The 60948-nt window shown below is 44.9% G+C and overlaps 2 protein-coding genes across 2 annotated transcripts; both read left to right on the top strand.

Annotated features, from left to right (window-relative positions):
- The first annotated feature begins 44641 nt into the window (after positions 1-44641).
- Positions 44642-60449, top strand: COX6B1 (cytochrome c oxidase subunit 6B1). The gene is made up of 4 exons (XM_077260130.1): positions 44642-44830; positions 46484-46600; positions 59443-59543; positions 60208-60449. Exons 2-4 carry the CDS (start codon positions 46492-46494, stop codon positions 60259-60261), a joined length of 264 nt encoding a protein of 87 aa, XP_077116245.1. The 5' UTR covers positions 44642-44830; positions 46484-46491; the 3' UTR covers positions 60262-60449.
- LOC143770482 (uncharacterized) lies at positions 49741-53411 on the top strand. Its single transcript, XM_077260129.1, has 2 exons — positions 49741-50517; positions 50604-53411. Exons 1-2 carry the CDS (start codon positions 50395-50397, stop codon positions 51831-51833), a joined length of 1353 nt encoding a protein of 450 aa, XP_077116244.1. The 5' UTR covers positions 49741-50394; the 3' UTR covers positions 51834-53411.
- Positions 60450-60948: the final 499 nt, after the last annotated feature.

The raw sequence follows: 60948 nt of genomic DNA on the forward strand, positions 1-60948 counted from the left end.
CGTCCTCTTTTTGTAGTTTTAAGAATGGAGGACCCCCATTAAAGGGGATGGAGAGCTCTAAATATTAGCACTGGAGTGCTCCCACTAATATAGCTGTAGAGCCATGTTCATTAGTGCTGAAATACCCCCATTAGTAGAGCTGGAGGGCCCAGATTATTAGCCCTGGAGTTCCCCCATTAGTAGAACTGGAGAGCCCTGATTATTAGTGTCAGGGTACCACTAATATTAGAGCTGGAAAGCCATCATTAGAATGATGGAGTACCCCCATTAATGGTGCTTGAAAGCCCTAATAATGGTATAGTAACCCCAGTAACAGTGCTGAGAAGTTGTGATTATTAAGACTGCAGTGCTACCATTAATAGTGCTGGAGAGTGCTAACTAAATGCTTTTGAAGTGCCTTCACTAGTAATGCTGGGCTTCCCTATTAGCTTCTATTAACAGCATAGGAGTTTCCTCCTTAGGATCTGTTCACACTGGTCAGATACATATTGTAAATTGAGCCATGGTGCAGATATGACATCAGTGTCAATTAATGCTGCTCCTTTTCATAACAGGTTTCAACCTTTGCAATGTAGAAGGTGAAGTTCTACCACTGCAGAGTTTGCGCTGTGACTTATTTTCAAATTCTGCTCAGTGTGAATTCACCTTTATGATTGAGAAATGTGGCGATCTTTGTGGGGGAGAGTGATGAGTTTATATTGTATTCTGTAATGGATGGTTAACCAGTGCAATGACTGGCACAAGGTGGAGGCATCAGTGTAGCGGCTGGACAGAAATACGACCCTGGCTGCAACATTCAGGACTGATTGGAGAGGAGAGAGTTTGATTATAGGGAGAACGATCAGTAGAGATTGAGTTGCAGTAATCCAGACGAGAATGAATAAGGGCGACAAGGAAAAGATGTTAAAGGGAACTTTCATCCAGGAAAACACTATTTACCTGCAGATTTAGGGTTAATCTGGGAGTAAATTGTGCTATAATGCGGCCTGGCTGCCTTACTGACAGTGCGGCTTTTGGGGAAAAATAAAGGTATTTCTCCTTGGGAGCCGCTGGCTTTCAGTAAAATGTGAGCGAAAAAAGTCACCACTTACTATACTGTGTACTGTACTGAGCTGCAGATGTAAGCACGTCCCGATACTTTGATTGACAGCCGGTTCTGCAGTGTATCTGTGCCGAGCGAGCTGTCAATCAAACTTCTGCGGCATGCTTATAGCCACCGCCCTTATGACAGAAAGCCGGCGGCTCCCGGGGGGAAATTAATTAATTTTTTACCCAGTAGCCGCACTTTAAGTAAGGCTGTCGGCAAGCATTATAACACTATTTACTTGCAGATTAACACTATATATACACAGGTAAGTAGCGTTTTCCAAGGTGACAGGTTCTCTTTAAAGTTCAACTCTTTCTTCATTAGACTTGACCCAATCTGGGGGGAACACCCCATACACACAGGGTTGCCACTAGAAATTTCGGGGCCCCATACTGGCAAAATTTTCAGGGGCCCCTTTGAGACTCCACCCAGGCTCCACCCCAGCCCGCCTCCACCCCTCGAACTGTCCACAGTCCCACCGCTCTCGCTTGGAAAAACTTCACTTCTCACCTATCACACATTAACAGTTTCCATGACCAAATCACACATATAGCCGGCAGCTTTTGATTTGGCCAAAAGATTTTTTTAAGCTGCCACCATAACACGGTAGACACTTTTGGCCGGACCCTACTCTATTGTAACCTACTAAATATTTGTGAAAATATGCAATACAATTTAGGTATATTTTTATTTATTTTTCAATTTTTAAAATGACCAATACTATCACATACAACGAACTAATACCGCTACACCATGTCCAGACCACATATTACCACCACAGTGATCGAATAATATCAAATACAGGGAACAAATACCACAACACCATGACCAGACCCCATAATACCACCAATGACCGAATAATATCACATACAAGGAACAAATACCACCGCACCATGACCAGACACCATATTACCACCACATAGTGACCAAATAGCACATACAAGGAACAAATACCACCGCACCATGACTAGACCACATATTACCGCCAGTGATCGAATAATATCACATACAAGGAACAAATACCACCGCACCATGACCAGACCACATATTACCACCACAAAGTGACCAAATAGCACATACAAGGGACAAATACTGCAACACCATGTCCAGACCACATATTACCACAACATAGTGACTGAATACTACATTACTGATCAGTAATAAAAAAAAAATACAATACTATCACCATAAGTGCCATTATACACAGGAGATCTGTACTTAGTATGCAGTGTCCGTGTACAGGTAATTGTTGTGAATTCTGCTTTTGGGCTCCCTCCGGTGGTTGTAGGTGGTAATGCAGTTGCCCCTGAGTTGCAGTCCTGGTCAGGTGTATCTGCTGATTGCAGTTCTGACTGGGGTATTTAGGCGTGCAGGATTCATTAGTCCTTGCCAGTTGTCCATGGTTGTTGGGAGGTTTTGGTCCTGGTTGGGTTCCTTCTGCCTTCTGCCAAATCAGCAAAGATAAGTGTCTGGTTTTGTTTCTGTGGCACACATGCTGTGTGCTTAATAATTCTGTGCTATTCAGTGTTTTTTGTCCAGCTTAGATTGTGTCAGTATTTTCTCAGTCTTGTTGGATTCTCTGGAGTGGCAGATATACATTCCATGTCTTTAGTTAGATTGTGGAACTTTTTGTATTATCTGCTGTGGATATTTTTGGAAGGGTTTTAATACTGACCGCTTAGTATTCTGTCCTATCTTTCCCTATTTAGCTAGAGTGGCCTCTTTTGCTGTATCCTGTTTTCTGCCTGCGTGTGTCTTTCCTCTCCTACTCACAGTCAATATTCGTGGGGGGCTGCCTATCCTTTGGGGTTCTGCTCTGAGGCAAGGTAGTATTCCTATTTCTATCTATAGGGGTATTTAGTCCTCCGGCTGTGTCGAGGTGTCTAGTGTCATGATTCTCAATGGCGAGAGAACATAGCCCAGCATATATGAGAACTAGCTCTTGGAAGATGGAAACTATACTGACCATGAACTAAACCTGCCGCACAACTAGAAGTGGCCGGGTAGCATGCCTACGTTTTTTATCCCTAGATGCCCAGCGCCAGCCGGAGAACTACCTAATCCTAGCAGAGGAAAAGACAGTCCTGGCTCACCTCTAGAGAAATTTTCCCAAAAGGCAGACAGAGGCCCCCACATATATTGGCGGTGATTTTAGATGAAATGACAAACGTAGTATGAAAATAGGTTTAGCAAAATCGAGGTCCGCTTACTAGATAGCATGAAGACAGAAAGGGCACTTTCATGGTCAGCAGAAAACCCTATCAAAACACCATCCAGAAATTACTTTAAGACTCTAGCATTAACTCATAACACCAGAGTGGCAATTTCCGCTCACAAGAGCTTTCCAGACACAGTAACGAAACAGCAGCTGTGAACAGGAACAAAATGCAAAAACACACAAGGACAAAAGTCCAACTTAGCTAGGAGTTGTCTAGTAGCAGGAACATGCACAGAAGGCTTCTGATAACATTGTTGACCGGCATGAAACTGACAGAGGAGCAAGGTTATATAGCGACTCCCACATCCTGATAGGAGCAGGTGAACAGAGGGGATGATGCACACAAGTACAATTCCACAAGTGGCCACCGGGGGAGCCCAGAATCCAATTTCACAACAGTACCCCCCCTCAAGGAGGGGGCACCGAACCCTCACCAGAACCACCAGGGCGATCAGGACGAGCCCTATGAAAGGCACGGACAAGATCGGAGGCATGAACATCAGAGGCAGTGACCCAAGAATTATCCTCCTGACCGTATCCCTTCCATTTGACCAGATACTGGAGTTTCCGTCTGGAAACACGAGAGTCTAAGATCTTTTCCACAACGTACTCCAACTCACCCTCAACCAACACCGGAGCAGGAGGCTCAACGGAAGGCACAGCCGGTACCTCATACCTGCGCAACAATGACCGATGAAAAACATTATGAATCGAAAAGGATGCAGGGAGGTCCAAACGGAAGGACACAGGGTTAAGAATCTCCAATATCTTGTACGGGCCGATGAACCGAGGCTTAAACTTAGGAGAAGAAACCCTCATAGGGACAAAACGAGAAGACAACCACACCAAGTCCCCAACACAAAGCCGAGGACCAACACGACGACGGCGGTTGGCAAAAAGCTGAGTCTTCTCCTGGGACAACTTCAAATTGTCCACCACCTGCCCCCAAATCTGATGCAACCTCTCCACCACAGCATCCACTCCAGGACAATCCGAAGATTCCACTTGACCGGAGGAAAATCGAGGATGAAACCCCGAATTACAGAAAAACGGGGACACCAAGGTGGCAGAGCTGGCCCGATTATTGAGGGCGAACTCCGCCAAAGGCAAAAAAGCAACCCAATCATCCTGATCCGCAGACACAAAACACCTCAAATATGTCTCCAAGGTCTGATTAGTCCGCTCGGTCTGGCCATTAGTCTGAGGATGGAAAGCAGACGAAAAAGACAAATCTATGCCCATCCTAGCACAGAATGCCCGCCAAAATCTAGACACGAATTGGGTCCCTCTGTCAGAAACGATATTCTCCGGAATACCATGCAAACGAACAACATTTTGAAAAAACAGAGGAACCAACTCAGAAGAAGAAGGCAACTTAGGCAAGGGAACCAGATGGACCATCTTAGAGAAACGGTCACACACCACCCAGATGACAGACATCTTCTGAGAAACAGGCAGATCCGAAATAAAATCCATCGAGATGTGCGTCCAAGGCCTCTTCGGGATAGGCAAGGGTAACAACAATCCACTAGCCCGAGAACAACAAGGCTTGGCCCGAGCACAAACGTCACAAGACTGCACAAAGCCTCGCACATCTCGTGACAGGGAAGGCCACCAGAAGGACCTTGCCACCAAATCCCTGGTACCAAAGATTCCAGGATGACCTGCCAACGCAGAAGAATGAACCTCAGAGATGACTCTACTGGTCCAATCATCAGGAACAAACAGTCTACCAGGTGGGCAACGATCAGGTCTATCCGCCTGAAACTCCTGCAAGGCCCGCCGCAGGTCTGGAGAAACGGCAGACAATATCACTCCATCTTTAAGGATACCTGTGGGCTCAGAATTACCAGGGGAGTCAGGCTCAAAACTCCTAGAAAGGGCATCCGCCTTAACATTCTTAGAACCCGGTAGGTAAGACACCACAAAATTAAACCGAGAGAAAAACAACGACCAGCGCGCCTGTCTAGGATTCAGGCGCCTGGCAGACTCAAGGTAAATTAAATTTTTGTGGTCAGTCAATACCACCACCTGATGTCTGGCCCCCTCAAGCCAGTGACGCCACTCCTCAAAAGCCCACTTCATGGCCAAAAGCTCCCGATTCCCAATATCATAATTCCGCTCGGCGGGCGAAAATTTACGGGAAAAAAAGGCACAAGGTCTCATCACGGAGCAGTCGGAACTTCTCTGCGACAACACCGCCCCAGCTCCGATTTCAGAAGCGTCGACCTCAACCTGAAAAGGAAGAGCAACATCAGGCTGACGCAACACTGGGGCGGAAGAAAAGCGGCGCTTGAGCTCCCGAAAGGCCTCCACAGCATCAGGGGACCAATCAGCAACATCAGCACCCTTCTTAGTCAAATCAGTCAATGGTTTTACAACATCAGAAAAACCAGCAATAAATCGACGATAAAAGTTAGCAAAGCCCAAAAATTTCTGAAGACTCTTAAGAGAAGAGGGTTGCGTCCAATCACCAATAGCCTGAACCTTGACAGGATCCATCTCGATGGAAGAGGGGGAAAAAATGTATCCCAAGAAGGAAATCTTTTGAACCCCAAAAACACACTTAGAACCCTTCACACACAAGGAATTAGACCGCAAAACCTGAAAAACCCTCCTGACCTGCTGGACATGAGAGTCCCAGTCATCCGAAAAAATCAGAATATCATCCAGATACACAATCATAAATTTATCCAAATAATCGCGGAAAATGTCATGCATAAAGGACTGGAAGACTGAAGGGGCATTTGAAAGACCAAAAGGCATCACCAAATACTCAAAATGGCCCTCGGGCGTATTAAATGCGGTTTTCCACTCATCCCCCTGCTTGATTCGCACCAAATTATACGCCCCACGGAGATCAATCTTAGAGAACCACTTGGCCCCCTTTATACGAGCAAACAAATCAGTAAGCAGTGGTAACGGATATTGATATTTAACCGTGATTTTATTCAAAAGTCGATAATCAATACACGGCCTCAAAGAGCCGTCTTTCTTAGACACAAAGAAAAAACCGGCTCCTAAGGGAGATGACGAAGGACGAATATGTCCCTTTTCCAAGGACTCCTTTATATATTCTCGCATAGCCGCGTGTTCAGGCACAGACAGATTAAATAAACGACCCTTAGTGTATTTACTACCCGGGATCAAGTCTATGGCACAATCGCACTCCCGGTGCGGAGGTAGTGAACCAACCTTGGGTTCTTCAAAAACGTCACGAAAGTCAGACAAGAATTCAGGAATCTCAGAGGGAATAGATGATGAAATGGAAACCAAAGGTACGTCCCCATGAGTTCCTTTACATCCCCAGCTTAACACAGACATAGCTCTCCAGTCGAGGACTGGGTTATGAGATTGCAGCCATGGCAATCCCAGCACCAAAACATCATGTAGATTATACAGCACCAGAAAGCGAATAACCTCCTGGTGATCCGGATTAACACGCATAGTCACTTGTGTCCAGTATTGTGGTTTATTACTAGCCAATGGGGTGGAGTCAATCCCTTTCAGAGGTATCGGAGCCTCCAATGGCTCCAAATCATACCCACAGCGTTTGGCAAAGGACCAATCCATAAGACTCAAAGCAGCGCCAGAGTCGACATAGGCGTCCGCGGTAATAGATGACAAAGAACAAATCAGGGTCACAGATAGAATAAACTTAGACTGTAAAGTGCTAATTGAAACAGACTTGTCAGGCTTCTTAGTACGCTTAAAGCATGCTGATATAACATGAGTTGAATCACCACAATAGAAGCACAACCCATTTTTTCGTCTAAAATTCTGCCGCTCGCTTCTGGACAGAATTCTATCACATTGCATATTTTCTGGCGTTTTCTCAGTAGACACCGCCAAATGGTGCACAGGTTTGCGCTCCCGCAGACGCCTATCGATCTGAATAGCCATCGTCATGGACTCATTCAGACTCGCAGGCACAGGGAACCCCACCATAACATCCTTAATGGCATCAGAGAGACCTTCTCTGAAAATCGCCGCCAGGGCGCACTCATTCCACTGAGTAAGCACAGACCATTTGCGGAATTTTTGGCAGTATATTTCAGCTTCATCTTGCCCCTGAGACAAGGACATCAAGGCCTTTTCCGCCTGAAGCTCTAAATGAGGTTCCTCATAAAGCAACCCCAAGGCCAGAAAAAACGCATCCACATTGAGCAACGCAGGATCCCCTGGTGCCAATGCAAAAGCCCAGTCCTGAGGGTCGCCCCGGAGCAAGGAAATTACAATCCTGACCTGCTGTGCAGGGTCTCCGGCAGAGCGAGACTTCAGGGACAAAAACAATTTGCAATTATTTTTAAAATTTTGAAAGTGAGATCTATTCCCCGAGAAGAATTCAGGCAAAGGAATTCTAGGCTCAGACATAGGTGCATGAACAACAAAATCTTGCAAATTTTGTACCTTTGTGGCGAGATTATTCAAACCTGTAGCTACACTCTGAAGATCCATTTGAAACAGGTGAACACAGAGCCATTCAAGGATTAGAAGGAGAGAAAGAGAGGAAGGCTGCAGCATAGGCAAACTAGCAACTGATTCAATTAAGAGCACACTCAGAACTAGAGGAAAAAAAAAAAAAAAAATTGTAGCAGACTTCTTTTTTCTCTCCTTTCTCAGCCAGTAATTTAACCCTTTTTTGGGCCGGTCAAACTGTCCTGATTCTCAATGGCGAGAGAACATAGCCCAGCATATATGAGAACTAGCTCTTGGAAGATGGAAACTATACTGACCATGAACTAAACCTGCCGCACAACTAGAAGTGGCCGGGTAGCATGCCTACGTTTTTTATCCCTAGATGCCCAGCGCCAGCCGGAGAACTACCTAATCCTAGCAGAGGAAAAGACAGTCCTGGCTCACCTCTAGAGAAATTTTCCCAAAAGGCAGACAGAGGCCCCCACATATATTGGCGGTGATTTTAGATGAAATGACAAACGTAGTATGAAAATAGGTTTAGCAAAATCGAGGTCCGCTTACTAGATAGCATGAAGACAGAAAGGGCACTTTCATGGTCAGCAGAAAACCCTATCAAAACACCATCCAGAAATTACTTTAAGACTCTAGCATTAACTCATAACACCAGAGTGGCAATTTCCGCTCACAAGAGCTTTCCAGACACAGTAACGAAACAGCAGCTGTGAACAGGAACAAAATGCAAAAACACACAAGGACAAAAGTCCAACTTAGCTAGGAGTTGTCTAGTAGCAGGAACATGCACAGAAGGCTTCTGATAACATTGTTGACCGGCATGAAACTGACAGAGGAGCAAGGTTATATAGCGACTCCCACATCCTGATAGGAGCAGGTGAACAGAGGGGATGATGCACACAAGTACAATTCCACAAGTGGCCACCGGGGGAGCCCAGAATCCAATTTCACAACAGTCTAGGGTTTGTTAGGCACACCCCACGGCTACTTCTAGTTGCGGTGTTAGTTCAGGTTTTGCGGTCAGTACACTTTCCACCTACTCCAGAGAAAGTTCATGCGGCTCCAAAGTCACCGGATCATAACAGTACAACTGGTCCACTATGAGTTAAATGCATCTCAGAAGAAGGGAAGAAAGGTGTTGAGTCATTTTTTTTTCTGCAGTTTGCTTTGCCTTTTATTCCCTCTTTTTCTCTGGGTGGCTAAGGAGTCTTGTGTTAGCATGGATGTTCAGGAATTAGCTTCTCGTGTAGACCAGCTTGCTGCTAGGGTACAGGGAATTTCTGATTATATTGTTCAGACTCCTGTTTTAGAGCCGAAGATTCCTACTCCTGATTTGTTTTTCGGTGACAGGTCCAAATTTTTGAGTTTTAAAAACAACTGTAAACTGTTTTTTGCTTTGAGACCTCGATCCTCTGGGGATTCTATTCAGCAGGTTAAAATCGTCATTTCCCTGCTGCGTGGTGATCCACAGGATTGGGCATTTTCCCTGGAATCTGGGAATCCGGCTTTGCTTAATGTAGATTCCTTTTTTCAGGCTTTAGGACTATTATATGATGAACCTAATTCTGTGGATCAAGCGGAGAAGACCTTGTTGGCCCTATCTCAGGGTCAAGAGGCGGCAGAATTGTATTGTCAGAAATTTAGAAAATGGTCTGTGTTGACTGAATGGAATGATGATGCTTTGGCTGCAATTTTCAGAAAGGGTCTTTCTGAATTAGTTAAAGATGTTATGGTGGGGTTTCCCACGCCTGTCGGTCTGAGTGATTCTATGTCTTTGGCCATTCAGATTGATCGGCGCTTGCGGGAGCGCAGAACTGTGTGCGCTGTGGCGTTGTCCTCAGAGCAGAGTCCTGAGCCAATGAAGTGTGATAGGATTCTGTCTAGGACAGAACGACAAGGACTCAGACGTCAGAATAGGTTGTGTTATTATTGTGGCGACGCTTCTCATGTCATTTCAGTCTGCTCTAAACGGACAAAGAGGATCGCTAGTTCATTTACCATCAGTACTGTACAACCTAAATTTCTGTTATCGGTGTCCTTGATCTGCTCATTGTCATCATTTTCTGTCTTGGCGTTTGTGGATTCAGGCGCCGCTTTGAACTTAATGGACCTTGAGTTTGCCAGGCGTTGTGGTTTCCCCTTGCAGCCCTTGCAGAACCTTATTCCTTTAAGGGGCATTGATGCTACACCTTTGGCTAAAAATAAGCCCCAGTTTTGGACACAGGTGACCATGCGCATGGCGCCAGCCCATCAGGAAGATTGTCGATTTCTGGTATTGCATAATTTACATGATGCTATCGTGTTGGGTTTTCCGTGGTTGCAGGTACATAATCCTGTGTTGGATTGGAAGTCTATGTCTGTGACTAGTTGGGGTTGTCAGGGGGTTCATAATGATGTTCCTTTAATGTCCATCTCCTCTTCTTCCTCTTCCAAAATTCCAGAGTTTTTGTCTGATTTTCAGGATGTATTCGATGAGCCCAAGTCCAGTTCTCTTCCACCGCACAGGGACTGCGATTGTGCTATTGATTTGATTCCAGGCTGTAAGTTTCCTAAGGGCCGACCCTTCAACCTGTCTGTGCCTGAACATACCGCTATGCGGAGTTATGTTAAGGAGTCTTTGGAGAAAGGGCATATTCGGCCATCTTCTTCACCGATGGGAGCGGGATTTTTTGTTGTTGCTAAGAAGGATGGCTCCTTGAGACCCTGTATTGATTATCGCCTCTTGAATAAGATCACGGTCAAGTTTCAATACCCTTTACCTTTGCTTTCCGATTTGTTTCCTAGGATTAAGGGGGCTAGTTGGTTTACGAAGATTGACCTTCGGGGGGGCGTATAATCTTGTTCGTATTAAGCAGGGTGATGAATGGAAAACTGCGTTCAATATGCCCGAAGGCCATTTTGAATACCTTGTGATGCCGTTCGGGCTCACTAATGCTCCATCTGTTTTTCAATCTTTCATGCATGATATCTTCCGGACTTATATTGATAAATTCTTGATTGTATATTTGGACGATATTTTGATTTTTTCTGATGATTGGGAGTCTCATGTGGAACAGGTCAAGATGGTATTTCAGATCCTTCGTGACAATGCTTTGTTTGTGAAGGGGTCTAAGTGTCTCTTTGGGGTGCAGAAGGTTTCTTTTTTGGGTTTTATTTTTTCTCCTTCATCTATTGAGATGGATCCGGTTAAGGTTCAGGCCATTCATGATTGGATTCAACCCACGTCCGTAAAGAGCCTTCAGAAATTTTTGGGTTTTGCAAATTTTTATCGCGTTTCATTGCTAACTTTTCCAGCGTGGTTAAACCCTTGACCGATTTGACGAAAAAAGGCGCTGATGTGGCGAATTGGTCCTCTGCGGCTGTTTCTGCCTTTCAGGAGCTTAAACGTCGATTTACTTCTGCTCCGGTATTGCGCCAACCGGATGTTTCCCTTCCGTTTCAGGTTGAGATTGACGCTTCTGAGATTGGCGCAGGGGCCGTTTTGTCCCAGAGGGATCATGTTGGTTCCTTGACGAAACCGTGTGCATTCTTTTGCCATAAATTTTCACCTGCTGAACGCAATTATGATGTTGGCAATCGGGAGTTGTTGGCTATGAAGTGGGCATTTGAGGAGTGGCGACATTGGCTTGAGGGAGCTAAGCACCGTATTGTGGTCTTGACCGATCATAATAATTTGATTTACCTCGAGTCTGCCAAGCGGCTGAATCCTAGACAGGCTCGATGGTCCTTGTTTTTTTCCCGTTTTGATTTTGTGGTCTCGTATCTTCCGGGTTCCAAGAACATTAAGGCTGATGCCCTTTCTAGGAGTTTTTTGCCTGATTCTCCTGACGTCCTTGAACCGGTCGGCATTTTGAAAGAAGGGGTGGTTCTTTCTGCTATTTCCCCTGATTTACGACGGGTTCTTCAGGAATTTCAGGCTGACAGACCTGATCGTTGTCCAGTGGGGAAACTGTTTGTTCCTGACAGATGGACTAGTAGAGTGATTTCTGAGGTTCACTGTTCTGTGTTGGCTGGTCATCCTGGTATTTTTGGTACCAGAGACTTGGTTGGTAGGTCCTTTTGGTGGCCTTCTTTATCACGTGATGTGCGTTCTTTTGTGCAGTCCTGTGGGACTTGTGCCCGGGCCAAGCCTTGTTGTTCCCGTGCTAGTGGGTTGCTTTTGCCATTGCCGGTCCCTGAGAGGCCCTGGATGCATATTTCTATGGATTTTATTTCTGATCTTCCGGTTTCCCAGAGGATGTCGGTTATCTGGGTTGTTTGTGACCGGTTTTCTAATATGGTTCATTTGGTGCCTTTGCCTAAATTGCCTTCCTCTTCAGATTTAGTTTCGTTGTTTTTTCAGCATGTGGTTCGTTTGCATGGTATTCCGGAGAATATTGTGTCTGACAGAGGTTCCCAGTTTGTTTCTAGGTTTTGGCGGGCCTTTTGTGCTAGGCTGGGCATTGATTTATCTTTTTCCTCTGCATTTCATTCTCAGACAAATGGCCAAACCGAGCGAACTAATCAGACCTTGGAGACTTATTTGAGATGCTTTGTGTCTGCTGATCAGGATGATTTGGTGGCCTTTTTGCCACTGGCCGAGTTTGCCCTTAATAATCGGGCTAGTTCGGCTACTTTGGTTTCGCCTTTTTTTTGTAATTTTGGTTTTCATCCTCGTTTTTCTTCTGGGCAGGTTGAGCCTTCTGACTGTCCTGGTGTGGATTCGGTGGTTGACAGGTTGCAGCAGATTTGGGCTCATGTGGTGAACAATTTGGTGTTGTCTCAGGAGGAGGCTCAACGTTTTGCTAACCGTCGTCGGTGTGTTGGTTCCTGGCTTCAGGTTGGGGATCTGGTCTGGTTGTCTTCCCGTCATGTTCCTATGAAGGTTTCTTCTCCTAAGTTTAAGCCTCGGTTTATTGGTCCTTATAGGATTTCTGGGATTATTAATCCGGTGTCTTTTCGATTGGCGCTTCCGGCCTCTTTTGCTATCCATAATGTCTTCCATAGATCTTTATTGCGGAAATATGTGGTACCCGTTGTTCCCTCTGTTGATCCTCCGGCCCCTGTGTTGGTTGATGGGGAGTTGGAGTATGTGTTTGAGAAGATTTTGGATTCTCGTTTTTCGAGGCGGAGACTTCAGTATCTTGTCAAATGGAAGGGTTATGGCCAGGAGGATAATTCTTGGGTTTTTGCCTCTGATGTCCATGCTGCTGATTTGGTTCATGCTTTTCATCTGGCTCGTCCTGATCGGCCTGGGGGCTCTGGTGAGGGTTCGGTGACCCCTCCTCAAGGGGGGGGTACTGTTGTGAATTCTGCTTTTGGGCTCCCTCCGGTGGTTGTAGGTGGTAATGCAGTTGCCCCTGAGTTGCAGTCCTAGTCAGGTGTATCTGCTGATTGCAGTTCTGACTGGGGTATTTAGGCGTGCAGGATTCATTAGTCCTTGCCAGTTGTCCATGGGAGGTTTTGGTCCTGGTTGGGTTCCTTCTGCCTTCTGCCAAATCAGCAAAGATAAGTGTCTGGTTTTGTTTCTGTGGCACACATGCTGTGTGCTTAATAATTCTGTGCTATTCAGTGTTTTTTGTCCAGCTTAGATTGTGTCAGTATTTTCTCAGTCTTGTTGGATTCTCTGGAGTGGCAGATATACATTCCATGTCTTTAGTTAGATTGTGGAACTTTTTGTATTATCTGCTGTGGATATTTTTGGAAGGGTTTTAATACTGACCGCTTAGTATTCTGTCCTATCTTTCCCTATTTAGCTAGAGTGGCCTCTTTTGCTGTATCCTGTTTTCTGCCTGCGTGTGTCTTTCCTCTCCTACTCACAGTCAATATTCGTGGGGGGCTGCCTATCCTTTGGGGTTCTGCTCTGAGGCAAGGTAGTATTCCTATTTCTATCTATAGGGGTATTTAGTCCTCCGGCTGTGTCGAGGTGTCTAGGGTTTGTTAGGCACACCCCACGGCTACTTCTAGTTGCGGTGTTAGTTCAGGTTTTGCGGTCAGTACAGTTTCCACCTACTCCAGAGAAAGTTCATGCGGCTCCAAAGTCACCGGATCATAACAGGTAATACAGTGATCACCGGTGACATTATACACAGGAGCTCTGTATATAGTATACAGTGTATAGTGTCAGTGTATAGGTAACACACTGACTCACCAGTGACATCTCTAGGTGAAGTCCTTCATCTTTCATCCAGCAGACCGCCATCACTTCTTCCAGCCAGGACTTGTCTCTGCAGGAAATAACACAGTTATCTTGAGCTCCGCTTGCAGAACACATTACTTAATTTTTCCCAATGTCTACATTACACATGAAGAAAAAAAGGTGACAAAGTGTCACTCTACACAGTAACAGGACCACCCCCCCATTTAAAACAGTATTCTCAAAAAATAAAATAAATACATGACTGCAGTAATATCCCTTAATTAGCCCCTATGGTAATAATATCCCCCATCCTGGCCCCGTGTGTCTCATTCCTGGCGTCAGCCATATGTTCTCCCATCCTGCCCTCATGAGTATCCATCCTGCCCCATATGATCTCCCCATCCTGACCCATCTGTCTCCATCGTATCCTTCCTGCCCCATGATCCAATCCTGCCCCCATATCTTTTTATTCTGCCCCGTGTCTCCAATCATGCCCCGAATCTCCATTCTTGCCCCACCTGTCTCCAGTCCTGCCCCCAGTGTGTCCAGCATTCTGCCCCCAGTGTCTCCAGTCCAGCCCCCAGTATGTCCAGCATTCTGCCCCCAGTGTGTCCAGCATTCTGCCTCAGTGTGTCCAGCATTCTGCCCCCAGTGCTCCAGCACTCTGCCCCCAGTGTGTCCAGCATTCTGCCCCCAGTGCTCTAGCATTCTGCCCCCAGTGTGTCCAGCATTCTGCCGCCAGTGTGTCAAGCATTCTATCCCCAGTGTCTCCAGCATTCTACCCTCCCAGTGTCTCCAGCATTCTGCCCCCAGTGCTCCAGCATTCTGTCTTAGTGTGTCCAGCATTCTGCCCCAGTGCCCCAGCATTCGCATTCTGCCCCCAGTGTCTCCAGCATTCTACCCCAGTGTGTCCAGCATTCTTCCCCCAGTGTCTCCAGCATTCTGCCCCAGTGTGTCCAGTCCTGCCCCCAGTGTGTCCAGCATTCTGCCTCAGTGTCTCCAGCATTCTACCCCCAGTGTATCCAGCATTCTGCCCCCAGTGCTCCAGCATTCTGCCCCCAGTGTGTCCAGCATTCTGCCCTCAGTGTGTCCAGCATTCTGCCCCCAGTGTCTCCAGTCCTGCCCCCAGTGTGTCCAGCATTCTGCCCCCAGTGTGTCCAGCATTCTGCCCCCAGTGTGTCCAGCATTCTGCCCCCAGTGTCTCCAGTCCTGCCCACAGTGTGTCCAGCATTCTGCCTCAGTGTCTCCAGCATTCTGCCTCCCAGTGTCTCCAGCATTCTACCCCCAGTGTGTCCAGCATTCTGCCTCAGTGTCTCCAGCATTCTGCCCCCAGTGTCTCCACCATTCTGCCCCCAGTGTCTCCAGCATTCTGCCCCCAGTGTCTCCAGCATTCTGCCCCCAGTGTCTCCAGCATTCTGCCCCCAGTGCTCCAGCATTCTGCTCCAGTGTGTCCAACATTCTGCCCCCAGTGCTCCAGCATTCTACACCAGTGTGTCCAGCATTCTGCCCAGGGCCCCCCCGATCGCCGCTCTCAATATTAAAAATAAAAAGTTCTTCTTACCTGGCCGCGCTCCTGCGGCGAAGACGTAGCTCCCTCCACTTAGCTGAAGTGCGCACTTGCCGGCAACTGACACTGACGTCAGACGTCGGCAACGTGCGCACTGCTGCTGACGTCAGCTGCCAGCCTCCGATTGGCTGGTGGCTGTTAACTATTGACGTGCGGGCGCGGGCCCGCACCCACACGTCAATAGTGTTGCCGCAGCGCAACACAATAGATGATGTCGCAGCTCACCTCCTCCTGTACAATGACTGATAACACCTCTATATACAGTAGATAATACAGGATCCACTATTCACAATAGGTGATGTCACGGCTCACCTCCTCCTCCTGTACAATGACTGATAACACCTCTATATACAGTAGATAACACAGAATCCACCATTCACAATAGGTGATGTCACGGCTCACCTCCTCCTCCTCCTGTACAATGACTGATAACACCTCTATATACAGTAGATAACACAGGATCCACCATTCACAATAGGTGATATCACAGCTCTCCTCCTCCTCCTGTACAATGACTGATAACACCTCTATATACAGTAGATAATACAGGATCCACCATTCACAATAGGTGATGTCACAGCTCACCTCCTCCTCCTGTACAATGACTGATAACACCTCTGTATACAGTAGATAACACAGGATCCACCATTCACAATAGGTGATGTCACGGCTCACCTCCTCCTCCTCCTGTACAATGACTGATAACACCTCTATATACAGTAGATAACACAGGATTCACCATTCACAATAGGTGATGTCACAGCTCACCTCCTCCTGTACAATGACTGATAACACCTCTATATACAGTAGGTAACACAGGATCCACCATTCACAATAGGTGATATGACAGCTCACCTCCTCCTCCTGTACAATGACTGATAACACCTCTATATACAGTAGATAATACAGGATCCACCATTCACAATAAGTGATGTCACAACTCACCTCCTCCTCCAGACAAGCTGATACTGGACATAAGAGGAAAAAACTTTTTGTCTTCCTGAATCTCCCATCACAATTTGGCCCCGGGGCTGGTGCGTGCGATTCGATAAGCCCTGACTCCCACACATATAAAGTAGGCAGCACACGGGACTTTCAAAGAAATGTGCAGATTTTTTTTCTGTAATATTTTGTTTCCCTTTTTTCGCCGTGAGTCACCCCGTCATTTCCTTTGATGTTGTGACACCCGATAAACGCTTTCACCTGTTGCGGGGTGGTGGCCGCTTGTGACAGATTACTCAATGTTAAAAACTGCAAACTATGTCATTAACCTCCTAATGACCAGGCCGTAAAGTAACAGGGACACAGTTATAAACGCCCCTGCACCCCCCTTTTACTGACCATAAATGACCCTGGTCTTATAAACGTTTTCTGCAGCTGTTCTGCCTCTTTCACAGCCCGGCGGCTCCAAAAGAAAAAAATTAGTATCAATGCCAAGTGTGAGGTCACGAGCTTAAATGGTGTAGAAGAAAAATAATAAAAATACTTTTTGATTTTCAAGGTTTACTTTAAAGGGGTTGTCCAGGCGACCATGGCTCGGACGGGTATAAGATAAAAATCGACACTCACCCTCACCAATTGGCACAGCTCCTATTAATCCTGTGCATAAAGGAGATTAAATTGAGTCTGTCGCCCCCCAAAAATGATAATAAAATCACTTAAATAAAAAAAACATTAAAGTTCAAATCACCCCGCTTTTGCCCCATTGAAAATAAAAAAAATTTAAAAATATAAAAAAATACACATATTTGTTATCGATGCGGTCGGATTTACAAAACTATAATGTAAATTAATCCGATCGGTAAAAGGCTTAACGAGAAAAAAAAATCCAAATGCCAGAAGTTATTTTTTTGGCCCGCAGCAACATTGCAATAAAATGCAACAGCGGACGATCAAAACATCGTATTTACCCCAATATGGTAAAAAAACATGGTAAAAAAAAACGTCAGCTCAATGTGCACAAAATAAGCCATTACCTAGGCTCAGATCCCAAAAAATGGAAAAGTTGCGGGTCTCGGGAAATGGTGACGTAAGCAAATTTTTTTTTTCTTACCAATTTCATATTTTATTTTCACCATTTAAATAAAAAAATAACCTATACATGTCTGGTATCTGCAAACTCGTAGAGAACTGAACAATTATTCTGGCAGGTTAGTTTTAGCATTTATTAAACATGGAAAATAATAAAATAAAAAAACTATTGTGAAATTGCACTTTTTTTTACAATTTCACCACACTTGGATTTTTTCCCCGTTTTCTAGTATATGGTAAAATCAGTGGGGTCGTTCAACAACTTGTCCCGCAAAAAAATAAGCCTACACACGACTATAGGGACAGAAAAATAAAAAAGTTATGGCTCTGGGAAGAAGGAGAAGAAAAAACAAAAGCGCAAAAACAGAAAATCGCAAGGTGGTGAAGGGTTTAAAATAACCAAACTTTTCTGGTTCTAAACCTGATACTATAGATGGCCACAGAATATTGGGGCCTCGTTCCAGGTTCCATGTTGCGCCCCTGACAATAGGTCACTCAGCGGAGACATGCCATCAGATAAAGAATGTTACTGACAAGTTTTGTCACTTTGAGAGAACACGGGGCACCGATTCATAAGCCCAGTGCTGTATTTATATCCCCTCACCTCTGACACCACCACAAGTCTGTCTCCCTCTGCTGCTAAATTTACCATACTCATAAATGAGTTTCCTTTTTAACCCTTCAGAAGACTCTCATTCAATCACCTATACTAACAAGGTGACCCATGACAGGTTCAGTTTGCCCCCCTAGGACGGTGGGCCGCAGGACTTGTCTTTGGCACTAAGGGTCGTTAATAATAAACAGGACAAAGATGGTGGGAGGGATGTATGATGGGAGTGTAGGACACACTAAAACTGTATATCATCATGGTGGCTGGGAGTTGTCTCTGCTGTCTTCACCAGCTCTCACGTATCAGCACAGCTTCTTTCCTGGACTGATTTCTCTTTCTACAATATTTCAGTCTCTTCTTCCTTCTGCTGCCTGACACCGATGTCCCTTAGTAATTCATTCTGGATGTTAATTGTCTGCCGGCTTCACCAGCTCTCACATATTAGCACACTTCATTCCTGGACAGATTTCTCTTTCTACAACCTATGAGTTTCTTCTTCCTTCTGATGTCTCACTTAGTAATTCATGCTGGATGTTAGTGGTCTCTGCCATCTTCACCAGTTCTCATCTATCAGCATCACAGCTTCATTCCTGGACTGATTTCTCTTTCTACAACCTATGAGTCTCTTCTTCCTTCTGATTCATGCAGGATGGGAGTTGTCTCTGCTGTCTTCACCAGCTCTCATGTATCAGCACAGCTTAATTCCTGGACTGATTTCTCTTTCTACAACCTATGAGTTTGTTCTTCCTTCTGATGTCCCACTTAGTAATTCATGCTGGATGTATGCTGTCTCTGCTGTCTTCACCAGCTCTCATGTATCAGCACAGCTTCATTCCTGGACTGATTTCTCTTTCTACAACCTATGAGTTTGTTCTTCCTTCTGACGTCCCACTTAGTAATTCATGCTGGATGTATGTTGTCTCTGCCGTCTTCACCAGCTCTGATGTATCAGCACAGCTTCATTCCTGGACTGATTTCTCTTTCTACAACCTATCAGTTTATTTTTCCTTCTGATGTCCAACTTAGTAATTCAAGCTGGATCTATGTTGTCTCTGCCATCTTCACCAGCTCTCATGTATCAGCACAGCTTCATTCCTGGACTGATATCTCTTTCTACAGCCTATGAGTTTCTTCTTCCTTCTCAAGTCCCACTTAGTAACTCATGCTGGATGTGAGTTGCTCTGCCGTCTTCACCAGCTCTCATATATCAGTACAGCTTCATTCCTGGACTGATTTCTCTTTCTACAACCTATGAGTTTTTTCTTCCTTCTGCTGCCAGACACTGATGCTGAGGAGTGATTGATTCCTCCTTCTCCTCTATCCCCAGAGTCAGCCATGGGTACTTTGTTTTTGCTCTCTACCCTCAAACAAAGCCTGTGTGATTCCTCCTGTGCTCTCCTCCCTATCTACACTGATACAGCTGATCTGCCCTCCTTGAAGACTTAGATGCTTTCCCCTCTCCCAATTCTGATATAACTCCAGAAAAAAAGAGTTGAAGAATCCAGGAGAAGTGTGTGTGGTCAGATCTACTGTTCATGACAAGCAGCATGAAGGCCGCCTACATACAACAAAATATAAGCAAATATCTTGATTGGGACCTATCAGATTAATATTCTAGCCTATATAATGGCAGCACATATTCCTATTAATGAAAACGGCACAAAAAATGTTAAACCAAACTAACAATCTAAGTGACTGTTTTGTTAAGGGATTTGTCACATACGGATTGAGCATTAGGCATTTTGTACGCTCTCCTACAGACTTTCCTGATATACTGCACACATGGTAAAGCCTATGAGCGGCAGTATGTGACTATGCAGACTCTGCTGCCCTCTCCTGGATTGTATGAGACGATATTCAACCAAACGCTGCTTAGCCTGTGACCCAGATATATTCTGTGAATTATCTCCTGATCCTATGCAATGAATTAACATTAACTTATCCAGATCTAAAACTAAAAGCAACAAAGTGACAAAAATAAGTGGCAGGGCTGCCACTAGAAATTTCGGGGCCCCATACTGGCAAAATTTTCGGGGCCCCCTTGAGACTCCGCCCAGGCTCCACCCCAGCCCCGCCTCCATGCTCCACCCCTCAAACTGTCCACAGTCCCACCACTCTCTCTTGAAAAAACTCCACTTCTCACCTATCACACATTAACAGTTCCCATCACCAGATCACACATATAGCCGTCAGCTTTTGTTTTGGCCAAAAGATTTTTTAAGCCGCCACCATAACACGGTAGACACTTTTGGCCGGGTCCTACTCTACTATAACCTACTAAATATTTGTTAAAATATGCAATACAATTTAGGTATATTTTTATTTATGATGATGTGTGCAAAACTGTAAAGCGCAGCGGAATATGTTAGCGCTATATAAAAATAAAGATTTATTTATTTATTTTTCAATTTTTAAAATGACCAATAATATCACATACAAGGAACAAATACCGCAACACCATGTCCAGACCACATATTACCACCAGTGACCGAATAATATCACATACAAGGAACAAATACCACCGCACCATGACCAGACCACATATTACCACCACATAGTGACTGAATACTACAATTCTGATCAGTAATTAAAAAAAAAAAAGCACCATACTATCACCATAAGTGCCAGTATTCACAGGAGATCTGTACTTAGTATGCAGTGTCTGTGTAGAGGTAATACAGTGATCACCGGTGACATTGTACACAGGACCTCTGTATATAGTATACAGTGTATAGTGTCAGTGTATAGGTAACACTGACTCACCAGTGACGTCTCTAGGTGAAGTCCTTCATCTTTCATCCAGCACAGACCGCCATCACTTCATCCAGCCAGGACTTGTCTCTGCAGGAAATAACACAGTTATCTCGAGCTCCGCTTGCAGAACGCATTGCTTAATTTTTCCCAACCTCTACATTACACCACATGAAGAAAAAGAGGCGACATAGTATCACTCTACACAGTAACAGGACCGCCCCCTCATTTAAAACAGTATCCTCAAAAAATAAAATAAATACATCACTGCAGTAATAATATCCCTAAATTAGTCCCTATGGTAATAATATTCCCCATCCTGGCCAACGTGTCTCATTCCTGGCGTCATCCATATGTTCTCCCATCCTGCCCTCATGAGTATCCATTCTGCCCCATATGATCTCCCCATCCTGACCCATCTGTCTCCATCATATCCATCCTGCCCCATGATCCTGCACAATCTGTCTCCAATCCTGCCCCCAGTGTCTCCAATCATGCTCCCATGTCTTCAATCCTGCCACTTGTCTCCAATCATGCCTCCTGTGTCTCCATTCTGCCCCATCTGTCTCCAATCCTTCCCCATCTGTCTCCAGTCATGCCCCCATGTCTTTCATCATACCCCGTATCAGCATTCTGCCCTTGTGTCCAGCATTCTGCCCCTGTGTCCAGCATTCTGCCCCTGTGTCCAGCATTCTGCCCCTGTGTCCACTGTCCAGCATACTGCCCCTGTGTCCACTGTCCAGCATACTGCCCCTGTGTCCAGCATTCTGCCCGTGTCCAGCATTCTGCCCGTGTCCAGCATTCTGCCCCCGTGTCCAGCATTCTGCCCCCGTGTCCAGCATACTGCCCCCGTGTCCAGCATACTGCCCCCGTGTCCAGCATACTGCCCCTGTGTCCAGCATACTGCCCCTGTGTCCAGCATAATGCCCCTGTGTCCAGCATAATGCCCGTGTCCAGCTTTCTGCCCGTGTCCAGCATCTCTGCCCCTGTGTCCAGCATACTGCCCCTGTGTCCACTGTCCAGCATACTGCCCCTGTGTCCAGCATACTGCCCCTGTGTCCACTGTCCAGCATACTGCCCCTGTGTCCAGCATACTGCCCCTGTGTCCAGCATACTGCCCCTGTGTCCAGCATACTGCCCGTGTCCAGCATACTGCCCCTGTGTCCAGCATAATGCCGCTGTGTCCAGCATCTCTGCCCCTGTGTCCAGCATCTCTGCCCGTGTCCAGCATCTCTGCCCCTGTGTCCAGCATACTGCCCCTGTGTCCAGCATACTGCCCCTGTGTCCAGCATACTGCCGCTGTGTGCAGCATAATGCCGCTGTGTCCAGCATCTCTGCCCGTGTCCAGCATCTCTGCCCATGTCCAGCATACTGCCCCTGTGTCCAGCATTTCTGCCCGTGTCCAGCATCTCTGCCCCTGTGTCCAGCATACTGCCGCTGTGTCCAGCATAATGCCGCTGTGTCCAGCATCTCTGCCCCTGTGTCCAGCATCTCTGCCCCTGTGTCCAGCATACTGCCGCTGTGTCAAGCATCTCTGCCCCTGTGTCCAGCATAATGCCCGTGTCCAGCTTTCTGCCCCTGTGTCCAGCATCTCTGCCCCTGTGTCCAGCATCTCTGCCCCTGTGTCCAGCATCTCTGCCCCTGTGTCCAGCATCTCTGCCCCTGTGTCCAGCATACTGCCCGTGTCCAGCATACTGCCCCTGTGTCCAGCATACTGCCGCTGTGTCCAGCATCTCTGCCCCTGTGTCCAGCATAATGCCCGTGTCCAGCTTTCTGCCCCTGTGTCCAGCATCTCTGCCCGTGTCCAGCATCTCTGCCCCTGTGTCCAGCATCTCTGCCCCTGTGTCCAGCATACTGCCCCTGTGTCCAGCATACTGCCCCTGTGTCCAGCATACTGCCGCTGTGTCCAGCATACTGCCCCTGTGTCCAGCATACTGCCCCTGTGTCCAGCATACTGCCCCTGTGTCCAGCATACTGCCGCTGTGTCCAGCATAATGCCGCTGTGTCCAGCATCTCTGCCCGTGTCCAGCATCTCTGCCCCTGTGTCCAGCATCTCTGCCCCTGTGTCCAGCATCTCTGCCCGTGTCCAGCATCTCTGCCCCTGTGTCCAGCATACTGCCGCTGTGTCCAGCATCTCTGCCCCTGTGTCCAGCATAATGCCCGTGTCCAGCATCTCTGCCCCTGTGTCCAGCATCTCTGCCCCTGTGTCCAGCATCTCTGCCCCTGTGTCCAGCATCTCTGCCCCGGGCCCCCCTGGATCGCCGCGCTCAAAGAAAAAAAAAAAGAGTTCTTACCTCGCCATGCTCCTGCGGCGGGCAAAGCTCTCTTCCTCCACGCAGGTGAAGGACGCACTCGCCGGCGGCTGACAATGACGTCAGACGCCGGCGAAGTGCGACTGCGGCTGCGCACTGCGGCCGCTCCAGTCAGCTGCCAGCCTCCGACTGGCTGGCGGCCGCTGTTAACTATTGACGTGCGGACACGGGCCCGCACATCAATAGTGTGCTGCAGCGCCTGCAGGGGGGGGCCCGGTGAGCAGATGAGACGGGGCCCGATGCGGGCCCCCTCTGCTCACCAGGCCCCATACGCCAGTCATGGCTGTCATGCCCTGATGGCGGCCCTGATAAGTGGTACTCACCGGTATTATATACAGCAGGCTCCGTAGGGTCGTGCAAAGATTGATTGATGTGGTCATGTGAGGTGACATCTCGATGGATGTGACGTCACTGCCTGGAAGATAGGACTTTTCCTAGTTCCAAACGATCATATTATATCAATTTCTGAATTTCTGTAATCAGAATGGGTTTTCTCAAATATTCAAATATTCACAGATGTTCTAAAAGGACCAAAAATATATTCGTGAGATAAAGTCACCTGGTAAAGTGAAAAAAAAAAACACTTAATATACTGGATATAGGGCAAGCTGCTGCCAGACGAAGCAGAATAGTGAGTGCAGCTCTGGAGTATAATACAGGACGTAACTCAGGATCAGTAATGTAATGTATGTACACAGTGACTGCACCAGCAGAATAGTGAGTGCAGCTCTGGAGTATAATAAAGGATGTAACTCAGGATCAGTAATGTCATGTATGTACACAGTGACTGCACCAGCAGAATAGTGAGTGCAGCTCTGGGGTATAATACAGGAGGTAACTCAGGATCAGTAATGTATGTACACAGTGACTGCACCAGCAGAATAGTGAGTGCAGCTCTGGAGTATAATACAGGATGTAACTCAGGATCAGTAATGTAATGTATGTACACAGTGACTGCACCAGCAGAATAGTGAGAGCAGCTCTGGAGTATAATACAGGATGTAACTCAGGATCGGTAATGTCATGTATGTACACAGTGACTGCACCAGCAGAATAGTGAGTACATCTCTGGGGTATAATACAGGATGTAACTCAGGATCAATAATGTAATATATGTACACAGTGACTGCACCAGCAGAATAGTGAGTGCAGCTCTGGGGTATAATACAGGCTGCAACTCAGGATCAGTAATGTAATGTATGTACACAGTGACTGCACCAGCAGAATAGTGAGTACATCTCTGGGGTATAATACAGGATGTAACTCAGGATCAGTAATGTAATGTATGTACATAATGACGGCACCAGTAGAATAGTGAGTGCAGCTCTGAGGTATAATACAGGATGTATGTATCAGTGTACGTTATATACAGTTGAAACTAGGAGTTTCCATACACTATATAAAAGACACATCTGCAGGTTTTTCTCAATATCTGACATGGAATCAGGATAAACCTTTCCTGTTTAAGGTAAATTAGGATTACCATAATTATTAATATTTGCCAAATGCCAGAATGATGAGAGAGGTATAATTTTAAGGCATTTTTATTACTTACTTCAAAGTCAAAAGTTTCCATTCCATTAGTATTTGGTACCATTGCCCTTAACCTGAATGACTTGGGTCAGATGTTTGGGATTTCCTTCCACAAGCTTCTCACAATAGTTGGTGGGAATTTGGGCCCATTCCTCCTGACAAAACTGGTGTATCTGATCCTGGTTTGTAGGTTGCCTTGCTCGCACCAGCCTTTTCGGCTTTGCCAATACATTTTCAATATGATTGAGATCAGAGCTTTGTGATGGCCACTTCTAAACATTGACTTTGTTATCCTGAAGCCACTTTGTTACCATTTTGGCAGTATCCTTCGTGTCATTGTCCATTTGGAAGACCCATTTTAGCCCAAGCTTTAACTTCCCGGCTGATGTCTTGACATGTTGCTTTAGTATTGCCACATAATCTTCTTTTCTCATGAAGCCATCTATTTTGTGAAGTGCACCAGTGCCTCCTGCAGCAATACAACCCCACAACATGATGCTGCCACCACCGTGTTTCACAGTAGGGATGGTGTTCTTAGGCTTCCAAGCTTCTCCCTTTTTCCTCCAAACGTAACGATGGTCATTATGCCCAAAAAGTTCAATTTTACTTTCATCAGACCACAGGACATGTCTCCAAACATTAAGGTCTTTGTTCCTGTGTGCATTTGCAGACATTAATCTGGCTTTTTTATGTTTCTTTTGGAGTAATGGCTTCTTCCTGGAAGAGTGGCTTTTCGTCCTATGTTGATACAGTACTCGTTTCACTGTGGATACTGACACAATCTTACCAGCTTCCACCATCATCTTCACAAGGTCTTTTGCCTTTGTTCTTGGGTTGATATGCACATCTTGGACCAAAGCACATTCATCTCTGGGACACAGAACTCATCTCCTTCTTGAGCGGTATGATGGCTGGACATTCCCATCTTGTTTGTACCTGTGCAAAATTGAACAGATGAATGAGGCACCTTCAGGTATCTGGAAATTGTACACAAAAAAAGCAGTGTGTTTCAGGTGTGCATTAAAATACATCCACAGGTGTGTCTCTAATTAACTCAGATGTTGCCAAACACATGACATCATCATATGGGCAGTCCAGAATTGTTTAAAGGCATAGTGATCTTAGTGTACTTAAACTTTTGACTTTGCAGCAAGTAATAAAAATGTCTTAAAACATTCTCTCTCTCATTATGCTGGCATTTGGCAAATGTTAATAATTATGGTAACCCTAATTTCCCTAAAAAGGGAAAGGTTTATTCTTATTTTATGTCAGATATTGAGAAACACATGCAGATGTGTCTTTTTATATCGTGTACGGAAACCTCTGGTTTCAACTGTATATTGTCACGTGGTCCTACTCCGGTATCACACAATCAACAGAGTCAGAGATGAGTGAACAGTCCTCAGATCCTTTATTACATGCAAACCAAAAGTTCCATAAACAATCCATCCCATCTATATATATAATTGTCTAAGGGGTACTTCCGTCTTTCTGTCCTCAACTTTCGTAACGGAAATCCTGCGTCGCTGATTGGTCTCGCCAGCTGCCTGTCATGGCTGCCACGACCAATCAGCGACGGGCACAGTCTGATTAGTCCCTCCCTACCCCCCTGCAGTCAGTGCCCGGCGCCCGCATACTCCCCTCCGGTCACCGCTAACACAGGGTTAATGCCAGCAGTAACGGACCGCGTTATGCCGCGGGTAACGCACTCCGTTATCGCTGCTATTAACCCTGTGTGTCCCCAACTTTTTACTATTGATGCTGCCTATGCAGCATCAATAGTAAAAAAATGTAATATTAAAAATAATAAAAAAAACAAAAAACCTGCTATTCTCTATTCTCAATCTCCGTAATCCGCCGAGCCGCACGCGGATGCCGCTAAGTCTTCTGGGTAATTTCGCAATGCATCCTGGGAACGGAAGATGGTGGCAGCCACGCGCGCATCGCCAGAGCTTTGGTGGATCCCAGCGGGTGAGTATATAACTATTTTTTATTTTAATTTTTTTTTTCCAACAGGGATATGGTGCACACACTGCTAAATACTGCGTGGGCAGTGTTATATACCGCGTGGCTGCTATATACTACATGGGCAGTGTTATATACTGCGTGGGCTGTGTTATATACTTGCTCGCCTGTGTTATATACTGTGTGGCTGCTATATACTGCGTGGGCTGTGTGATATACTGCGTGGGCTGTGCTATATACTACATGGGCAGTGTGATATACTGCGTGGGCTGTGTGATATACTGCAGGGACTGTGCTATATATTACATGGGCAGTGTGATATACTGCGGGGGCTGTGCTATACACTACACGGGCAGTGTTATATACTGCGTGGGCTGCGCTATATACTACATGGGCAGTGTGATATCAAAATACAAATTCAAAAAGCAAAAATAACTAATCTCAGCCAGAAGCATTGTTATAACTACTGTACTTCTCCATTGATAATATCCAACAAAATCACAAAGAGTGGACAATTAAATATTGCTGCCAAAAAATGAGTAACTAGTACCTACAACACAACCAATATAAAATCAATAAAGTTTATTGAAAATTATTCTAAAAGGTACATATCATACCATACACTCCCCTTGAGAAAGCACGTGGGCAAAATGCGCGTCGGGGCGTTCCTGCCAGTGGTACACAGAATGGGTAAGCATTGATTCACTTTTATATTCTTCTAGATGTTCTCAATGTTGAATTCTCACCATCCGGGTAATAATATATTAAAGATAACCTTAAACGGTGTTTTTTAGAGAAGCCTCATATGGGACAAATATGGATTCATATAGACTTACAATGCTAAGTGATATTTATTGAGATATTACCACTGTTTTATATGGAACTTTGACTGATTCTTTTTGAGATCCTCACATGGTATGATATGCACCTTTTAGAATAATTTTCAATAAACTTTATTGATTTTATATTGGTTGTGTTGTAGTGGTCTGTGGGTACTAGTTACTCATTTTTTGGCAGCAATGGGCAGTGTGATATACTGCGTGGGCTGTGTGATATACTGTGGGGGCTGTGCTATATACTACATGGGCAGTGTTATATACTACGTGGGCTGTGTGATATACTGCAGGGGCTGTGCTATCTACTACATGGGCAGTGTGATATACTGCGTGGGCTGTGTGATATACTGCGGGGGCTGTGCTATATACTACATGGGCAGTGTTATATACTGCATGGGCTGTGAGATATACTGCGGGGACTGTGCTATATATTACATGGGCAGTGTGATATACTGCAGAAGCTGTGCTATATACTACATGGGCAGTGTGATATACTGCGTGGGCTGTGTGATATACTGCGGGGGCTGTGCTATATACTACATGGGCACTGTTATATACTATGTGGGCTGTGCTATATACTACATGGGCAGTGTGATATACTGCGTGGGCTGTGCTATATACTACATGGGCAGTGTGATATACTGCGTGGGCTGTGTGATATACTGCGGGGGCTGTGCTATATACTACATGGGCAGTGTGATATACTGCGTGGGCTGTGCTATATACTACTTGGGCAGTGTGATATACTGCGTGGGCTGTGTGATATACTGTGGGGGCTGTGCTATATACTACATGGGCAGTGTGATATACTGCGTGGGCTGTGCTATATACTACTTGGGCAGTGTGATATACTGCGTTGGCTGTGTGATATACTGCGGGGGCTGTGCTATATACTACATGGGCAGTGTTATATACTACGTGGGCTGTGTGATATACTGCGGGGGCTGTGCTACATACTACATGGGCAGTGTGATATACTGCGTGGGCTGTGTGATATACTGCGGGGGCTGTGCTATATATTACATGGGCAGTGTGATATACTACGTGGGCTGTGTGATATACTGTGGGGGCTGTGCTATATACTACATGGGCATTGTTATATACTGCGTGGGCTGTGTTATATACTGCGTGGGCTGTGCTATATACTACGTGCCCTGTGTTATATACTGCGTGGCCTGTGTTATATACTGCGTGGCCTGTGTTATATACTACGTCGCCTGGGTTATATACTGCGTGGCTGCTATATACTGCGTGGGCTGTGTTATATAGTACGTGGGCTGGGTTATATACTGTTTGGGCTGTGTTATATACTGCGTGGCCTGTATTAACGCATCGGGTATTCTAGAATATGTTTGTATGTATATAGCAGCCACATAGTATATAGCACAGGCCACGTAGTATTTGTCTGCTATATACTACATGGCTCCTATATACTACGTGGCCTGTGGTATATACTATGTGGCTGCTATATACATACATATTCTAGAATACCCGATGCGTTAGAATCGGGCCACCATCTAGTAGAAGACAAAATAGTCCAGTAACGGGATAAATGCCCCGGGAGATGAGTCACAATCCTCCAGCGGTATTTTCCAGGGTAATCAAGGTTCTTCCAAGTCTCCCTGAAGTGCTGGCCTTATCATCAGGATGCATCTTAATGCACTCCATGTCCTTCTCAGGCCCCCTCCTTATATCCAGGGGTAGGCAGACAGGTTGGAGGGTTTTCACGTCCCCCTGAAACCTGGGAACGATGCCTCGGAGATCAAGACACTTCAGGAGTTGATCTGTGGCATTTGGAGAGCAGAGAGGTCATGAATGGACAGTCAGGAAATGTCAGCAGATATTCATCAAGAGGCATGGGCACATTGAGGCTCTAGATGGTAACTGAGCAAATTCAATCATCGGACCTTTCGTTAGGTAATTAAGACTATAGACAAGACTGGTAATACACAGAAAGATACATAGCAACAAGACAACACTCCTAAAATCAGTAAAAATATGAGCATAGGCAGAATGATACCCCACACACCATATCACACCATCACATATATGCACAACAATTTTATTTCTACGAAAATAGGACTCCAATAGAAAAAAATTGAAATGAAGTCCAAACATTTATCCTTTTATCTCAGTGAGGTAAATTGAAATGTCAGGGGCACATCTGAGTAGACATTTGGGGATAGAGTTGTAATTTTACCCCCGTGACGAATTGCTCACCACAGAGCACTTTAGTAGGCCAAAGGTAGCCTTAGAATTGGGCACAGGAGGGCAGGAGTGTGATAGTCACCGAGCATGTGACTGCAGCTATGTACTGGCGGGATCTTTAAATATTCTACATACCAATTTGTGGCTGTAACGAATGCCTTGTCCTCTGACTGACCTCCTGTCACACATCCGCGGCACCACAAGTGATTGCTGAAAAGTAAAGCAGATAAAACACCGTTATTTCACGTCATGGAAATGTATTGTAGGGACACCTGAAAGAGAAAACGCCAAATATTCCACTCCAAATATTGCTAATCGCTAACGCTGCATCATTGTGTTACTCAACATTACCTTAGATAGTAACAAGTCATAAGATATGAGGGACGCGGGGTTACCTCAGCCAGGAACAGCCAGAGCCACACTGTGCGTGAGACGGAGAGAGGACGAAAGCAGAAAATGTTCTGCCCATAAATTTATAGAATTTTACATTTCTTAAAATAAAGCTGAAGGTAAAAAGTGATGAAACGTATAACAATGAACCTGATGATTTATCAATTCACTGTAAGATTCCTACCAATGGACAAAGGAGCAGTATTATAGCAGTTATATTCTTTTACATAGGGGCAGTAATATAGTAGTTATATTCTTGTACATAGGAGCAGTATTATAGTAGTTATATTCTTGTACATAGGTGTAGCGCCCCCACTGCCGCAGGGCCGAGGGGTACCCGGTACCGGGCCTCTGAGTCTCTGCTCTGGGATTGTCACGGTGGCTAGACCCGGTCCGTGACCCTGCTGAGGGGCGCCCAATAATAGATGTGGATGATGGTGGTAGTGCGGTGCAGTGCCGGTCGCAGTAAATAACAAGGACACCAGGTTGCAGTCTCTTTACCTCTTTACTGAAGGCTTCAGGGTCCTCAGTCCGGAATACGGTTAACCAGGCTGCGCAAGTCCGGCCGGTCCGATGGCACCTCCAGAGTTCCCTTTGCAGGTGGAAATCTGTGCCTACCTTCTAGCGCTTGTGTGTTGCGGTCCTCCCCTGCTGGGCTTACGGGATAGTCCCCACAACTGTTGTGTCTGTTTTGTCGTGTTCCCTCACAACTGGATTCTGATGTTCTTCTTCGTGCCCCAGATGATATGGCTAGGACGCACCCGTATGACGGGTAGGCTCGGAGCTCTTCCTGGACCCTAGTGTCGCCCTTCTCCTAGTGTGCCCCTTATGTCTTCATAGGTGATTGGTGTGAGACAGCCCGCCTATAGCTGACTGTCCTGCCGTAGGTTTGAAGTATTGCTTGGAGCCTGATACTTCCTCGGCGTTCTGGCCACCGGCTACGCGCCTCAGTAGGATGTTGCCTCGATCTTACAGCACGACTCCTACTGGTATTTCTCCTTGTTGCGTTGATCTCGTTTTTCACTCAGCACAATATACCTCGCTTCTTGTCCTTTCTTAGGGTACCGCCGCGATCAAGTGCAGGCGCGGTCCCGTAACGTTCTCTCTGGTTGCTAGGCCTCTGTCAGGATCCCACCCCTGACAGGGACCCCTCTGAATCTTCCCCCTACAACACCCTCTGCCACAAGGTGTTGCCTGGTTCTAACCCAGTCAGCTTTCTGATCTAACTTCCTATCCAACCCCCAGTTTTACCAGACTGTGAGGAGTGGCCTAATGCATAGTGCCCTTAGCTCCCCCTGGAGGCCAGACTGTGAAATGTATTGGTGTCTGTGATACCTGGTCAGATGAACTCCTTCAGTGCCATCAGATGTACCACAGCCCCCCTTAGCGGCGGAGCATCAGTACTGCAACGACCAGGACTCTGGGGCGCTGCATAGGGGCAGTATTATAGTCGTTATATTCTTGTACATAGGAGCAGTATTATAGTAGTTACATCCTTGTACATAGGGACAGTATTATAGTAGTTATATTCTTGTACATAGGGGCAGTATTATAGTAGTTATATTCTTGTACATAGTAGCAGTATTATAGTAGTTATATTCTTGTACATAGGGGCAATATTATAGTAGTTATATTCTTCTACATAGTAGCAGTATTATAGTAGTTATATTCTTGTACATAGGAACAGAATTACAATAGCTATATTCTTGTATATAGGGGCAGTATTATAGTAGTTATATTCTTGTACATAGGAGCAGTAATATAGTAGTTATATTCTTGTACATAGGAGCAGTATTATAGTAGTTATATTCTTATACAAAGGAGCAGTATTATAGTAGTTATATTCTTGTACATAGGAACAGTATTACAATAGCTATATTCTTGTATATAGGGGCAGTATTATAGTAGTTATATTCTTGTACATAGGGGCAGTATTATAGTAGTTATATTCTTGTACATAGGGGCAGTATTATAGTAGTTATATTCTTGAACATGGGACAGTATTATAGTAGTTATATTCTTGTACATAGGAGCAGAATTATAGTAGTTATATTCTTGTACATAGGGGCAGTATTATAGCAGTTATATTCTTGTACATAGGGGCAGTATTATAGTAGTTATATTCTTGTACATGGGGCAGTATTATAGCAGTTATATTCTTATACATAGGAGCAGTATTATAGTAGTTATATTCTTGTACATAGGGGCAGTATTATAGTAGTTATATTCTTGTACATAGGGGAAGTATTATAGTAGTTATATTCTTGTACATAGGAGCAGTATTATAGTAGTTATATTCTTGTACATAGGAGCAGTATTATAGTAGTTATATTCTTGCACATAGTAGCAGTGTTATAGTAGTTATATTCTTGTACATAGGAGCAGTATTATAGTGGTTATATTCTTGTACATAGGGGCAGTATTATAGTAGATATATTCTTGTACATAGGAGCAGTATTATAGTAGTTATATTCTTGTATATAGGGGGCAGCATTATAGTAGTTATATTGTACATAGGAGCAGTATTATAGTAGTTATAGTCTTGTACATAGGAGCAGTATTATAGTAGTTATATTCTTGCACATAGTAGCAGTGTTATAGTAGTTATATTCTTGTACATAGGGGCAATATTATAGCAGCTATATTCTTGTACATAGGGGGCAGTATTATAGTAGTTATATTCCTGAACATAGGGGGCAGTATTATAGTAGTTATATTCTTGTACATAGGGGGCAGTATTATAGTAGTTATATTCTTGTACATAGGGGGCAGTATTATAGTAGCTATATTCTTGTACATAGGGGCAGTATTATAGTAGTTATATTCTTGTACATAGGGGTAGTATTATAGTAGTTATATTCTTGTATATAGGACAGTATAGTAGTTATATTCTTGTACATAGGGGGCAGTATTACTGTAGTTATATTCTTGTATATAGGATCAATATTATAGAAGTTATATTCTTGTACATAAGGGCAGTATTATAGTAGTTATATTCTTGTACATAGGGGCAGTATTATAGTAGTTATATTTTTGTACATAGGAGCAGTATTATAGTAGTTATATTCTTGTACAAAGGGGGCAGTATTATAGTAGATATATTCTTGTACATAGGAGCAGTATTATAGTAGTTATATTCTTGTACATAGGAGCAGTATTATAGTAGTTATATTCTTGTACATAGGAGCAGTATTATAGTAGTTATATTCTTGCACATAGTAGCAGTGTTATAGTAGTTATATTCTTGTACATAGGATCAGTATTATAGTGGTTATATTCTTGTACATAGGGGCAGTATTATAGTAGATATATTCTTGTAAATAGGAGCAGTATTATAGTAGTTATATTCTTGTATATAGGGGGCAGTATTATAGTAGTTATATTCTTGTACATAGGAGCAGTATTATAGTAGTTATATTCTTGTATATAGGGGGCAGAATTATAGTAGTTATATTCTTGTACATAGGGGCAGTATTATAGTAGTTATATTCTTATACATAGGAGCAGTATTATGGTATTTATATTATTGTACATAGGAGCAGTATTATAGTAGTTATATTCTTGTACATAGGGTGCAGTATTATAGTATTCATATTATTGTACATAGGGGCAGTATTATAGTAGTTATATTCTTGTACATAGGGGCAGTGTTATAGTAGTTATATTCTTGTACATAGGGGCAGTATTATAGTAGTTATATTCTTGTACATAGGGGCAGTATTATAGTAGTTATATTCTTGTACATAGGGGGCAGTATTATAGTAGTTATATTCTTGTACATAGGGGCAGTATTATAGTAGTTATATTTTTGTACATAGGAGCAGTATTATAGTAGTTATATTCTTGTACAAAGGGGGCAGTATTATAGTAGATATATTCTTGTACATAGGAGCAGTATTATAGTAGTTATATTCTTGTACATAGGAGCAGTATTATAGTAGTTATATTATTGTACATAGGAGCAGTATTATAGTAGTTATATTCTTGCACATAGTAGCAGTGTTATAGTAGTTATATTCTTGTACATAGGAGCAGTATTATAGTGGTTATATTCTTGTACATAGGGGCAGTATTATAGTAGATATAATTCTTGTACATAGGAGCAGTATTATAGTAGTTATATTCTTGTATATAGGGGGCAGTATTATAGTAGTTATATTCTTGTACATAGGAGCAGTATTATAGTAGTTATATTCTTGTATATAGGGGGCAGAATTATAGTAGTTATATTCTTGTACATAGGGGCAGTATTATAGTAGTTATATTCTTATACATAGGAGCAGTATTATGGTATTTATATTATTGTACATAGGAGCAGTATTATAGTAGTTATATTCTTGTACATAGGGTGCAGTATTATAGTATTCATATTATTGTACATAGGGGCAGTATTATAGTAGTTATATTCTTGTACATAGGGGCAGTATTATAGTAGTTATATTCTTCCACATAGGAGCAGTATTATAGTAGTTATATTCTTGTACAAAGGAACAGTATTATAGTAGTTATATTCTTGTACATAGGGGCAGTGTTATAGTAGTTATATTCTTGTACATAGGGGCAGTATTATAGTAGTTATATTCTTGTACATAGGGGCAGTATTATAGTAGTTATATTTTTGTACATAGGAGCAGTATTATAGTAGTTATATTCTTGTACAAAGGGGGCAGTATTATAGTAGATATATTCTTGTACATAGGAGCAGTATTATAGTAGTTATGTTCTTGTACATAGGAGCAGTATTATAGTAGTTATATTCTTATACATAGGAGCAGTATTATGGTATTTATATTATTGTACATAGGAGCAGTATTATAGTAGTTATATTCTTGTACATAGGGTGCAGTATTATAGTATTCATATTATTGTACATAGGGGCAGTATTATAGTAGTTATATTCTTGCACATAGGGGCAGTATTATAGTAGTTATATTCTTCCACATAGGAGCAGTATTATAGTAGTTATATTCTTGTACAAAGGAACAGTATTATAGTAGTTATATTCTTGTACATAGGGGCAGTGTTATAGTAGTTATATTCTTGTACATAGGGGCAGTATTATAGTAGTTATATTCTTGTACATAGGGGCAGTATTATAGTAGTTATATTCTTGTACATAGGGGCAGTGTTATAGTAGTTATATTCTTGTACATAGGGGCAGTATTATAGTAGTTATATTCTTGTACATAGGGGCAGTATTATAGTAGTTATATTCTTGTACATAGGGGGCAGTATTATAGTAGTTATATTCTTGTACATAGGGGGCAGTATTATAGTAGCTATATTCTTGTACATAGGGGGCAGTATTATAGTAGTTATATTCTTGTACATAAGGGCAGTATTATAGTAGTTATATTCTTGTACATAGGGGCAATATTATAGTAGTTATATTTTTGTACATAGGAGCAGTATTATAGTAGTTATATTCTTGTACAAAGGGGGCAGTATTATAGTAGATATATTCTTGTACATAGGAGCAGTATTATAGTAGTTATATTCTTGTACATAGGAGCAGTATTATAGTAGTTATATTCTTGTACATAGGAGCAGTATTATAGTAGTTATATTCTTGCACATAGTAGCAGTGTTATAGTAGTTATATTCTTGTACATAGGAGCAGTATTATAGTGGTTATATTCTTGTACATAGGGGCAGTATTATAGTAGATATATTCTTGTACATAGGAACAGTATTATAGTAGTTATATTCTTGTATATAAGGGGCAGTATTATAGTAGTTATATTCTTGTACATAGGAGCAGTATTATAGTAGTTATATTCTTGTATATAGGGGGCAGAATTATAGTACTTATATTCTTGTACATAGGGGGCAGTATTATAGCAGTTATATTCTTGTACATAGGAGCAGTATTATAGTATTTATATTATTGTACATAGGAGCAGTATTATAGTAGTTATATTCTTGTATATAGGGTGCAGTATTATAGTATTCATATTATTGTACATAGGGGCAGTATTATAATAGTTATATTCTTGTACATAGAAGCAGTATTATAGTAGTTATATTCTTGCACATAGTAGCAGTATTATAGTAGTTATATTCTTGTACATAGGAGCAGTATTATAGTGGTTATATTCTTGTACATAGGGGCAGTATTATAGTAGATATATTCTTGTACATAGGAGCAGTATTATAGTAGTTATATTCTTGTATATAGGGGGCAGTATTATAGTAGTTATAATCTTGTACATAGGAGCAGTATTATAGTAGTTATATTCTTGTATATAGGGGGCAGAATTATAGTAGTTATATTCTTGTACATAGGGGCAGTATTATAGTAGTTATATTCTTATACATAGGAGCAGTATTATGGTATTTATATTATTGTACATAGGAGCAGTATTATAGTAGTTATATTCTTGTACATAGGGTGCAGTATTATAGTATTCATATTATTGTACATAGGGGGCAGTATTATAGTAGTTTTATTCTTGTACATAGGAGTAGTATTATAGTAGTTATATTCTTGTACATAGAGGACAGTATTATAGTAGTTATATTCTTGTACATAGGGGGTAGTAATATAGCAGCTATATTCTTGTACATAGGGGGCAGTATTATAGTAGTTATATTCTTGAACATAGGGGGCAGTATTATAGTAGTTATATTCTTGTACATAGGGGTAGTATTATAGTAGTTATATTCTTGTATATAGGACAGTATAGTAGTTATATTCTTGTACATAGGGGCAGTGTTATAGTAGTTATATTCTTGTACATAGGGGCGGTATTATAGTAGTTATATTCTTATACAAAGGAGCAGTATTATAGTAGTTATATTCTTGTACATAGGGGCAGTGTTATAGTAGTTATATTCTTGTACATAGGGGCGGTATTATAGTAGTTATATTCTTATACAAAGGAGCAGTATTATAGTAGTTATATTCTTGTACATTGGGGCAGTATTATAGTAGTTATATTCTTGTACATAGGGGGCAGTATTATAGTAGTTTTATTCTTGTACATAGGAGTAGTATTATAGTAGTTATATTCTTGTACATAGAGGACAGTATTATAGTAGTTATATTCTTGTACATAGGGGGTAGTATTATAGCAGCTATATTCTTGTACATAGGGGGCAGTATTATAGTAGTTATATTCTTGAACATAGGGGGCAGTATTATAGTAGTTATATTCTTGTACATAGGGGTAGTATTATAGCAGTTATATTCTTGTACATAGAGGACAGTATTATAGTAGTTATATTCTTGTACATAGGGGACAGTATTATAGTAGCTATATTCTGGAACATAGGGGGCAGTATTATAGTAGTTATATTCTTGTACATAGGGGGCAAAATTATAGTAGCTATATTCTGGAACATAGGGGGCAGTATTATAGTAGTTATATTCTTGTACATAGGGGTAGTATTATAGTAGTTATATTATTGTATATAGGACAGTATTATAGTAGTTATATTCTTGTACATAGGGGGCAGTGTTACTGTAGTTATATTCTTGTACATAGGATCAGTATTATAGAAGTTATATTCCTGTACATAGGGGCAGTATTATAGTAGTTATATTCTTGTACATAGAATCAGTATTATAGAAGTTATATTCTTGTACATAGGGGCAGTATTATAGCAGCTATATTCTTGTACATAGGGGGCAGTATTATAGTAGTTATATTCTTGAACATAGGGGGCAGTATTATAGTAGTTATATTCTTGTACATAGGGGTAGTATTATAGCAGTTATATTGTTGTACATAGAGGACAGTATTATAGTAGTTATATTCTTGTACATAGGGGGCAGTATTATAGCAGCTATATTCTTGTACATAGGGGGCAGTATTATAGTAGTTATATTCTTGTACATAGGGGGCAGTATTATAGTAGCTATATTCTTGTACATAGGGGGCAGTATTATAGTAGTTATATTCTTGTACATAGGGGTAGTATTATAGTAGTTATATTCTTGTATATAGGACAGTATAGTAGTTATATTCTTGTACATAGGATCAGTATTATAGAAGTTATATTCTTGTACATAGGGGCAGTATTATAGTAGTTATATTCTTGTACATAGAATCAGTATTATAGAAGTTATATTCTTGTACATAGGGGCAGTATTATAGTAGTTATATTCTTGTACATAGGAGCAGTATTATAGTTGTTATATTCTTGTGTATAGGGGGCAGTATTATAGTAGTTATATTCTTGTACATAGGAGCAGTATGATAGTAGTTATATTCTTATACATAGGAGCAGTATTATAGTAGTTATAATCTTGTACATATGAGCATTATTATAGTAGTCATATTCCTGCACATAGGGGCAGTATCTATCTATATAATCGTCTAAGGGTCACTTCCGTCTGTTTGTCTGTGACGGAAATCACGCGTCGCTGATTGTTCGCAGCTGGCTGGCCGTGACCAATCAGCGACGGGCACAGTCCGGGCCACGAATTCCCCTTCCCTACTCTCCTCCAGTCACTGCCCCCTCCCTACTGCCCTCCAGTCAGTGCCCCCATAGCAGTTTAGCAGTCCGTTAAACAGACTGCGTTACACCGTGGCATAATGCGGTGTAACGCAGTCCCTTAGCGCTGCTATTAACCCTGTGTGACCAACTTTTTACTATTGATGCTGCCTATGCAGCATCAATAGTAAGAAGATCTAATGTTAAAAATAATTAAAAAAATTAAAAAAAATCATTATATTCTCACCTTCTGGCACCCTTTCTGCTCCTCGCGACGCTCCGGTCCCAAGAATCCATTGCGGCAATGACTGGAAATGACGTAGCAGTATCGCGAGACCGCTACATCATTATGTGTTATTGCCGCAATGCATTACTGGGAACAGAGAGTCGCGACGAGCATCGCTACAGGCCTGGGCTGGATCCAGGGGCCACCGGAAGGTGAGTATATAACTTTTTTATTTTAATTATTTTTTTAACAGTGGTATGGTGCCCACATTGCTATATACTGCGTGGGATGTTATATACTACGTGGGCTGTGTTATATACTACGTGGCTTGTGTTATATACTGCGTGGGCTGTGCTATATACTACGTGGCTGTGCAATATGCTACGTGTCTGTGTTATATACTGCATGGGCGGTGCTATATACTACGTCTCTGTGCTATATACTACGTGGCCTGTTATATACTACATGGGCTGTGTTATATACTACGTGGGCTGTGTTATATACTACATGGGCGGTGCTATTTACTATGTCTCTGTGCAATATACTACTTGGCCTGTGTTATATACTGCATGGGCTGTGTTATATACTGCGTGGCCTGCGTTATATACTGCATGGGCTGTGTTTTATACTGCGTGGGCTGTTATATACGTCTCTGTGCTATATACTATGTGGGCTGTGCTATATACTACATGGCTGGGCAATATACTACGTGGGCTGTGCTATATACTACGTGGGCTGTTATATACTACGTGGGCTGTTATGTACTACGTGGGCTGTTATATACTGCATGGCCTGTGTTATATACTGCGTGGGCTGTGCTATATACTACGTGGCTGGGCAATATACTACGTGGCTGTGCTATATACTTCGTGGGCCGTGTTATATACTACGTGGGCTGTTATATACTACGTGGGCTGTTATATACTACGTGGGCTGTTATATACTGCATGGCCTGTGCTATATATGTGGGCTGTGCTATATACTACGTGGCTGGGCAATATACTAAGTGGGCTGTGCTATATACTACGTGGCCTGTGTTATATACTGCGTGGGCTGTTATATACTACATGGGCTGTTATGTACTGCGTGGGCTGTTATATACTACATGGGCTGTTATATACTGCGTGGGCTGTTATATACTACGTGGCTGTTATATACTGCGCGGGCTGTGTTATATACTACGGGTGCTGTTATATACTGCGTGGGCTGTGAAATACTACGTGAGCTGTGTTATATACTGCGTGGGCTGTTATATACTGTGTGGGCTGTGCTATATACTACGTGGGCTGTGCTATATACTACGTGGGCTGTTATATACTATGTGGGCTGTGCTATATACTATGTGGGCTGTGTTATATGCTACATGGGCTGGGTTCTATACTACGTGGGCTGTGTTATACACTACGAGGGCTGTGTTATATACTGCGGGGGCTGTTATATACTACGTGGGCTGTTATACACTACGTGGGCTGTGTTATATACTACTTGGGCTGTGTTATATACCGCTGTATTCGGTGGCACACATCTTGATTTCTTAGATGTGGCCATAGATATAGTGGATGGAGAGGTCAGGACCTCACTATACCGGAAAGAAGTAGCCACTAATGCACTAATGCACTTCGAAAGTTATCACCCAAGTCACACTAAGTGTGCGTTACCTTATGGACAACTAGTAAGAGCCAAAAGAGCCAATAATACAATGGAGGGATTCTCAAGACAGACAAGAGAACTCGAACAGCGGTTAAAACACAGGGGGTATCCTGATCACATTTGGCAAGGGGGGCCCGGAGAAAAATAGACAGTCATGTCAGCACAGTAGGAGATAGAGGTAACACCATAGAAAAAAGATTCACATTTTGCTTCAAGTATGGTCCAATGGACCAATAAATTAGAGCCGCAATCAGGAACAACTGGCACTTACTTGATAATGAGAGAGAACTTACTGAAGTAGTAGCAAGGGGGCCTCTAATCTCTAACAGAAGATGTACCCGAGTCAGGGACTTATTAGTACGTAACCAGGTCACACATGAAAGGGAAAGTAATTGGTTGGAGCACAGTACCCCCGTAGGAAACTATCGATGTGGGCATTGCTCATACTGTGACAAACATGTCACAGATAAGGTGCTGCACATCGGTCCCATTCAACATAAAGTAGCACAAATGATCACTTGCCAAACTAAGCATGTTGTTTATGTAGTTTGGTGTCCCTGCAGTAGATTTTATATAGGTAAAACTATTAGATGTCTCTATGTACGCTTTAGAGAACATTGTAGGTCAGTAATAACCGGTAAAGGGGTGCCCAGACTAATTAAACATATGCGTGAAAACCACAATGGGAACCCAGCCTTGATGTCCTTTGCAGGTATAGAAAGAGTTAATGTGGCTAGGAGGGGAGGAGACCACCATAATGCCCTATTAAGATGTGAAGCCATATGGATTATGCGGACGGGAGCTGTGGGCCCGGCAGGGCTTAATGATAAAATAGACATGTCTATATTTTTGTAAACGATACCAACATGAGAAGGTGGAGATAGCCTGATTTATGGTCCCGAACAGAGAAAGTGACGCGGAAACCTTGGGGTTAAGTTATAGAGAGATGGTAAGATAAGAGTAAAGTACAGAGTTTGTACTGCAAACGAATAACCATCCCGTCACCCAGACCTTTGTTTTGGACTACTAACTAACGTAGTTTTTCTGGTAGCATCAGGTCGGACTCATTGGGAAGAAATATGAAGGATTAACCTGAGGAATCGTTGCCTCCCCATGAAGCTATTAGTTAATGATAAGAGAGCGCTAAGATAACAGTAATGTAACGATAATAATAGTAGTAATGTAACAATTTGTGCCTATGGTGAGTGTTTTGTTTTTATATTAATTGTTTTTAACCATTTTAGTGTTTGTGTACTGGTGGTGAGCGGATTGACGCTGGAGGGAGGCGCACGGGTAGTGTGTCCTTCTTAAAGCGTCATTTCCTGCACCCACACTGAACCCGTTGAGGCACCGGATAGGTGCGAAACGATCGTCGTTCAGCCGCCGCATAACCCAATGTACACACCCCCGTGCCATGTAAATATGCATACCTCCCAACCGTCCCGATTTCAGCGTGACAGTCCCGCTTTGGCACCGGGGTCCCGCTGTCCCGCTTCGGGCATTTAAAATCCCGAATTTGCGGCCGCCGGTGAAGCCCCGCCCACTTCCGGGACGTAGAGAGAGCCCGATTAGGACTCCCGCACTCCGGGCGGGGTCAGGAAGGAGTGACGTAAGCGGCCGGCATGATCTATTGTCTGGTCATGCTGCTGCATCACTCCTGATCGTTTCCGGAGGTCTTGGTGGCGGGCAGCCCGTGCAGTAAGCAAAGTGCGGTGGAAGATTCTCATTCTGGAAGCGGCGGAGAGGTGAGTAATGGGGAGGGGGGTCGGCAGCATACTTATTACCGCATCATGATTGCTTTGCGGTAAGCATTGCTGCCGTATTTAGCGTTTTGGGGTGGCAATAGTAATACCTTACCCCTCTAAGCATCACCTCCAGCAGAACCCGCCGCTGTGCCCCATTGCCGCTCCATCACTGCCAGGGAAGCAACACATGCCCTGGTGAGGGCACCCGCAGGTGAGCGCCATGCAGCACTGGCACAGGGCTCACACAGCCCCTTCTCTGGTGAGAAGCAAGTGCCCTGGTGATGTGCTGCCTGTTATGTGTGGGGTCAGGAGGTGTTTACAGTGTGGATGTAGCCGAGCCATGTGTGTATGAAGTGTATGGAGCGGAGCCGTGTGTGTACGAGGTGTACGGAGCGGAGCCGAGTGTGTACGAGGTGTACGGAGCTGAGCTGAATGTGTGCGGAGCTGAGTGTGTACGAGGTGTACGGAGCGGAGCTGAATGTGTACGGAGCGGAGCCGAGTGTGTACGAGTTGTACGGAGCGGAGCCGTGTGTGTACGAGTTGTACGGAGCGGAGCCGTGTGTGTACGAGGTGTACGGAGCGGAGCCGTGTGTGTACGAGGTGTATGGAGCGGAGCCGTGTGTGTACGAGGTGTATGGAGCGGAGCTGTGTGTGTGTGGTGCATGGAGCGGAGCCGTGTGTATGAGGTGTACAGAGCGGAGCCGTGTGTATGAGGTGTACGGAGCGGAGTCGTGTGTATGAGGTGTATGGAGCGGAGCTAAATGTGTACGAGGTGTACTAAGCGGAGCCGCGTGTGTACGAGGTGTATGGAGTAGAGCGTGTGTGTACGGAGCGCAGCCGCGTGTGTAGGAGTAGCTATGTGTGGCCATTATACGGTGCGAAGTGTCATGCGCGGCCATTATACAGTATGGAGCATCATGTGCGGTCATTATACAGTATGGAGCATCATGTGCGGTCATTATACAGTATGGCCAAATCCAAATTGAAGAAAAGGACAGCGCCACACCGGATAGTGAAAAGCAGCTCACATATTTATTCTGCCTCCTGCGGCAACGTTTCAGTCCAAAGACCTTTGTCAAGCTTGACAAAGGTCTTTGGACCGAAACGTTGCCGCAGGAGGCAGAATAAATATGTGAGCTGCTTTTCACTATCCGGTGTGGCGCTGTCCTTTTCTTCAATTTGGATTTGGTTGTTCTGTCTGGGATGGACCCCCTGGTGAGGACGTGCGCCCCGATGTCCATAGAGACTATATAATTATAGGGTGCGGCTTTACTGCTTTTTTTAAAATTATACAGTATGGAGCATCATGTGCAGTCATTATACAGTATGGAGCATCATGTGCGGTCATTATACAGTATGGAGCATCATGTGTGGCCATTATACAGTATGGAGCATCATGTGTGGCCATTATATAGTATGGAGCGTCATGTGTGGCCATTATACAGTATGGAGCATCATGTGGGGCTATTATACAGTATGGAGCATCATGTGTGGCCATTATACAGTATGGAGCACTGTGTGGCCATAGTTTTTTGTTTATAATTATTCTTTATGAAAGTGTGATCAGCAGTGCTAAATGGGTGTGATTGGGACGTGGATATGGGTGTGGCTAGTTATGAATGGGTGTGGTCAGAGGCGTGGCCTAAAATTTGCCGCGGCGCGCAAAGCGCGCCGCAAGCTTTGTCCCTCTTTCCCATCTTCAAAAGTTGGGAGGTATGAATATGGACTGAATAAAGTGACCTGCATAAGAAGGTTGGTGAGTGCAGCCGTTTTCTTCTAATCGTGTTATATACTACTTGGGCTGTTATATACTACGTGGGCTGTGCTATATACTGCGTGGGCTGTTATATACGTGGGCTGTTATACACTACGTGGGCTGTTGTACACTACGTGGGCTGTTATATACTACGTGGGCGGTCATATACTACGTGGGCTGTTATATACTATGTGGGCAGTGTTATATACTGTGTGGGCTGTGCTATATACTATGTGGGCTGTTATATACTACGTGGGCGGTCATATACTACGTGGGCTGTGCTATATACTATGTGGGCTGTTATATACTACGTGGGCTGTGCTATATACTATGTGGCTGTGCTATACACGACATGGGCTGTTATACACTACGTGGGCTGTGCTATAAACTACGTGGGCTGTTATATACTACGTGAGCTGTGTTATATACTGCGTGGGCTGTGCGATATACTACTATACATATTCTAGAAAACCCGATGCGTTAGAATCGGGCCACCATCTATAGTATATTCATGTACCTAGGAGCAGTACTGTAGTAGGTATATAGGTTGCAGATATCGCAGTGACCGTGACACACCATACACCCCGTTGCACACTATCCCTGCTGGCCCCGTGTTATTACTGTCTCCTCCCGGTGTCCCTCCCTGTCAGTGTCTATGTGACGTTCTTTACGGACAAAATGGCGCTGGACAATCCGCCCTAGCAACAGCCCATCAGCCAATCACATCGCCAGCTCGCTGTTTTTTTCCCGCCTTGTGCACTCGACTCAGTGTATGGAGCGCAGCTCACGTGGTTTTACTGCGTTCCTCTCACGCACCGACGTCACCGCGCTGCCGACGTGCACTCTGCAATGCCCTTCTTTAGTGCCCTCAGAAAGCGTGACGTGTTTCCGGTAGAAAGCCGCACTTCCGCTTCTGGTGAGCTGTGACATTGAGCGGGTGTGGACGGAGATTGTGAGGTGAGAGGCCGTGTTGGGGCCGGGAGGGGAGGCGACGGGCTGCTCGTGCTTATATGGGGGATTGAGGGCAACTCTGAAGTGAAGCCTCACATTAAGGGGTCGTTTACTGAGGTGGGAGATACAAGGTGACATGTGCGGAGTGTGCAGTTGTCTCCTCACAGTGGGCCACCTCTTTAACCCTTCATTAATAACTTTGTCAATGGTGACTGTTAGATTTTTTATTTTTTTTGCAGCAGACTTTTCTTTGTTTTTGTCGGTATGGGTCGACGTTGCGCCTGCTGGGCGGACGTTGCGCCTGCTGGGCGGACGTTGCGCCTGCTGGGCGGACGTTGCGCCTGCTGGGCGGACGTTGCGCCTGCTGGGCGGACGTTGCTCCATGTTTTGCCCGCTGGTTGGTGTGCCGCAGTGCTTTCTGGCTGGCATGGTGCAACGTTGTGCCCCCTGGTCAGTGTGTGGCACTCCATTCATTCCCTATGGAGCTGCTGGAAAATGTGAGGGCAGCCCCATAATGAATGTTGTGAGTGGAGTCCGCACCGACTAATTGAGCTAGTAGTGCCGCATCCTACCAGTCAGTGAGGGTCTCGGGGGTCGGACCATCATAAAGAGGTGCGGTGAAAATCGGCCAAGTTTGTTTATCCACAGGCCTCTCTAAGGGCCTCATACACACTATACTGACCGGTGTATGTATGGGGGCAGCCCCACGCCCGAGTGTGACAGCTGCCCACAGCCTGCGCTCTGAAGGAGATGGTGACTCCTTAGATCTACTGCAATACTTAATCCCTGCAGTAATCTTGAACATACGACCAACAAAGAAAGATGTTTACCGGTAGATCTTTTTGCCAAAAAAAAAATTAAAATATCCCCTTTTTCCGTCTAAAAAAAAAAAATTATGAAACTAAACTTATTAAAATGGATTTGTCCGATATTTGAAATGATAAAACTATGTTACCTATACTGTAAGCGTTGTAAAAAAATTGCTCTAAAATTACAGATTTTCATGTGACGAATGTGTGGTTAAAAAATACAGTAAGTGATCGAAATGTGACCTGTTCACCAAAATAGTGGCAATTAAAGCAACTCATCACACACAAAAAACATTTCCAAATCTCCTGGGACAGGAAAATAAAACACAACTTTGTAATAAAATAATCTTTATTTTTATTTTTTTTTATTGCCACTTCTGATTAAAAAAAAAAAAAAAGTTAGAATCACCATAATGCTATCAACATTGAGAATTGCACTGCCAGTTTTTTGTCACAGTAATATCGGAAAAAGATGGAGACATTTCTTATTGTGGTAACTGTTCAATTGCATTTGGAAATCTTTTTTATTTTTATTTATTTATTTTTTTAAATATAATTTATGGCTCCTGAATGGAGAAGGAGGGGAAAAGAAAGCAAAGCACGAAAATGAATATTCTCCTCGTGATCGATGGGTTTCGACTGGTGGATCCTATAGATAAATGACAAATTGATTGTTGGTTAATTACGTCTGGTGGTTTAAAGTTGGTTATAAAATTGAGCTACCCATATTAAGAATAATTGTTGCATATTTTTTCTCAAAGTATTGTGTGTGTAAAATATATATTAGTGCAAGACTGATTCTGAATCCTGCATGAATATAATATCTTTCCTCTTCTGTTCTTGCTTCCAGCAAGCAAAATGGCAGACGACGCCATTCGTACCAAGATTGAGAACTACAAAACTGCTCCATTCGACGCCCGCTTTCCAAATCAAAACCAGACCAAACATTGTGTCCAGAACTATCTGGGTAAGAAAAGTGCTGACATATATAGAATTGATCTCTATAACCCAATTAAGTCACCTGTACATACATTACTGATCCTGAGTTACATCCTGTGTTATACTCCAGAGCTGCACTCACTATTCTGCTGGTGCAGTCACTGTGTACATATATTACATTACTGATCCTGAGTTGCATCCTGTATTATACTCCAGAGCTGCACTCACTATTCTGCCGGTGCAGTCACTGTGTACATACCGTATTTTCCGGCGTATAAGACGACTGGGCGTATAAGACGACCCCCCAACTTTTCCAGTTAAAATGTAAAATCTTCTTAAAAGTCGGGGGTCTTCTTATAAACCGTGTCGTCTTATAGGGCCGGTGACTTTTGTGCCTTTTGGGGGGGGGGGGGGGGGGGAGTGGGCCTGATGACGACGAGGGGGCGTCTCACAGGAAAGTGAGTATCCCCCATTACCTCATTGTATCGCTGCAGCGTGGGGTCTCTGCTGGGAGCGGCGGCTGCTGCTCCTCATTGTGCCGCGTGGGTGCTGTGGGGCGGCGGCTCCTCTTCTTCAGTGTGGGGCCTCTGTGCTGCTGGGCGGCGGCTTATCTTCAGGCAGTCGGGGCTCCTCCGGTATCTCCTTAACCCCTTCCCGACCTGTGACACAGCGTATGCGTCATGAAAGTCGGTGCCTTCCCGACCTGTGACGCATATGCTGTGTCACAGAATGATCGCATCCCTGCAGATCGGGTGAAGGGGTTAACTCCGATTTCACCCGATCTGCAGAGACAGGGGGAGTGGTGCTTCAGCCCAGGGGGGGTGGCTTCACCCCCCCGTGGCTACGATCGCTCTGATTGGCAGTTTCACTTTCAACAGCCAATCAGAGCGATTTGTAATATTTCACCCAAAAAAACGGTGAAATATTACAATCCAGCCATGGCCGATGCTGCAATATCATCGGCCATGGCTGGAAAACCTAATCTGCCCCCACCCCACCCCACCGATCGCCCCCCCAGTGCTCCGGTGCGCGGTCCGCCCCCCTAATTCGTTCTGTCCGCTCCTCCGTGCTCCGGTGCCCCCTCCCTGTGCTCCGGTCCCCCCCCCCTGTGCTCCGGTCCCCCCCCCCCCGTGATCCGATCACCCCCCCTTCATACTTACCGGGCCTCCCGATGTCCGTCCGGCTTCTCCATGGGCGCCGCCATCTTCCAATATGGCGGGCGCATGCGCACTGCGCCCGCAGAGTCTGCTGGCTGGCAGATTCATTTCAGAAGTATTTTGATCACTGCGATATAGCCTATCGCAGTGATCAAAATGAAAAAAAAGTAAATGACCCCCCTTTATCACCCCCATAGGGACAATAATAAAAATAAATAAAATATATTTTTTTTTTTCTGCTAGGGTTAGGGTTAGAACTAGGGTTAGGGTTAGAATTAGGGGTAGGGTTAGGGTTAGGGGTAGGGTTAGGGCATGTGCACACAGTGCGGATTTGGCTGCGAATCCGCAGCGGATTGCCGCGGATCCGCAGCGGATTGGCCGCGGATCCGCAGCGGATTGGCCGCTGCGAATTCGTAGCAGTTTTCCATCAGGTTTACAGTACCATGTACACCTATGGAAAACCAAATCTGCTGTGCCCATGGTGCGGAAAATACCGTGCGGAAACGCTGTGTATTTTCCGCAGCATGTCAATTTTGTGCGGATTCCGCAGCGTTTTACACCTGTTCCTCAATAGGAATCCGCAGGTGAAATCCGCACAAAAAAACACTGGAAATCCGCTGTAAATCCGTAGGTAAAACGCAGTGCCTTTTACCTGCGGATTTTTCAAAAATGGTGCGGAAAAATCTCACACGAATCCGCAAAGTGGGCACATAGCCTTAGGGTTAGGGTTGGAATTAGAGTTAGGGTACCGTCTCACAGTGGCACTTTGATCGCTACGACGGTACGATCTGTGACGTTCCAGGGATATCCATACGATATCGCTGTGTCTGACACGCAGCAGCGATCAGGGACCCTGCTGAGAATCGTACGTCGTAGCAGATCGTTTGGAACTTTCTTTCGTCGCTGGATCTCCCGCTGTCATCGCTGGATCGTTGTGTGTGACAGCTATCCAGCGATGCGTTCACTTGTAACCAGGGTAAACATCGGGTTACTAAGCGCAGGGCCGCGCTTAGTAACTCGATGTTTACCGTGGTTACCAGCGTAAAAGTAAAAAAACAAACAAAAACGTACATACTCACATTTCGGTGTCCTTCAGGTCCCTTGCCGTCTGCTTCCCGCTCTGACTGTCTGCCGGCCGGAAAGTGAGAGCACAGCAGTGACGTCACCGCTGCGCTCTGCTCTCACTGTACGGCGGCACTCAGTCAGAGCGGGAAGCAGACGGCAAGGGACCTGAAGGACACCAAAATGTGAGTATGTACGTTTTTTTTTTTTTTACTTTTACGCTGGTAACCACGGTAAACATCGGGTTACTAAGCGCGGCCCTGCGCTTAGTAACCCGATGTTTACCCTGGTTACCCGGGACCTTGGCATCGTTGGTCGCTGGAGAGCGGTCTGTGTGACAGCTCCCCAGCGACCACACAATGACTTTCCAACGATCACGGCCAGGTCGTATCGCTGGTCGTGATCGTTGGTAAATCGTTATGTGAGACGGTACCCTTAGGGTTGGAATTAGGGCTAGGGTTGGAAATAGGGTTAAGATTAGGCTTGTGGTTAGGGTTAAGGATAGGGTTAGGGTTGTGTTGGGGTTACAGTTGTGGGTAGGGTTGGGATTAGGGTTAGGATTAGGGTTGGATTTAGGGTTACGGGTGTGTTGGGGTTAGGGTTGTGATTAGGGTTATGGCTACATTTGGGATTAGGGTTAGGGGTGTGTTGGGGTTAGTGTTGAAGCTAGAATTGAGGGGTTTCCACTGTTTAGGCACATCAGGGGTCTCCAAACGCAACATGGCGCCACCAATGACTCCAGCCAATCTTGCGTTCAAAAAGTCAAATGGTGCGCCCTCCCTTCCAAGCCCCGACGTGCGCCCAAACAGTGGTTTACCCCCACATATGGGATACCAGCGTACTCAGGACAAACTGGGCAACAACTATTGGGGTCCAATTTCTCCTGTTACCCTTGCAAAAATAAAAAAATACTTGCTAAAACATAATTTTGAGGAAAGAACAATTATTTTTTACCCTTCGCCATGACAGCACCCACTGGAGAGATAGGGATCCGCCCCAAGGAACAGGAAACCTACAGAGACATAAAAGGGGGCGGTCCCCCTCTCCTCCTCAGTTTAGGTTTCCTGTTCCCAGGGGACAGGATCTCTGAAGACTACAGAAATCATACCTGGGCTAGGAGCATCCGCCTGTGCGGTTTCTGCGCGAACGGCAGGGGATGCAGTCCAGATGCAGCGTCGGGGGAGATTCCGTTAGACGGCTCCCCCCTCGTCTGGCCGGCATGTGGGATGGCTGAGTCCGGGAGAGATGACGCCGATTCCACAGGAGCAGCGCTGCAGAGGTGCGGCTTGAACAGGCTCCAGACGCGGACCACCAGGTAAAAGGGTCCGGGATCTGCGGCACAGCTGCAGCGGCAGCCGGTACACCGCTCCATAGCGCAGGCCGGGATAATGGCGGCCGCACATGCGTGGAGCGGTGTAAGAATCCCCAGAATGACCCGGAAGTAGAGGAGCACTTCCGGGTCACTCACACAGCGGTGGAGGGAAAAGCGCGGTTTCGCGCATGCGCAGTGCACCGCTGCAGAGTAAAAAAAAAAAAAAAAAAGTTTACTGACCGGATCCTGGCCTATAAAAAGGGGAAGTTGCAAACGCACAGGCGATGCAACATGTCGTCCCCAGGCAAGACTGTGGACCCAGCAGGTGAGCCAGCCAGCAGAAGGTCCTCAGATGCCAGCCACAGGAGTGAGACCAAGGATTCAAGATCCAGAAAGTCGCAGCCTCCTATTTCGGTACCGTACAGCTTCACTGGGTGAGTGTGATTTCCCCTCTGCCTATAAAGCTGACACCCTTTTCCACAAATGTCTTCTTCTCCCAGGCCAAAAAGAGACAGAAATCTAAGCACAAGCAATGTGCGTTATGTGACGAGCCTCTCCCAGATTCCCACCCCAAAAAACTCTGCAATCAGTGTATGGCGGAAACAATGCAGAGTCCATCTATGTCGGTCACAGATATACGGGCCATAATTAGAGAGGAATTACAGGCCATCTCACAAGCCAGTACCCCCCCTAAAAAATCCGGGAAAGAAAAGGCTATATCCAGCTCTGAGTCCGAGGAGGAAGGCGTTATCCACTCAGACTCCTCGCAGGCGTCATCCTCTTCCTCAACACATTCCGACATTGAGGGTCGAGCTTGTTTTCCTCTTGATGGGGTGGACAACCTAGTAAAGTCCATCAGGAATACTATAGGTTGTGAGGATACAAAAGACGACCAAACTGCACAAGACATCATGTTTGCAGGGTTGGCGGAGAGGAAGAGAAGAGCATTCCCAGTAATTCCTGCGGTTAAGGCTCTGATAAAGAGGGAGTGGGAGAAACAGGACCAGAGAGGTTTTCTCCCGTCAGCCTCCAAAAGGAAGTACCCCTTTAATGATGAGGAGTTAATTTCATGGACTAAAATCCCTAAGGTGGACGCTGCAGTCGCCTCCACCTCAAAACAGTCAGCCCTACCAGTCGAGGATGCGGGCCTACTTTCTGATCCTTTAGATCGGAAGGCAGAATCGTCACTGAAACGATCATGGGAGGCTTCCACGGGCATATTTAAGCCATCAATTGCCAGCACGTGCACAGCTAGATCCATGCTTGTGTGGATTGATCAGCTGGATCAACAAATCGAACAGGGGGTCTCCAGACAAAAATTGCGGGATGCGATACCACTAATTAGAGGTGCAGCAGCATTCATGGCCGATGCTTCAGCTGACTCTCTTCGCCTTGCAGCAAGGTCAGCCGGTCTGATTAATAATGCCAGACGTGCGTTATGGATGAAGAGCTGGAAGGGGGATACGCAGTCAAAGGCTAAGATCTGCGCTATTCCGTGTGAGGGTGAGTTTTTGTTTGGGAAAGCATTAGACGAGATCCTCAAAAAAGCAAAAGAGAGGAAAAAAGCCTTCCCTGACCCCTCAATTCCTTTCTATAGGAAGACCTTTAGGAAGAGGCCGTTCGGGAAAAGAACACAAAATGAAAGATCGTCACGATGGGCCACAAGAGAGGGAAAACAGGGTGGCACTATGTTCAAAGGCCCCCCCTTCCGTAGAGACAACAAATTCTGAAACACCAGACACCCCAGTAGGGGGCAGGTTAAAATTTTTCTTTCCCCAATGGCGAAAAATCACGTCAAGTTCCTGGGTGCTAAATATTATTAAGGAAGGAATGAAAATAGAATTCCTCCAAATTCCCCATGATTCCTTTATTTTAACAGCCCTTTCCTCACCAGTGCAACAGAAGGCCCTTGAACTGGAAATTAGAAGTCTTATAGTTAAAAATGTTTTAGTTAGGGTGCCAAAGGGACAAGAGGGTAAAGGGTTCTACTCTCCGTTATTTTTAATCCCTAAACCCGATGGTTCATTTCGAACAATTATAAATCTTAAAAAACTCAATACGTTTATTAAAAATTATACGTTTAAAATGGAGTCTATTAGATCGGCCATTAAGCTCCTTTTTCCAAATTGTAGAATGGGCGGCATTGATTTAAAAGATGCCTACTACCATCTCCCTATCCATAGTAGGTATCAAAAATACTTAAGAGTGGCAGTAACTCTTGAGGGGGAGATTCATCATTTCCAGTATACAGCCATGCCCTTCGGTCTCTCCACGGCACCCAGGATCTTCACGAAGGTAATGTTAGAAGTAATGGCCTACCTTCGCCAGAGAGACACATTAATCATTCCCTACTTAGATGATTTTTTAGTTGTAGGAAACTCATCCCTTCAGTGTGCGGAACGATTAGCTGACACTGTCTCGTCCTTAGAAAGCCTGGGCTGGATCGTCAACTATAAAAAATCCAGACTCACCCCACTTTCTCTTCAGACATTTTTGGGATTTAGTCTAGATTCCATAAAGCAAAAATGTCTACTTCCCCAAGAAAAAATATCTCTTATAGAGGGTAAAGTTGTGGCGGCCATTCACAAACCTCAAATGTCCCTGAGAGCAGGAATGTCCTTGCTAGGATCCCTCTCCTCCTGTACTCCAGCCGTTCAGTGGGCACAACTTCATACCCGAACATTACAACATCAGATACTTCGGGAACAGAGAAAATTTCTGGGGCACCTTGAATCGAAAATAACTTTATCCGAGAAAGTCTTATCCTCCTTAGAATGGTGGCTAAATAAAGACAACCTAGCGGGGGGTGTCCCTTGGGTAATATCACCATCCCACACGATAACTACGGACGCTAGTCCCCACGGGTGGGGCGCACACATGGGAGATAGATTCTGCCAGGGAACCTGGGATAAGAATGAGGATTTATATTCATCAAACCTAAAAGAATTGAATGCGGTAAACTATGCACTGCGTCAATTTCTCCCACAGCTACGAGGAAGCCACGTCCGAATCTGTTCAGACAACACTACGACAGTGGCGTATTTAAACAAACAAGGCGGCACAAGATCAGACGCTCTAATGTCTTCCGCAAACAGTACCTGAATCCTGGCCGAAAAGCATCTGTTGTCCCTCTCGGCAGTCCACATCAAAGGAGAGGACAATCAACAAGCGGACTTCCTAAGTCGACACACTCTTCATCAAGGAGAATGGTGTCTCAATCCTCACATTTTCCACAAGATAACATTGTTATGGGGCAAACCCCAAATAGACCTGTTCGCTACAAAACAAAACAAACAAGTCCAGAAATTCGCCTCTCGGTCCCGTGCAGATCACCCGGACATTCTAGATGCTCTTCAAACACCCTGGCAATTCAAGCTGGCGTATGCTTTCCCTCCGATAATTCTGCTTCCACAAGTAATACAGAAAATCAGGGAAGAGCAGGCCAGGATAATACTAATAGCGCCATTCTGGCCCAAGAGACCATGGTTCTCGTGCCTGCGGTCGATGTCGGTGACGGATCCTTGGGTCCTTCCCTCAATCCCAAACCTTCTCTCCCAGGGACCTTTCTTCCACCCTCAGGTGGACAGCCTCCACCTGACGGCCTGGAATTTGAAAGGCAGATATTAAATTCCAGGGGGTTTTCAAAAGGCCTAATTGATACACTCCTGCTTAGCAGGAAACCATCTACCACAAAAATTTACACCAAAGTATGGAAGAAGTTTCTTCAGTTCCATACTAGTTCAAACCCCTCTGAAGTCCCAATAAAATCTATACTAGAATTTCTACAGAAAGGGAAAGAGTTAGGTCTGTCAGTTAACACACTAAAGGTCCAGGTGTCCGCTCTGGGTGCCCTCTATGGCCATAATATTGCTGGTAATAAATGGGTATCCCGCTTCATCACGGCCTGTGAACGAGTTACTCCTGTCCACATACCTAGAGTAGCTCCGTGGGATCTAAATCTAGTCTTAGACTCTCTAACAGAATCCCCATTTGAGCCTATAGACCCAGCATCTTTAAAACACTTGTCGTTAAAAACAGCCTTCTTAGTAGCCTTAACATCGGCTAGAAGAGTCAGCGACATTCAGGCCTTGTCGATAGATCAACCTTACCTTCTCACATTTCATGACAGACTAATCTTAAAACCGGACCCCCTATACCTTCCTAAGGTAGCAGGGAAGTTCCACAGGTCACAGGAGATACATCTTCCTACTTTCTTTAAAGATCCCTCTACTCCTGAAGAACAAAAATTCCATACTCTAGACGTCAGGAGAGTAGTTTTGCAATATATTGAGAAAACTAGTAGTTGGAGGCAGAGTAGGGCTCTGTTCATATCCTTCCAGGGCAAAAAGAAAGGATATGGAGTCACAAGAGCAACATTATCCAGGTGGATAAGAGACGCTATCCGGTTGGCCTATTCCATGAAAAACGAAGAACCTCCGGAGGGCATCAAGGCACATTCCACCAGAGCCATGGCTTCTTCCTGGGCCGAAAAAGGGAACGTGCCAATCGAAGATATATGTAAGGCTGCAACTTGGTTGGCTCCTTCCACTTTCTATAATCACTACAGGCTCGACCTGTCTTCTGACTCTGACCTACACTTTGGCAGGACTATCCTCAGCACGGTGGTCCCCCCCTAGGTGTTGGTCTCTGGAAATCTCTCCAGTGGGTGCTGTCATGGCGAAGGGTAAATAGCCGGATTACTTACGGTAATGCTCTTTTAATGAGTCCATGACAGCACCCAGTCACATCCCTCCCTAATAAAAGCCAATGTAATTACTTCTATGAAGTTTATATTCTGATGATACATGGTGATGATTGACTAACACTGGCGGTCCTCCGGGTACTCTGAAATTAAACTGAGGAGGAGAGGGGGACCGCCCCCTTTTATGTCTCTGTAGGTTTCCTGTTCCTTGGGGCGGATCCCTATCTCTCCAGTGGGTGCTGTCATGGACTCATTAAAAGAGCATTACCGTAAGTAATCCGGCTATTTATTTTCACGGCTCTACGTTATAAACTTATGTGAAACACTTGGGGGTTGAAAGTGCTCACCACGCATCTAGATAAGATCCTTTTGGGGTCTAGTTTCCAAAATGGGGTCACTTGTGGGGTGTTTCTACTGTTTAGGCACATCAGGGGCTCTGCAAATGCAACGTGACGCCCGCAGACCATTCCATCAAAGTCTGCATTTCAAATGTCACTACTTCCCTTCCGAGCCCTGACGTGCGCCCAAACAGTGGTTTACCACCACATATGGGGTACCAGCGTACTCACAACAAACTGGGCAACAAATATTGGGGTCCAATTTCTCCTGTTACCCTTGTGAAAATAAACAATTGCTTGCTAAAACATCTTTTTTGAGGAAAGAAAAATGATTTTTTATTTTCACGGCTCTGCGTTGTAAACTTCTGTGAAGCACTTGGGGGTTGAACGTGCTCACCACACATCTAGATAAGTTCCTTGGGGGGTCTAGTTTCCAAAATGGGGTCACTTGTGGGGGGTTTCTACTGTTTAGGCACATCAGGGGCTCTGCAAACATAACATGATTCCCGCAGACCATTCCATCAAAGTCTGCATTCCAAATCGTCACTACTTCCCTTCCGAGCCCCGCCATGTGCCCAAACAGTGGTTTACCCCCACATATGGGGTATCAGCGTACTCAGGAGAAACTGGACAACAACTTTTGGGGTCAAATTTTTCCTGTTACCCTTGGGAAAATTAAAAAATTCTGGGCTAAAAAAATATTTTTGAGGAAAGAAAACACATTTTTTATTTTCACGTCTCTGCGTTATAAACTTCTGTGAAGCACTTGGGGGTTCAAAGTGCTCACCACACATCTAGATAAGTTCCCTTGGGGGGTCTAGTTTCCAAAGTGGGGTCAATTGTGGGGAGTTCCTACTGTTTAGGCACATCAGGGGCTCTGCAAACGCAACGTGACGCCCGCAGAGCATTCCATTAAAGTCTGCATTTCAAAACGTCACTACTTCCCTTCCGCTCCCCGACGTGTGCCAAAACAGTGGTTTACCCCCACATATGGGGTATCAGCGTACTCAGGAGAAACTGCACAACAACTTTTGGGGTCCAATTTCTCCTGTTACCCTTGGGAAAATAAAAAATTGTGGGTTAAAAAATCATTTTTGAGGAAAGAAAAATAATTTTATATTTTCATGGCTCTGCGTTATAAACTTCTGTGAAGCACTTGAGGGTTCAAAGTGCTCACCACACATCTAGATTAGTTCCTTGGGAGGTCTAGTTTCCAAAATGGGGTCACTTGTGTGGGAGCTCCAATGTTTAGGCACACAGGGGCTCTCCAAACGCGACATGGTGTCCGCTAATGATTGGAGCTAATTTTCCATTCAAAAAGCCAAATGGCGTGCCTTCCCTTCCGAGCCCTGCCGTGCGCCCAAACAGTGGTTTACCCCCACATATGGGGTATCATCGTACTCAGGACAAACTGGACAACAACATTTGGGGTCCAATTTCTCCTATTATCCTTGGGAAAATAAAAAACTCCAGGCTAAAAATCATTTTTGAGGAAAGAAAAATATTTTTTTATTTTCATGGCTCTGCGTTATAAACTTCTGTGAAGCACCTGGGGGTTTTAAGTGCTCACTATACATCTAGATTAGTTCCTTGGGGGGTCTAGTTTCCAAAATGGGGTCACATGTGGGGGAGCTTCAATGTTTAGGCACACAGGGTCTCTCCAAACGCGACATGGTGTCCGCTAACGATGGAGATAATTTTTCATTCAAAAAGTCAAATGGCACGCCTTCCCTTCCGAGCCTTGCCGTGCACCCAAACAGTGGTTTACCCCCACATATGAGGTATCGGCGTACTCAGGAGAAATTGCCCAACAAATTTTAGGATCCATTTTATCCTGTTGCCCATGTGAAAATGAAAAAATTGAGGCTAAAAAAATTTTTTGTGAAAAAAAAGTACTTTTTCATTTTTACGGATCAATTTGTGAAGCACCTGGGGGATTAAAGTGCTCACTATGCATCTAGATAAGTTCCTTGGGGCGTCTAGTTTCCAAAATGGGGTCACTTGTGGGGGAGCTCCAATGTTTAGGCACACGGGGGCTCTCCAAACGCGACATGGTGTCCGCTAAAGATTGGAGCCAATTTTTCATTGAAAAAGTCAAACGGCGCTCCTTCGCTTCCGAGCCCTGCCGTGCCCACAAACAGTGGTTTACCCCCACATATGAGGTATCAACGTACTCAGGACAAATTGGACAACAACTTTTGTGGTCCAGTTTCTCCTTTTACCCTTGGGAAAATAAAAAAATTGTTGCTAAAAGATCATTTTTGTGACTAAAAAGTTAAATGTTCACTTTTTCCTTCCATGTTGCTTCTGCTGTTGTGAAACACCTGAAGGGTTAATAAACTTCTTGAATGTGGTTTTGAGCACCTTGAGGGGTGCAGTTTTTAGAATGGTGTCACTTTTGGGTATTTTCAGCCATATAGAACCCTCAAAATGACTTCAAATGTGAGGTGGTCCCTAAAAAAAATGGTTTTGTAAATTTTGTTGTAAAAATGAGATCACTGGTCAAATTTTAACCCTTATAACTTCCTAGCAAAAAAAAAAATTTCTTTCCAAAATTGTGCTGATGTAAAGTAGACATGTGGGAAATGTTATTTATTAACTATTTTGTGTCACATAACTCTCTGGTTTAACAGAATAAAAATTCAAAATGTGAAAATTGCGAAATTTTCGCCAAATTTCCGTTTTTTTTCACAAATAAACTCAGAAATTATCGACCTAAATTTACCACTAACATGAAGCCCAATATGTCACAAAAAAACAATCTCAGAACCGCAAGGATCCGTTGAAGCGTTCCTGAGTTATTACCTCATAAAGGGACACTGGTCAGAATTGCAAAAAATGGCAAGGTCATGAAGGCCAAAATAGGCTGGGTCATGAAGGGGTTAAAGCCCGGAGGCCCTGCCGGCAACTCCATCGGTGCAATGCAGTGGCCTCCGGGAACATGGCCGCTGCTCAGATTCAGATCTCGTCCCGAGATCTCGGGAGACGAGATCTAAATCTGAGCAGCGGCCATTTTCCCGGAGACAGCTCCATTGCTGCTATGCGGTGACCTCCGGGAAAATGGCCGCTGGGGGCGGCGCATGCTCAGATTCAGATCTGAATCTGAGCAGCGGCCATGTTCCCGGAGGCCACTGCATTGCACCGATGGAGTTGCCGGCAGGGCCTCCGGGCTTTAAGGAGATACCGGAGGAGCCCCGACTGCCTGAAGATAAGCCGCCGCCCAGCAGCACAGAGGCCCCACACTGAAGAAGAGGAGCCGCCGCCCCACAGCACAGCCGCCGCCGCTCCCAGCAGAGACCCCACGCTGCAGCGATACAATGAGGTAATGGGGGATACTCACTTTCCTGTGAGACGCCCCCTCGTCGTCATCAGGCCCACTCCCCCCCCCACCCACCATATACACCCGGCAAGGCGATGCCCGGCGTATAAGACGACCCCCGACTTTTAAGAAGATTTTCAGGGGTTAAAAAGTCGTCTTATACGCCGGAAAATACGGTACATTACATTACTGAACCTGAGTTACATCCTGTATTATACCCCAGAGCTGCACTCACTATTCTGCTGGTGTAGTCACTGTGTACATACATTACATTACTGATCCTGAGTTACATCCTTTATTATACCCCAGAGCTGCATTCTCTATTCTGCTGGTGCAGTCACTGGGTTCATACACTGCATATCTTATCCTTGGTCTTCTATGATGTCCCCTCATCGCTGACGTATAATTTGCCCCATTATTCCCTGTGACTGGTATTTTTCTGTGAATTTTGCTGCTGCCTCTTACAGGCGTCTATAAAAGTAATTTATTAACCCCTGCTGTCCGTGCAGTTCTGCATTCACACTATGGCCGCCACTCAGCAGCCAGTTCTGTCTTGTTTGCAGTAAATCTCAGAATGTTCTCAGCTCAGAATTGCATGTTATATGTTTACATGTATCTCCAGCTCTGGTAAGACTACAACTCCCAGCATACCCTGACAGCTGTGTGCTCAGCTCTAGGTTCAGTCACCATAAATGTTGGCATCAAACTGGAAAGGATTGCTGACTTTACGATTATCCGGGGGTGAAATCTGCAGCGTTCATTGATTTACTGCCTGAACCGCATATCAAAAAAATTGCAAGTTACAGCGGAAATCACATGACCGATCCCGTCCTGTCAGCAGCTTCAGTAAGGGTCACATGACACACACCTGGAATCGGGAGCTGCCTATTGGCTGAGGGAGATCATGTGACTGTGGAGTGTTGAGGTTTGTGTGGATGATGACTCGGGATGATGCCTCTTATCTGCTCGTTTCTTCTCAGATTATCATCGATGCCAGAAGTCTCTGAACGCGAAAGGGAAGGACCCCTACCCATGTGAATGGTACCACCGCGTCTACAGCTCCATGTGCCCCAATTCCTGGGTAGGTGACGCTTGTATGGGGTCGGGCAGCATTTCCTGCATGTCCAGTGACCGGCTGATGGGGGGGGCCGCACACGGCACACACTGTCTGCATCGTCTTGGGCCGTCGTTGCCTAGCATGGTTAAGCAGTACCTCACTTATGCGGTGGGAGGCGCTGTCATTGGCCACTTACCGTGAGCCCAAGGGGTCTTCTCGTCATTAATGGGTGAATCTCCAAGGTGTTAGTTAAAAAAAAAAAAAAAAACTTGTATTAATAATCTAGGAGCAATGTAATTTTTAATTGCAGACGTTAAAGCTTGTTGCCAGGTTCAGTGGCCACCCCTGCGCTTCTAGAGGTGGCCGGGTGGATCCAGTTAACGTCATGGTCCTTAACTCCTTCCATGCCACTTCTTCCCTGCACAATGGTGGCGCGCACGGCCATTCTCCTGGCATAAGCTGTCATCATGTGTGTGCAAGTCCTCATCTGCAGTGCCTCTCCCTAACTGAGGGTGCTGGATAATACCCGATATATTAACCATAGGGGAATGGCTGGGCTTAGTATAAAGGGCCGCACAATGGATGGCAGTCGTACGCTACAGCTAACTCTCTGCTCCGGGGCGGCCGTCTTGGTAAATTCCGCCTTCTGTCCGTCCTGCAAGCGTCGCTCATGTCTTTTGTGCTATAGGTGGAGAAGTGGGACGAGCAGAGAGAAGCGGGCACCTACCCTGGAAAGATCTAAAGCTGCATCTGGTGTGAATTGGACTCTTCTTTATTCCACTAATCCGGAGTCGCCTTCACCTGAATCCCGACCCGTCGGCTGGAAATCGTCCACGTGAATCCCGCGACCCTGTGCTGCTCTACGTTGGAGAGCGGCTAGTACATTTATTTCTATGTCCAAAAAATAAAAGTCTTAGGAGTATCACTGTGTTTGCTGACTTCTGGCTCTATGTAATTGTGGTGGCCTGGACCTCACTGCTTGTGTACTCGGGGCCTGCATTAGGGCAGGGAGACTAGGCATCTGCCTAGGGCACCTACTCCCGTGGTGGCCCCCAGCGTCTACAGCAGGAGACTTGCTGCTAGTGCCATTATCAGTGAAGCTTCTGATGTAGATACATGGTTAAGGACCTTTAGGGACATCATGTGACTGATATCACCACAGACTTTGATAGAGGCCCGGGGTTGAAAAAGGAGGGTGCAGTGAAGGATGAGAACACTGACCCTTCCCCCATCAAAGTGATAGAAGCACTCCTTGGTCAGTGCTCCTGTCCTCCTGCACGGCTCCTCTGAGGGGGAGCGAGAACCAGAGACCCCTGCACCTACCAACCTGAGCTGCAAGATAAGTCGTCCTGTATCCACCTCTGTGCTGTGATGTTAGAAGCGTCTCCTGTCCTGTTGGCAGTTCAGCAGAGGTGTCTGCTGGGACAGT

Source organism: Ranitomeya variabilis, chromosome 4, assembly GCF_051348905.1.
Source record: "Ranitomeya variabilis isolate aRanVar5 chromosome 4, aRanVar5.hap1, whole genome shotgun sequence".
In the NCBI taxonomy this organism is placed as follows: domain Eukaryota; kingdom Metazoa; phylum Chordata; class Amphibia; order Anura; family Dendrobatidae; genus Ranitomeya; species Ranitomeya variabilis.

Bases quoted from the DNA above. Each gene is read 5' to 3' on its own strand.
- COX6B1 (XM_077260130.1), top strand. From the start codon at position 46,492: ATGGCAGACGACGCCATTCGTACCAAGATTGAGAACTACAAAACTGCT. The intron at 46,601-59,442 runs GTAAGAAAAGTG...GTTTCTTCTCAG, and splicing joins TTGTGTCCAGAACTATCTGG to ATTATCATCGATGCCAGAAG. The intron at 59,544-60,207 runs GTAGGTGACGCT...TTTGTGCTATAG, and splicing joins CCATGTGCCCCAATTCCTGG to GTGGAGAAGTGGGACGAGCA.
- LOC143770482 (XM_077260129.1), top strand. From the start codon at position 50,395: ATGTCGTCCCCAGGCAAGACTGTGGACCCAGCAGGTGAGCCAGCCAGC. The intron at 50,518-50,603 runs GTACCGTACAGC...TTCTTCTCCCAG, and splicing joins AGTCGCAGCCTCCTATTTCG to GCCAAAAAGAGACAGAAATC.